This window comes from Bufo bufo, chromosome 3, assembly GCF_905171765.1.
Source record: "Bufo bufo chromosome 3, aBufBuf1.1, whole genome shotgun sequence".
In the NCBI taxonomy this organism is placed as follows: domain Eukaryota; kingdom Metazoa; phylum Chordata; class Amphibia; order Anura; family Bufonidae; genus Bufo; species Bufo bufo.
Window position 1 is genome coordinate 162,236,596 of NC_053391.1, and position 72,089 is coordinate 162,308,684.

The following is a 72,089-nucleotide window of genomic DNA, read 5'->3' on the forward strand; positions in this document are numbered from 1 at the left end:
GCACAGGCCATCACAGGCAACTCCCATATTGTTTTTGGCTACACTGTTTTCTAATTATTTGCATGACACTAAAGCTCTGCTATATCCATATTTAAATATACCTTTCTCTATCACTCAAAAAACATGTTTATAAAGATATGCTTAGAGATGAGCGAATTTTTTAAAAAATTCGATTTGCCATTTCGCCGAATTTTTAGGGAAAATTTTGGTTCGATCCAAATTTATTTGCTGCAAATTACGTTAAAAAACGACTATTTCCTGGCTGCAGAGAGCCTTTATAGTGGTGTAGAACACTGTGCCTTGCAGTAACACGCATAGGGAGTCTGCTTTGGTAGTGAAATAATACTATGAGTCCGTATGACATGCAGATGACAGGCGTCGCTCTTAGAATCACTGCATACTTCACTTACTTGGGCAGTCACGGGGCCAAAATTGACCAAATAACTCAAGCATGAACTCAGCCTTACAGATCAATGTTAGCGCCAAGAAGAAGCGCACTCCTTATACACCGCCATCAGCTGATTCCACATAGATGTCTACAGAACCTGTTCTGTTACACAAGTAGAGCCCCCGACAGAGTGGAGAGGGTGTCAGCAGTAAGTTTGTGTTGATGTCACTGATTATTTTGCTCTTTCTCTGTCTGTGAAGCAAGCAAGGTGCAAAAGGGAAGGACATACAGCGTTTGGCTACCGACCTCCCATCGCTGCTACCCTGCTGAATACCCGGCCATGCTAGCGACTTGCTGGCTCCGCTGCTGCTTCACGGGCAAGCTGTCACCCTCTTCTCCCGATGATGAAACCCCTTCATCAGAGGGGGTGAAGACATGAAGACATAGGTTTTCCCTCCGACCGTTCTATCGCACCGCACTATGCAAGACATAAGCCTCTATCTGAACCACGGGACGCCCCCACATCTGGGCCCTGTGCGTTCTGCTGGACCAGACTCTCGGCGGATCCCCTGCATTTGTTCGCCTTGTCTGGCAGTGTCTGCTTGCAGCCTCACTCACAGACAGGGTGGTCGCCCTCCTTCTGATGTTTCGGTTTCCGCTGCTTCCTACCGCCCCCCTCCTTGGATCTTCGGTGTCGGGTGGGAACTGGTTACATGTTTGAAGTATCGAATATATGTTGCTTCGTGTCCTCCTCTGCCTGCATGTTTGACCCCTCCTTCCCCATGCCCTGTGTAATCGATTTTCTCAATCTCCCCGCTTCGTCTATTCATTTATAGGGAATATGGGACAGAAGGTTAAAATTTCTCAACTTTATAAAGTGTTGCTTAAAACATGATTTAATAATACTCGTTCTCCGGGACAAAAGGCTTGGCAAATTGATTGTCCGGGAATTTCCCTCAAAGATTGGGATAATATATTGACAAATTTAAGTTTAGTTTCTTATAATTTTAATCAAGTTTTGGTTCAATTTAATATTTTTAATTTTATTTAACAGATTGAAGAATAGGGACAATTCAATCTGATAATTGGCGGCAGTCCTTGTAATGGCTTATCTGTAGTTAACCCGCACCGGAAAGGCCTTTATGGAGGCAGTGGACAACAGTTATTTGACTTTCCACGATTACTTGTTCTGGTTATTCGAGAACGTGGTTGCGATGGAGAAAGCATTCCAAAAAACTATTTCTCTCCACCTGGAGACAAACCCTGTCAAGATTGATGCAAGTGTGGTATCGGCTGCTCATCGAGCCAGATACTTCTGGGGGAAACTGCCTGGCATTAACAGGCCTTTAGTAGCTACAGACAATGAGAAGACAAAGCTTCAAGATTGTTTGGAGCCCGGAAGAGTCATGAAGTTCATCAAGATTCATACCATAACTACCAGCCCCTGGTCTCTTCGTCAGGGAAAAAATCACAAGTTCCCAGTCATCATAGATGGAAAGGAGGACATGCTGTGGTGCACGGAGATGGAGAGGATCTTCAGATTCCCCCCGCACTATATGGACGTCTCAGAAATGAACCGCTGCTCCTGACAGAAGCTACTGGGAAGGTCATGGAGCATCCCAGTCATCTGGCATCTATTCGCCCCGCTGAAGGATTATTTTAAAAGTGTGTAGAAGCCACACGGGCCCCCACGCTGCAGATTTATCATGGAGACACCGGATTATATAATATTACATTATTATATAAAGAAAGGAAAAATGAAACCCCTTCGTCACTAGGCTCCCAGGTGCTATCAGCTACATCTCATCATCATCGCGTACTGTCTGCACGTCACTGATGTCCTCCTGACCGCTCGTAACACCAGCTCCCACACCACTCTCCTTATCACTACTTGCCCGCCTAGTGGAGGAAGTGGCGGATGTCTCCTCCACATCTTGGCTGGCCAGTAGCTGCTGACTGTCTTCTAGTAGCTCATGCTCACTGTATAGTGGAGCTGATCCCACAGCATACAATACTTCTCTGGCTCTAGGAACAGAAAAGTACAGAGGCAGGTTGAGGACAGGTGAGGGCACGGGGCCTGCTTTCGGGCCATGCCAACTAAGGGTTGTGTCTGACGAACCCAGTGACTCTTGGCTGAGGGTGTCCGATGTCACTTATGACAAAGTCAAATATCGAGTCAACCACTCAAGAACAGCTGGGTTTCTGGCTACGACACGACTTCTAGCTGATACTGGGAGCTCAGGCCTTTCGAAGTGACCCCTGCTGCCACGGCCCCTTACTCTGCTGCGACCTCTGCCTGCGCCATAAACATTTACGCCTCTGTCACTCCCCTGTGCAGGGCCTGGCACTTCTCTGTCTGATATACTGTTAGATCAAATAAAAAAATAAAAAAGTAAATTAAAACACCCCAAAAAAGTCTGTAATTTTCTCACTTCACCACACAACAGCTAATAAGCCCTTTTTAATCCCGATAATACAAGCCAGATAACTGCACCGCTGAGTGGCAAATATATTTTTTCTTTTTCCACTAATACACGCTACAAAAAGCTTTACAACAGATAACTGTACCGCTGAGCAGCAAATATATATATTTTTCTTCCACTAATGAACGCCACAAAAGGCTTTAGAACAGATAACTGCACCGCTGAGCGGCAAATATATTTTTTCTTTTTCCGCTAATACACGCCACAAAAGGCTTTAGAACAGATACTGTACCGCTGAGCTGCAAATATATTTTTTCTTTTTCCGCTAATAAACGCCACAAAAGGCTTTACAACAGATAACTGCACCGCTGAGTGGCAAATATATATTTTCTTTTTCTGCTAATACAAGCCACAAAAGGCTTTACAACAGATAACTGCCCCGCTGAGCGGCAAATGTATATTTTTTCCTTTTCCACTAATACACGCCACAAAAGGCTATACAACAGATAACTGCACCGCTGAGCGGCAAATATATATATATTTTTTTCTGCTAATACACGCCAAAAAAGGCTTTACAAAAGATAACTGCACTTGTGAGCGACAGATACAACAGATAACTGCACCGCTGAACGGCAGATATATTTGACTTTTGCCACTAAGGCTAGTTTCACACTTGCGGCAGGACGGATCCGACATGCTGTTCACCATGTCGGATCCGTCCTGCGGCTGTTTCGCCGTGCCCCCGGGCCGCCGCTCCGTCTCCATTGACTATAATGGGAACGGGGGCGGAGCTCCGGCGCAGCACGGCGGTGCACGGAGAAAGCCGCCGGACTAAAAAACCTGACATGCAGTAATTTTAGTCCGGCGGCCTTAAGCCGTGCACCGCCGTGCTGCGCCGGAGCTCCGCCCCCGTCCCCATTATAGTCAATGGGGACGGAGCGGCGGTCCGGGGGCACGGCGAAACAGCCGCAGGACGGATCCGCGCATGGTGAACAGCATGTCGGATCCGTCCTGCCGCAAGTGTGAAACTAGCCTAATACACAAAAAGGGCAATAATTTTAGCACTTCACCACACAACTAATAAGCCCTTTTTCCCATAATACAAGCCAAAAAATGCTTTAGAACATATAACAGCACCGCACAAGGACAAATAAGACATAGAAATATTTCCTTGTAATAAACCCTGTTAATGCTTATATCAAACAGCACTTGCACCCTAATAAGAACGGTTTGCTGAAAATACAGAGCTGTTTAATGGCAATTTGGATCCCCAGTAAGTGCTGCAAGGTGTAATAGGAATGTTCCTATTACCCAGGCTGTAATCTCTCCTACTGAACCCCTTTCAACATAAAAGCTGTGGAATTATTTCTCCCTATCCTTTCCTTACACCTTGAATAATCTTTCCCTGCACTTGTAAATCGTTTTTTTAGCACAATGATGTTTTTTCTAACACTGTCCCCAGCGCCTGCAGACATCTCTCCCTGCACTAAGTACACTGGTTAATGGCAGAATCTAAGATGAGTTCATCTGGAGGCATAGGAGGTGACCGGAACACCAGGGAAATCCATTTGGATACAGTAATTGCCCTCATCTAAATGGGCGTCTTACCAATCTGACTGTCCAGGACTCTGAGTGGGATTTATCTAATGGTCCGCTTGGTCCCTTACACACGTCAGCATCTGTGTGTCCGGTTCTATGCCTCTTGTATATATCATGAGTTTATCTTGATTATCTGTACCTAACGGTTTATCCATGACTGCTTCTTGACCCCCTGATGAACCTAGTAATAGGGGAAACGCGTCGGGGTAGTGATGAGAACTAGTCTGGGAACGTAGGAGTATCATGACGTTTCTTTAGACTTCTCATTACGGTGTTGTAGGATTTTTCTCCTCTGCACCTATATTTTTGTTTCAGTCTCTTTATCCTGATGGGCTGTGGTCTTTTCAGTTATCAATTTACTGTGACCCAGTAAATATCCGTTATCTATACGGGGGAGCCGGGTATTGACCATTTGCCTGAGAGGAGGGTATACTTAGGGCAGTCAGTCCAGGTACGAGGATAGGGAGTCTCCACCATCAGGGGACGTCCCTGGGCTGAGGTCTTATTCAGGGTGAGTGTAGGGACAGTTTAGTTATTTCAACACTCCCCTTAGTACTGCCGTATGTACACCGAACCTCCTTAGCCTTATTTTTTGGTCGACTATCCCGTTTAAATAGCTTTTATCATTATATAGTATTAGTTTTCACATTTTTTTCACTGGTGAATCACATAAGTGATATTTTTTTATTAGAAGTAATTAAAAGTTATATTTTAAAGGGTCATTTCTGCTGGAACACTCAGAATCTAAGATGGTTGCAGCTATTTATAGGGCTGTGACATCACAGGGCTGGCTGGCTGCTGATTGGCTGCATGTATGGCATTATGGGTGATCCCGCCTTCCCAGAGTTACTTTCCTCATGTCCTCACACGTGCAGCAGCCATTTTATGAATAAATTGCCATTCATTAACACGAAACGTGAGGAAATTCAGCTTCGGTGCGAATCAAATTTTTTAGGTTTAAAAGAGCCCAAGGGGCTATATTTATCCATTGTGGAGCCGGCCGCTCAACATTTCACGTAAATCTCGCTGGCTCATGCGCAGTTCAGTTCATAAAGATTAGTGATGGAGGAACATCGGCCGGGACGGTTCTCGAATGTGACCGCGCGTTTGCGATCAAATATTCGCGAACCGCGCGTTCACGGCGGGCCCCTTTCACTTTAATGGCAAGCGAACCTGAAAAACCTTCAGGTCATATTTTCAGCCACCAAATACTTACTAGAAGTGCACAAATAGTCCCACAACATGGACAGTGACATACCAGAGGGGGATCATTGGCAAAAATTCCCACAAAAAAATATGTATTTTTATCAGGGGCCATTTTTATGCGTCTTAAAGGGAAACTGTCAAAAATGTGCGCTGCTGGAGCCTAGAAAAATGTAATTTTAGGCCATGGGAGTACATGCCCCAAAAATTTGGAATTCACCGGCAGAAAAAAAAATTGTGATTATGTGGCTGGAGGTACATTAGGCAGTCACTGGATAAAATTTCTACTGTAGGCCAGTACAGGCCCCAAAAATTAGGCATTCACCTGACAGAAAAGAACTTGTGATTATGTGGCTGGAGGTACATTAGGCGGTCAATGGCTTAACATTTCACTGTAGGCCAGTACAGGCCCCAAAAATTAGGCATTCACCTGACAGAAAAGAACTTGTGATTATGTGGCTGGAGGTACATTAGGCGGTCACTGGCTAAAAATTTTACTGTAGGCCAGTACAGGCCCCAAAAATTAGGCATTCACCTGACAGAAAAGAACTTGTGATGATGTGGCTGGAGGTACATTAGGTGCTCACTGGATAAAATTTTTACTGTAGGCCACTGGAGCACAGGCCCCAAAATTTAGGCATTCACCTGACAGAAAGGAACTTGTGATGATGTGACTGGAGGTACATTAGGCGGTCACTGGATAAAATTTTTACTGTAGGCTACTGGAGGAGAGGCCCCAAAAATGAGGCATTCACCTGACAGAAAAAGCCTTTTATGCAGCTGTATATACATAAGACAAGGACCATTCTTTGTTCTGGGTGGTGGCAAATATTTGTGGGCTGGCATGAGGAAATTCTATTACACGTGGTCGTCACAGGTGTTGAATTTCTCCGAGATCCATACCTCATTCATTTTTAGAAATGTGAGGTAGTCCACACTGTTGTGACTTAGGCGAGTGCACTTATCGGTCAAGAATCGATATCCCCTGCTGCGCTGAATGTCCTTTTGGACAGGAAACTTGACGAGGGGCAAGCCAAGAGTTCCATGGCAAATTGTGCCAGCTCCGGCCACAGGTCAAGCCTGCACACCCAGTAGTCCAGGGGTTCCTCGCTTCTCAGAGCGTCCACATCAACCGTTAACCCGATGTAGTCGGACACCTATCGGTCTAGGCATTCCCTGAGGCTGGATCCGGAGGATGGCTGTCGATGGGTTGGCTGCAAGAATGATCTCATATCCAAAGTGACCACCACATCTTCAAACCGCCCTCTTCTTGTAGGCATGGCAGGATTGGTACCCGCATCTGTTTCGCTGTGGGTGGAAATTTCTCTGTCAGCGCCCTCAACACCAGAATTCAGCATCTCTCGCAGCAAGGCCTGGAAATGCTGCATTTTGCCAGTCCTCTATGAAGCTGGTAACATTTCCGCCATTTTGCACTTGTATTGGGAGTCTAAGTACGTTGCCACCCAGTACTGGTCCTTGACCTTTATGCTTTTAATATGAGGGTCCCTCTTCAAACACTGGAGCATGAAGGCCCCCATTTGCACTCAATTGGAAGTGGTGGAGCGCCCTGGTTCATGCTCATCGCCTAGGAAAATGTTGTCTTTGGTCTCCCCCCCAGCCACGGACATGGATCTCTGAAAAGTTTGAAGTCCCCATCTAAGCCTGCTATTCTTGCTCCTCCCCCCAGCCACCATTCTCCTCTGACTCCTCTTCAGACTCCGGCTGACTTGTCTCAGATGGAGTAGCCCCCCTGGGAATTCATTCAGCATTGCAACTTCCTCTTCTTCCAGCTCCTGATCCTCGACGGCTTACTCAATGACACGATGCAATGCACGCTCCAGAAAGAAGGCGTAAGGTACGATGTCACTGATGGTGCCCTGGCTGCGACTGACCAGATTGGTGATCTCATCAAATGGCCGCAGAAGTCTGCCTGCATCGCGCATGAGCAGCCACTGGCGCGGTCAAAAGAAACCAAGATCCCCAGAACCTGTCCTGCTGCAGAGTTCGTACAGGTAGTCGTTAACTGCACGTTGCTGCTGGAGCAGCCTATCAAGCATATATAAGGTGGAGTTCCATCGTGTCGGGCTGTAACAAATCAGACATCTGACGGGCAAGTGGTGTCACCGCTGAACGTCAGCAAGGCGAGCCATGGCCATGTAAGATCTTCTATAATGGCCAGAGATTTTTCTGGCCTGCCGCAAGACGTCCTGGACCCCGGGGTATTTGGCAACGAATCGCTGCACGACTAAGTTCAGGACGTGTGCCATGCAGGGCACGTGTGTCATTTTGCCCTGTTTAAGCACGCTCAGCAGATTGGCATAGTTGTCGCACACCACTTTAGCAACTGTCAAATTGAGCAGGGTTAGCCACTGATCGGCCTGTGACCGCAGAGCTGAAAGCAGTGCAGGACCGGTGTGGCTTTTGGCTTCCAGGCACAACAGCCGCAGCACAGCATGGCAACGTCTCACCTGGGACATTGAATAGGTTCTGGGGAGCTTGGGGGGCGCAGCGGAAGAGGCGGTAGTAGTGGAAAAGGAGGAGTCAGCGAGGAAGAGATGGAGGATGGAGTAAGAGGAGTAGAAGAAGAGGCAGGCCTGCATGCAATCCTTTGCAGTAAAACCAAATCCACATGGAAGCCACGGGTTACATGCTTGACTGCCATACGAAGGTTTAACCAGTGGGCAGTAAAAGTTAGGTACCTTCCCTGCCCATGTTTGCTAGACTTCGTGTCTGCGGTCAGATGTATCTGGGCACCGACATTGTGTGCTGAGATATATTCATTTGCTGCAGAATGTGACCATATAGCTCTGGGATGCCCTTCTGGGAGAAATACAGTTGCACTGCACAAATTGGTCATAAAATGTGATCTGATCTTCATCTAAGTCACAACAATAGACAATCACATTCTGCTTAAACTAATAACACACAAAGAATTAAATGTTACCATGTTTTTATTGAACACACCATGTAAACATTCACAGTGCAGGTGGACAAAAGTACAGAATGCGAACCCTTGGATTTAATAACTGGTTGAACCTCCTTTGGCAGCAATAACTTCAACCAAACGTTTCCTGTAGTTGCAGATCAGATGTGCACAACGGTCAGGAGTAATTCTTGACCATTCCTCTTTACAGAACTGTTTCAGTTCAGCAATATTCTTGGGATGTCTGGTGTGAATCGCTTTCTTGAGGTCATGCCACAGCATCTCAATCGGGTTGAGGTCAGGACTCTGACTGGGCCACTCCAGAAGGCGTATTTTCTTCTGTTTAAGCCATTCTGTTGTTGATTTACTTCTATACTTTGGGTCGTTGTCCTGTTGCAACCCCCATCTTCTCTTGAGCTTCAGCTGGTTGACAGATGGCCTTAAGTTCTCCTGCAAAATGTCTTGATAAACTTGGGAATTCATTTTTCCGTCGATGATAGCAATCCGTCCAGGCCGTGACGCAGCAAAGCAGCCCCAAACCATGATTCCCCCACCACCATACTTCACAGTTGGGATGAGATTTTGATGTTGGTGTGCTGTGCCTCTTTTTCTCCACACATAGTATTGTGTGTTTCTTCCAAACAACTCAACTTTGGTTTCATCTGTCCACAGAATATTTTGCCAGTACTGCTGTGGAGAATCCAGGTGCTCTTGTGCAAACTGTAAACGTGCAGCAATGTTTTTTTTTTTACAGCAGAGGCGTCCTCTGTGGTATCCTCCCATGAAATCCATTCTTGTTTAGTGTTTTACGTATCGTAGATTCGCTAACAGGGATGTTAGCAGATGCCAGAGACTTTTGTAAGTCTTTAGCTGACACTCTAGGATTCTTCTTCACCTCATTGAGCAGTCTGTGCTGTGCTCTTGCAGTCATCTTTACAGGACGGCCACTCCTAGGGAGAGTAGCAACAGTGCTGAACTTTCTCCATTTATAGACCATTTGTCTTACCGTGGACTGATGAACAGCAAGGCTTTTGGAGATACTTTGATAACCCTTTCCAGCTTTATGCAAGTCAACAATTCTTAATGGTAGGTCTTCTGAGAGCTCTTTTGTGCGAGGCATCATTCACATCAGGAAATGCTTCTTGTAAAAATTAAACCCAGAACTGGTGTGTGTTTTTTATAGCGCAGGGCAGCTGTAACCAACACCTCCAATCTCATCTCATTGATTGAACTCCAGTTGGCTGACACCTCACTCCAATTAGCTCTTGGAGATGTCATTAGTCTAGGGTTTCACATACTTTTTTCCACCTGCACTGTGAATGTTTACATGGTGTGTTCAATAAAAACATGGTAACATTTAATTCTTTGTGTGTTATTAGTTTAAGTAGACTGTAATTGTCTATTGTTGTGACTTAGGCTACTTTCACACTTGCGTTCGTGGTTCCGCTTGTGAGCTCCGTTTGAAGGCTCTCACAAGCGGCCCTGAACGGATCTGTACTGCCCCAATGCATTCTTAGTGGATGCGGATCCGCTCAGAATGCATCAGTTTGGCACCGTTTGGCCTCCGTTCCGCTCAGCAGGCGGACACCCGAACGCAGCTTGCAGCGTTTTCGTGTCCGCCTGGCCGTGCGGAGCCAAACGGATCCGTCCAGACTTACAATGCAAGTCAATGGGGACGGATCTGTTTGACGTTGACACAATATGGTGCAATTGCAAACGGATCCGTCCCCCATTGACTTTCAATGTAAAGTCAGGAGTCCCTATTAATATACCATCCCCCCTGTTTTTAACTCATTGGTGGCCAGTGCGGCCGCCCCCCCCCTCCCCCCCTTCCCCCCCGTGTTTTTAACTCATTGGTGGCCAGTGCGGCCGCCCCCCTCCCCCCTTCCCCCCTGTGTTTTTAACTCATTGGTGGCCAGTGCGGCCGCCCCCCTCCCCCCTTCCCCCCTGTGTTTTTAACTCATTGGTGGCCAGTGCGGCTGGCCCCCCCTCCCCCCCCCTGTTTTTAACTCATCGGTGGCCAGTGCGGCCGGCCCCCCCTCCCCCCTCGACCCCCCCCTGTTTTTAACTCATTGGTGGCCAGTGCGGCCGCCCCCCTCCCCCCTTCCCCCTGTGTTTTTAACTCATTGGTGGCCAGTGCGGCCGCCCCCCTCCCCCCTTCCCCCCTGTGTTTTTAACTCATTGGTGGCCAGTGCGGCGCATTGCTTATAGCACAGACTTTCACTTACCAGTAGGAGGAGCGCCCGGCCGGTCACAGACATCGCAGGTAAGTATAATGCTTCTAAAATTGCTAAGTAACCATGGCAAAACAGATCCGTCCCCATTAACTTGCATTGTAAGTCTGGACGGATCTGTTTGACGTTGACACAATATGGTGCAATTGCAAACGGATCCGTCCCCCATTGACTTTCAATGTAAAGTCAGAAGTCCCTATTAATATACCATCCCCCCTGTTTTTAACTCATTGGTGGCCAGTGCGGCCGGCCCCCCCCTCCCCCCTCGACCCCCCCCTGTTTTTAACTCATTGGTGGCCAGTGCGGCCGGCCCCCCCTCCCCCCCTGTTTTTAACTCATTGGTGGCCTGTGCGGCCGGCCCCCCCTCCCTCCCCCCCTGTTTTTAACTCATTGGTGGCCAGTGCGGCGCATTGCTTATAGCACAGACTTTTACTTACCAGTAGGAGGAGCGCCCGGCCGGTCACAGACATCGCAGGTAAGTATAATGCTTCTAAAATTGCTAAGTAACCATGGCAACCAGGACTGCAGTAGCGTCCTGGTTGCCATGGTTACCGATCGGAGTCCCAGCGATTAAACTGGGACTCCAATCGGAACTCTCCGCTGCCACCAATCATGGGCGGGTCGGTCATTTTAATTAGGGGGGGAGGGGGGGCCGGCCGCACTGGCCACCAATGAGTTAAAAACAGGGGGGGAGGGAGGGGGGGCCGGCCGCACTGGCCACCAATGAGTTAAATATAGGGGAGGGAGGGAGGGGGGGCCGGCCGGCCGCACTGGCCACCAATGAGTTAAATACAGGGGAGGGAGGGGGGCCGCACTGGCCACCAATAAGTTAAATACAGGGGAGGGAGGGGGGGGTCTGCCCCCTGCTGCCTGGCAGCACCTGCCAGGCAGCAGGGGGCAGTCATATACGCAGTTCTTTTAGTATATTCTAACTTGAAGCGTCCCCATCACCATGGGAACGCCTCTGTGTTAGAATATACTGTCGGATCTGAGTTTTCACGAAGTGAAAAATCTGATCTGAAAAAAACTGTTATGCAAATGAGTCCATTCTGAACGGATGCAAGCGTTTGCATTATAGGAGCGGATCCGTCTGTACAGACACCAGACGGATCCGCTCTGAACGCAAGTGTGAAAGTAGCCTTAGATGAAGATCAGATCACATTTTATGACCAATTTGTGCAGAAATCCATATCATTCCAAAGGGTTCACATACTTTTTCTTGCAACTGTATTTCCTTCTGAGGTTCTTCCATTGCGATGGCCTCCAAGTCCACCACTTTATATGGCAGTAGTTGGCGGGCTAGCAGTTCCGACAAGCCAGAGGTCAGCCGTTAGGCAAGAGGGTTATCCGGCGTCATCAACTTTTTACGCTCAAACATTTGGGCCACAGAAGCCTGCCTTCTGCCAGATGAACACGATGACTGCATAGTGCAACTTGGAGTGGAGGACAAATGGGAGGAGAGAGGAGAAGGAAGAGGCAGGACGTGGAGCGCCATGAGTGTGGCTTTGTGGGTTCTGATGGCATTGCTCCCACTGGTGATGGGAGGTCAGGTGCCTTATTAAGGCAGTCATCCCTAGGTGAGTGTTGGGCTTACTGCGACTTATGCAGTGACAGCACAGGCTGCAGATGGCAACACTATTGTCAGCAGCTGACACGTTAAATAAAGCCCACACTGCGGAGCCATGTACCAGTGTCCTGGGAGCGCCAGAAGTGACTGTGCATGGTGGATGGCTCGCTCCAGATACATTAGCAGTCTGCTTTTTGCCTCCTGTGCACTGCGAGCATGCCTGCTTCTCCTCCCTCTCTGCTGCTCCGTCTCTCCCTTTGCACTCCCCTCCTCTTCCTCTCTTGTGGGCACCCACGTGACGTCCATTGACACGTCATCAACGTCACATTCACCACCACTGACATTAGAGATCTTGGAGTAGGCAGCAACAGCGGGGACCTCCGTACTTCGGTTGATCTGTGTACTATTGTCAGACCGCTAGGTGGTGGCCATTGCTACCTCCTCTTCCTGATCTGATGCCAAGAATGGCTGCGCATCGGTAAGGTCTAGGAATAGATGGGAAAATAATTCCTCTAACTCGAGTGGATGGGCTATGGTAGTGGTGGTGGTGTCTTTGGGGGTGCATACAGCAGAGAGTGAGGAGGGTGCAGATACAGAGGATGAGGAGGGTGCAGAAGCGGAAGGCTGAGTGAGCCACTCAACCAACTCTGGTGCACCCTTTTAAGTAATCGGACGCACCTTCTGCAACTTCCCACTTAGGCTCCAGCCTGGTGCACCTGCCCGACCCCTACCACCCCTCCGGAATGGCCTGCCTCTTTCTCTGCCTGTCATTTTCAAAATGACCCTGGCCTAAGTCCTTAGAGAAGAGCAGTATTTGTGGAAGCAGGAATCTCACAGGCCTCAATCAATATTTGGTGGAAACAGGTATATCGAACCCCTTAATCAGTATTTTGTGGAAGCAGGTATATCGCAGGCCTCAATTAATATTTGGTGGAAAAAGTTATATCAAACCCCTTAATCAGTATTTTGTTGAAGAAGGTATATCAAACCCCTTAATCAGTATTTTGTGGAAGCAGGTATATCGCAGCCCTCAATCAGCATTTTTTGGAAGCAGGTATATAAAACCCCTTAATCTGTATTTTGCAGAGGCAGGTATATTGCATGCCTTAAAAAATATATGGTGGAAACAGGTATATTGAACCCTTTAATCACTATTTTGTGGAAGCAGGTATATCGCAGCCCTCAATCAATATTTAGTGGAAACAGGTTTATCGAACCCCTTAATTAGTGTTGATCGAGCACTGAAGTGCTCAGGTGCTCTGGCTGAACACATCGGGATGCTCGGGTGCTCTACAGAGCACCCGAGTATAATGGAAGTCAATGGGAGAACCCGAGCATTAAACCAGGCACCTCCTGCTCTGAAGAGGGGAGGGTGCCTGGTCCATAGGAAAAGGTCAGAAAATTATAGAAACATCACATAAATGGTTCGGGAACAGCATGGGGAGGATGTATGGATGCATCTTGGACTCCCAGGTCGTTGCTGGGAACGATGTTGTCCGAGTAGTATGCCACTTTTACAGACTGACAATAATATGCACAAAACCGAAGATAAAATCGATTTTAGAGGAAAAATTGTTAGGAAACATTCTTTCCTGTATAATTACTTGTATATACAGTAAAGTGCAAGTGCTGCTAAAAATTACAAGGAAGAGGCACTCCGATACAACCTGTATATCACATAAAGGAGGGCCTCAGTTACATTGTGGTACAATTGTTCAGGTAGTGGGACTCCTACAATCATAAAACCTATGCACTAAGTGAAAGGGCTACCAAACATTACAAGGAACCGGCACTCCACTACACCCTTTGTTACAAGTAAAGGAGGGCATTATACACAACCTTGAAAAATTATGATTGATGGCCTGCTGGTGACCCTCAAAAATATTTGGAGCAAGGGCCTGCTGATCTGACCATCTAAAACATTATGGGCGAGGGCCTGCTGCCGCTTTGGTGACTCTAGATAACCTGGGGCCGATCGCACGTCCCCGTGACAGCGACGATCCATTCGGATGTCTGCCCTATCAACTTTCAATGTTATTTTCAGCCCAAACCATGTTGTCACTGGGCGCCGACGCCAGGTTCCCTCTATTCACCGCCGTCAGCGCTCTGCGGTTCATACGGAGCAAGAATGTGCGCTACGCCCTCGTCTCCACAGTAACGAGGGACGGGGAGGATCTGGCCGCGCGTATTCCCTTGGCACAGTCAGCGTTCTTCGTGTCCATGGCAACTGCAGTAAGCCTGAGCGCCGAGCTGATCACTCAGTGCTCGGCTGGATTCAGTCACATGACTCCTCTTCTCCACTATTTAACAGGCAGTCTGCTGGCCACAGGTTGCCTATGAATTCAGTCTTTTCCTAAATTTGTTCTGTGTGACATGCGGCTAGATTCCCGGCTCCATTCCCGACTTTGTCCCCGGTTGCTCTCTGCATTTATTGGCTTCTCCTGGTTTGACCTTTGGCGTGGACTTGACTTTTCTTTGATTATCCTTTTGCACTTTAGTGACATCCTGGTTCTGACTCGGCTTGCTGAAAAATCTGTTCTTTGTCTTGTATTTCCCTCTGCACCTTCCCAGGCTAGGGAACGTCCTCCAGTTGTACCTCGTTGCCTAGGATGAGTGGTGCAAGTAGGCAGGGACAGAGGTGTGGTTGGAGCCAGTGGTCACTACCGTCTACCCCTCTTTGTGACAGATTCACAGGCCCATACTACCACTATGGATCCGCTACAACACCTGAAGGATCATGTCCATAACTTGGCCCAGATAGTTTAGGAATTACAGGAAAGGTTACAAGTCCAAGATGCGGGCTGTAACCTCACGGTTCCCCGTCCATCCGTCATGCAGACGGAACCTTTTGTAAAACTTGCCGGTTTTCAGGAGACCGCAAGAGCTTCCAGACCTTTAAAGAAAGCTGCAAATTATATTTCAGGCTATGACCTCTTTCTTCTGGCCTAGGGCCACATCGAGTGGGAATTATAATTTCTCTGTTACAAGGTGACCCCCAAGAGTGGCCGTTTTCATTACCCCCCGACTCGTTGTGTCTTGGGTCAGTTGATGCTTTCTTTCAGGCCCTAGGTGCTCTGTATGATAAACCAGACAGAGCCTCTGTAGCAGAGACGCAGTTAAAGGCTTTGGTACAGGGCGAAAGACAAGAAGAGGAGTACTGTACTCAATTTAGGAAATGGTGTGTTCCCTCCGACTGGAATGAACCTGCCCTCAAGTGTCAGTTCAGGTCAGGCTTCTCCGATAGACTTAAAGATATGCTTATAGGTTACCCCCTTCCCGAGACTTTAGAGCAGACCATGACACTTGCTGTAATACTAGACAGATGCATTAGGGAGAGACAGCAGGAGGTTTTGTTTTCTTCCCAGGTGACGTCTAAATCTAAGGTCAGTCTCGTGGGTATCCAATCTGAATCTGGTGCCGAAGAACCCATGCAGATTGGTATGACCTGAAGGGAACAACGACGCCATCAGGGGACATGTTTCTATTGTGGCGATTCTGACCAACCATTGGATTCGACAATGTCCCAAGAAGCCTCCTCCCAGGAAATCACTCAAACCTGGGACATCTAATGACAAGGTACTCCCGGATATTGTTAAAGGTAAATTCTTGGTGCCTGTTACTGTTTCAGCAGGGCTCAATAAGGGTTCAGGTAAAGCTTTTATTGATTCTGGATCAGCTGCTAGCTTTAGGGAATTCCTATCCTGACACTTCCTGATCCTGTATACATTGTTGCTATTGATTCTACCCCATTATTAGGAGGTACCGTGAGGTTTTCTACTCCCGAGATTACGCTAACGGTGGGGGGGTGTCATACTGAAAGTTGTGCCCTATTCATTTTGGAGAATTTACCTGTTGATGTGGTGCTAGGCATGCCATGGCTCTAATTACACAACCGTGTGATTGATTGGACCAGAGGTGAACTAGTCAAATGGGGCCCTAAATGTGATTCATGTTTGTCTATTGTCCATGCGGGAGTCTCAGCAGAATCCAAAATATTACCTCCATTCATAGAGGATTATGTGGATGTATTCTCCTCATCTGACCCTGAGGGGTTGCCACCCCATAGACCTTATGACTGCGCTATTGAATTGGTGGAAGGTGCCAGGTTTCTCAAGGGGCGTATATATAATCTATCCGGTCCAGAACGTGATTCCATGAGAGAATATGTCAATGAAAGTTTGCTTAAAGGACATATTAGGCCCTTTGTATCTCCTATGGCGGCAGGGTTCTTTTTTGTCAAAAAAAAGGACGGAAGGCTTAGGCCTTGTATTGACTATCAGGAATTGAACAAAATTTATGTTAAAAATCAATAAGCTCTTCCTTTGATTCCTGATCTGTTCAATCAAGTTCTAGGGGCTTCATGGTTCTCCATACTTGACCTGAGGGGAGCTTACAAACGTGTTCGTATTAAAGAAGGGGACGAATGGAAAACTGCTTTTAATACTCCGAAGGGGCATTTCGAATACCTGGTCATGCCTTTTGGGCTTATTAATGCTCCTGCAGTTTTTCAAAATTTCATGAACGACATCTTCAGGGAACTTATTGGCAAATTTATGATTGTATATCTCGATAACATTTAGATTTTTTCTTCATGTTGGGAATCTCATGTTGTGCATACCAGACAAGTTCTGGAGATTCTCAGAAAAAATCAACTGTCTGTTAAATTGGAAAAATGTGTCTTTGGGGTTCAGGAAATCTTGTATCTGGGATATGTTCTCACTCCTCACGCTTTTAAAATGGACCTTGGTAAGGTACAGGCCATTTTAGATTGGGTAAGACCAGGGCTTTTTTTCTGGCGGAACGCACCAGAACGGCGTTCCGCCACCTTTTCACATCGCAGCCTGCCATGCTCCAGCATCGCAGGCTGTGATGTATCAGTGGGGAGGGACTGGGAGGAGGAGCTGGGGGCCGGTGCATTCACTGTGCTCCGGCCCCGCCGCTCCAGTACAGTTATAAAATGTGTAATTCAATTAATAATGATTCATGCTGCCACCTCTGTAGTATAACATTCAATATATCCTACTCACAGGGCTACTGTTATATCGTAATGCAGGCCGGCCGGGCAGATGAGCGGCAGAGTGACTGACTGACGTCACAAGCCTGCGCCGCCTGCTTCATTCATAAAGTAGGCCGGGCAGGCACGTGACGTCAGTCAGTCACTCTGCCGCTCGTCTGCCTGGCCGGCCTGCATTACGATATAACAGTAGCCCTGTGAGTAGGATATATTAAATGTTATATTACAGAGGGGGCAGCATGAATCATTATTAATTGAATTACACATTTTATAACTGTACTGGAGCGGCAATGGGGGGTCTGTGGATGACACTGTTAAGGGGTGGAGGGGGTCTGTGTATGGCACTTTTATGGGGTGGGGTCTGTGGATGGCACTGTTATGTGGTGGGGGGTGTCTGTGGATGGCACTGTTAAGGGGGGGGGTCTGTGGATGGCACTGTTATGGGGTGGGGGGGCCTGTGGATGGCACTGTTATGGGGTGGGGGGAGTCTGTGGATGGCACTGTTATGGGGTGGGGGGGTCTGTGGATGGCACTGTTATGGGGTGGGGGGGGGTCTGTGGATGGCACTGTTATAGGATTGGGGATCTGTGGATGCCATCCACAGATCCCCCATAACAGTGCCAACCACAGATCCTCCACCCCATAACAGTGCCATCCCCAGATCCCCCATTAACAGTGCCATCCCCATCTGGGGGGTTTCTTTGCTGGGCTGGACTTTTATAACCCCCCCAAATTTTACTTGCATCCCTGTTCTCTAAAGGGGTGGTTTTAGGGGGCGGTCCTAGGGGTGGGTAGGGGCGTGGCCAGGGGAGGGGGGGTGAGTTCCACCACCTTTTCTCTGAGAAAAAAAGCCCTGGGTAAGACCATCATCCCTGAAAGCCTTACAACACTTTCTTTGATTTTCCAACTATTACCGTAAATTTATTTTAAAAAAAATAGGTAGTTGCCAAACCTTTGAACGACCTCACTAAGAAGGGGGCGGATCTGGAGAACTGGTCTATAGAGGCTATTGAGTCCTTCTAGACCCTTAAAAGGTATTTTAGGAACGCCCCAGTTTTGGTTCAGCCTGATCAAGAGAGACCTTTCATTACAGCAGATGAGTCTGTGGACACAGAACACTGCCTTAGCTAACGCTTTCCCTATTGAATCAGCAGTAGCAGCACTGTCCCTCCTCTCACTGAGAATGCAGATTCCGAATGAATCTAAAATGGATGCTGTCCAGGAGGTGGGAGGGTCTGGGAGGGAGAGTCTGCTGCTGATTGGCTGGAATGTGTCTGCTGACTGTGAGGTACAAGGTCAAAGTTTACTCAATGATGATGTATAGGGGGCGGACCGAACATCGCATATGTTCGCCCGCCGCGGCGAACGCGAACAAGCTATGTTCGCCGGGAACTATTCGCCGGCGTACTATTCGGGCCTTCACTATTGAGCAGTTTTTAAGATCTTACATCTCTGATAAACAGCAACTATGGGTGAAATATCTCCCTTTGGCGGAGTTTGCCATCAACAACAGGGTGAACACCTCCACAGGGGTTTCTCAGTTTTTCTGCAATTTTGGTTTTCACCCGAGATTTAGTTCTGTTTCATCTGTTCCATCACCTAATCCTGAGGCTGACAGTGTAACTTCTGAACTGTGCACAGTTTGGGCTCGGGATCAGAAGAACATAGAGAAAGCTCAAGAGAGTCAGAATTTCTATGCTAATAGAAAACGTTCCAAAGGAGGGGACTTTAAGGTCGGGGAAAAAGTTTGGCTGTCCACTAAGAATTTGTATCTGAGAGTATACTCCAGGAAGTTTACACCCCGTGTTGGTCCGTATGAAATCCTCAAAATTATTAATCCTGTGTCTTTCAGGTTGAAGTTGCCAGATTCGTTCCGCATTCATAATGTGTTTCATAAATCTTTGCTTAAAAAGTATTTTTCACCCGTGGTTCCGTCGCAAAGTGCTCCTTCCCCAGTGCTGGTGAATGAGCAAGAGGAGTATGTCATTTCCAAGATCATTGACGTTAAGAAGGTTCGAAATTCCTTTCAATACTTAGTTCATTGGAAAGGTTGCGGACCTGAGGAAAGATCATGGGTACCAATGAATAAGATTCACGCTAATAGGCTGATTCAAAGGTTTCATCTTGATCATCCTCACAAGCCTGCTCCATCAGCCTTGGGTCGAGTGGTCCCACGTAGAAGGGGGGGTACTGTCACGGGGTGCCGACGCCAGGTTCCCCCTATTTACCGCCGTCAGCGCTCTGCGGTTCATATGGAGCAAGGACGTGCGCTACACCCTCGTCTCCACAGTAACGAGGGACAAGGAGGATCTGGCCGCGCATATTCCCTTGGCGCAGTCAGCGTCCTTCGCGTCCATGGCAACTGCGGTAAGCATGTGCGCCGAGCTGATCACTCGGTGCTCGGCTGGATTCAGGAGAATGAGTCATGTGATGCTGGCCACACCACATGACTCCTCTTCTCCACTATTTAACAGGCAACCTGCTGGCCACAGGTTGCCTGTGAATTCAGTCTCTTCCTTAACTTGTTCTGTGTGACATGCAGCTAGATTCCCGGCTCCGTTCCCGACTTCGTCCCTGGTTGCTCCCTGCATTTATTGGCTTCTCCTGGTTTGACCTTTGGCGTGGACTTGACTTCTCTTTGATTATCCATTTTGTACTTTAGCGACATTCTGGTTCTGACTTGGCTTGCTGACATATCTGTTGTTTGTCTTGTATGTCCCTTCACACTTACCCAGGCTAGGGAACGTCATCCAGTTGTACCTCGTTGCCTAGGACGAGTGGTGCAAGTAGGCAGGGACAGGGGTGTGGGTGGAGCCAGTGGTCACTACCCTCTACTCCTCTTTGTGACACATGTAGACCATGGGTAACGGGAAAATCACGGTTCGATTCCGGAGAAGGAGCCTGAGAAACAGCTACGGCTACCACATCCAAGCAAGGCAGCATGCGCGCTAATTACCTATTAGGTATAATTAGGTGAGGGCCTGCAGGTGAGCTGACCCTGTAAAATATTGTAGGTGAAGGCCTGCTGGTGACCCTCAAAAACATTTGGAGCAAGGGCCTGCTGATCTGACCATCTAAAACATTATGGGTGAAGGCCTGCTGCCGCTTTGGTGACTCTAGATAACCTGGGGCCGATCGCACGTTCCCGTGACGGCGACGATCCATTCGAATGTCTGCCCTATAAACTTTCAATGTTATTTTCAGAGCAAACCATGGTGACCACGGGTAACGAGGGAATCATGGTTCAATTCCGGAGAGGGAGCCTAATAAACAGCTATGGCTACCACATCCAAGCAAGGCAGCATGCACACAAATTACCTATTAAATATAATTAGGTGAGGGCCTGCAGGTGAGCTTACCCTGAAAAAAGATTTTAGGTGAGGGTCTGCAGGTGAGCTGACCCTGTAAAAGATTGTAGGTGAGGGCCTGCAGGTGAGCTGACCCTGTAAATCATTATATGCGAGGGCCTGCTGGTGAGCAGACCCTGTAAAACATTATATGCAAAGGGCATATATGCGAGGGCATTATATGCGATGAATAAGCATGTGTTGATATGATGTAAGAGGAGAAGGAGGATGAGAAAAGGAATATTCAACCATATACCCCTGTTTGTGGTGGAAGGGGTGCATGGGAATTCAGTGTGTTCAGTACATTATAAACAACACATTTAAAGTGCCTTTATGTTCATCATCTTTCCTCTGGTGGAGTCGAGAAGTCATGGTCAATCCAGGCCCTCTCAGCATTTTCAGTTGACAGGCGTATACGCTTATCTATTATAATGCCACCAGCAGCACTAAATACCCGCTCAGACAAAACGCTGGCGGCAGGGCAGGCCAGCACCTCCAAGGCGTAAAGCGCCAGTTCGTGCCACATGTCCATCTTGGACACCCAGTAGTTGTAAGGCAATGAGGGATCATTGATGACGCTGACACGGTCTTCTATATACTCCTTCACCATCTTCCAAAAATTTTCCCTCCTTGTGACACTAGGCCACGCATCACAGTGAGGGTGCTGGCGGGATGTCATGAAACTGTCCCAGGCTTTGGAGAGTGTTGCCCTGCCTCTTTTGGAACTTCTGTCTGTTCCCCTTGTCTCCACTCCTTGGTTGGCCAACGAAGTACGGACTCTGCCACCAGTGTTGTCAGATGAACATTTTTGGAGCAATTTTTCAACAAGGATCTTCTGGTATTGCACCATTTTGCTCGTCCTCTCTACCAGAGGAATGAGAGATGAGAAGCTATTTGTAGCAGGGGTCGAGAAGGGTGAACAACCAGCAATCCGTGTTGTCTAAAATGCATATAACGCGCGGATCGCTGGAAAGGCAGCCTAACATGAAGTCAGCCATGTGTGCCAGAGTACCAACAGGCAAGACTTCGCTGTCATCATCAGGAGGATCTCAATCTCCTCATCCTCTTCCTCCTCTTCTGCCCACCCACACCTAACAGATGGAATTAAACTTCCATGGGTACTACCCACTGTAGCGGAGGCAACCGTCTCCTGCTCCTGCTCCTCCTCTTCATCGTCCAATTCACACTGAGAAGACGAACTGAGGGTGGTCTAGCTATCACCCTGTGTAATGTCTTCCCCTATTTCCACCTCATCCACATGCAAAGCGTCGTACTTGATTGTGAGCAGAAAGCGTTTGAGTAGACACAGAAGTGGGATGGTTATGCTGATAATAGCGTTATCGCCGCTGACAATCTGTGTTGAAACCTTAAAGTTTCTTAAAACCTCACAGAGGTCAGACATGCATGCACACTCTTCGCTTGTGAATAGAAGAAACTGACTGGAAATGTGACGACCATGTTGCAGCTGGTATTCCATTACTGCCCTCTGCTGCTCACAAAGCCTGGCCAACATGTGGAACGTTGAGTTCCAGCGTGTGCTCACGTCGCATAACAGCCCGTGAGCTAACAATTTCAAGCGCTGCTGCTGCGTTGACAGACTGGCTGAAGCTGTTGATGACTTGCGGAAATGTGCACACACGCGGCACACCTTCACCAGTAGCTCAGGAAAATTGGGGTAGGTTTTGAGAAACCACTGAACCACTAAGTTTAAGATGTGGGCTAGGCATGGTATGTGTCTGACCTTGCCGAGCTCTAAAGCCGCCACCAAGTTACGGCCATTATCAGACACAACCATGCCTGGTTCTAGGTTGAGTGGCAAGAGCCACAGCTCAGTCTGGTCTCTTATCCCCTGCCATAGCTCTGGGGTGGTGTGCTGTTTGTCCCCTAAGCATATCAGCTTCAGCACGGCCTGTTGCCGCTTCCCCACTGCAGTGCTACAGCTAATGACTGATGACTGACTGGGACTGCACGCGGATAATTCGGAGGAGGAAGTGGAGGAGGAGGCGGAGGAGGAGAAGTGGGGGTTGGAGTCACTAACGTAGGTGCTGGCGGAAATCCTGATCGACGTAGGGCACGCAATCCTTGGCGTCGGTAGCACCTGTGCCATCCCAGGTTACGACTCTCTACCGGCCTCCACAACATTCACCCAGTGTGCCATCAGGGAAATGTAGCGTCCCTGGGCGAGTGCACTTGTTTATGTGTCCGTGGTTAAGTGGACCTTCCCAGTAACTGTGTTGGTCAGGGCACGTGTAATGTTACGGGACACATGTTGGTGTAAGGAAGACACGGCACACCTTGAAAAATAGTGGCGGCTGGGGTCTGCGTAACGCGGGACGGCCGCCAACATGAGGCTGCGGAAGGCCTCAGTGTCCACAAGCCTAAATGGCAACATTTCCAGGGCCAGTAATTAAAAAATCTGTGCATTTAGTGCTATGGCCTGTGGGTGGGTGGCTAGCGTTCAAATGCCTGGGGTAAGGAAATTTGTACGCTGCGCTGGGACACGAAAGTGGATCTGGTCGCTGATGGTACTTGCGAAAGTCCAGGTGCAGGGCGGGAGGCATCCGGGCCTGCATCTTGGACAGGGTATTGGCCAGCACATAACACAGGGGAAGAGGAGGCAGTGGTGTGACCCGCAGACACAGATTTCGGACCCAGGCGTTCATCTTACTTATTATGGTGCTTTGATGCCATGTGGTGGATCATGCTGGTGGTGATGAGGTTGCTAGTGTTCACGTCCCTGCTAATTTTTGTATGGCACATGTTGCAAATTACAATTCTTTTGTCCTGTGAACTTTCCTCAAAAAAGCGAGACTGCGGAACACCTACCCCTTGGCAAGGGAGATTTCCGAAAGGGGTGCTCCATGGAACAGTTGCAGGCCTGTTTGTTGTGGCCCTTCTCCCTTTTGCCAAATCACTGCCTCTTTCATCCTGTTGCGGTGCTGCAGATCCCTCCCCCTCTGTACTTCTGTCCTCGCTCAGCTTTCCACCTTCCCAGGTTGGGTCAGTGACTTCATCGTCCACCACCTCCTCTTCCACTTCCTCAGTCTGCTCATCCTCCTGACTTATTTACCTAACCACAACCTCAGTGATTGACAACTGTGTCTCATCCTCTTCCTTAACCTCTTGAGACAGTAATTGCTGTTGAGTTCTCATCATCAACCACCTCATTAAACAGTAATTGTCATTCCCCACCGTCAACTTCTTGTGACTGTGAATGCTCAAGAGTTTGGGAATCAGGGCACAAGATGTGTCCCTCTTCAAGCATGCTTGGCGAGAGGGCCAAATCAAGGAATGGCAATGAAAAGAGGTCCTCGGAATATCCGAGTGTGGGATCACTTGTTTGGCCAGATTCTCCATGGTGGGAGGAAGGAGTATCAAGACTGGACTCGGTGGAAGAAAGGGTGGTGCTTAACCGACTGGAAGCATTATCTGCTGCAATCCAACCGACCACCTGGTCGCACTGGTCTGACTTCAAGAGTGGTGACATGCGCCGCCCTGCAAACTGGTACATGAAGCTAGGTATCGTGGATGACTGTTTTTCTTATGCTCTGGCAGCAGTCACAGTTTCAACGCGCCCAGGGCCACGGCCTCTGCGTGCACCATCAGTATCACAGCCACTTCCCTTACTGCTTGCCTTCTTCATTTTAAATGTGGTATATGCTTGAAAGTATGTCACACGTATAGTAGCGTAGGATTTGGAAGTGTATGCGCAAACAAATTTAAAAAGGTATTTTGGATGTGGAAACGTCACACAGGAGATATCCCGCAGATAATGTCAATGCTGTCACCAGCGGCTAATGAAAAATTACAGGGAATGTCACAGGTATTTGGGATGAGGAAACGTTATACAGGAGAGGTACCATTGGTAATGTCACTGTACAAAGCATCTACGTAAAAATGACACTATGTCACAGATACAAAATTTTGTAGCACACTTTACACTGAGGATGTGGTACTGGTAATGTCCCTGTCTGCAGCAGACACCGTCTACAGAAAAAGTACACTGGATGTCACAGATATTTTAGGGATGCACACACTTTATAAAGGAGATGTGGCACTAATAATTTAACTGTCCGCAGCGGACACCGTCTACAGAAAAAGGACACTGGAGGTCACAGATATTTTTGGGATGTGCACACTTTACACTGGAGATGTGGCGCAGCTAATCTCACTGTCCGCAGCGGTCACCGTTCTATTGAAAAAGTACACTGGATGTCACAGATATTTTTGGGATGCGCACACTTTACACTGGAGATGTACCATAGTAACATAGTACATAAGGCTGAAAAAAGACATTTGTCCATCCAGTTCGGCCTGTCATCCTGCAAGTTGATCCAGAGGAAGGCAAAAAAAAAACCCTGTGAGGTAGAAGCCAATTTTCCCCACTTTAGGGGAATAAAAAAATTCCTTTCCGACTCCAATCAGGCAATCAGAATAACTCCCTGGATCAACGACCCCTCTCTAGTAGCAATAGCCTGTAATATTATTACACTCCAGAAATACATCCAGGTACTCAACATCACCACCTCCTCAGGCAGAGAGTTCCATAGTCTCACTGCTCTTACCGTAAAGAATCCTCTTCTATGTTTGTGTACAAACCTTCTTTCCTCCAGACGCAGAGGATGTCCCCTCATCACAGTTCTGGGGATAAATAGATGATGGGCTAGATCTCTGTACTGACCCTTGATATATTTATACATAGTAATTAGATCTCCCCTCAGTCATTTTTTTTTCTAGAGTGAATAACCCTAATTTTGATAATCTTTCAGGGTACTATAGTTGCCCCATTCCAGTTATTACTTTAGTTGCCCTCCTCTGGACCCTCTCCAGCTCTGCTATGTTTGCCTTTGTTCTGGTTCTGATCAATGGTCAGGTAGGTTGATACACTGCTCCAAATTAGATAGATAGATATGTGCATGCACGGCGAGAGAAATAACACTGACACTCTAGATAAGGTCAAAGCATAACTCTAATTTATTAGGTGGGGGCTTCACATTATATACCCTCCATATAAGTGGGAGGAGTGGGCTCACATGATTGGTCTTTTAGCAAGAAGGAATGTAAACAGGAAATAAGTTTAAGGCATATGTATGATAGACTCAGAGGAATTCCTGACAGTTTCAAGTCTTTGCTGCAAATAGTTTCAATCATAGAATGCATACTGGGGGTTGTCTCTCGGACAGACACCATTTTGTTAGTGACAAGCAAGTGTCCATTATATTCCATAACAGTCCCCCCTTAGATTCTTGATTGTAGAAATTTCCCTGCCTAATGAACCCCTGGGAATACCATTCGCAATCCTCTTCACCCACAGTGACGACAACCTACCCCTTTTGGGTAGACTCCCGGTTAATCAGACTTATGATAGTACCCTGGGATTCATATTTCCCTATCTCGGTACGACATCATAACTGGTGGGGGAACTTGTGTTGAATTCTTTGGTTTCCATTTCTTCTTCACCATATAGCAGCATGATGGGCTGTTCAGTAGTTGAAATCACAATTTTTTCACATATTTTTCGGACACAGGGTACAATGCAACATAACACTACTGATATTAATACTAGCATCAAGACTATCACCATACCTATCTGAGTGAGGAAGGATTTTCAATTTTTGAACCATTGAAAGTACTCATCCCATGGGTCTGTTAACCCTGAGTTGCGTTTTAATTCCTCTGAGAGGTTAGTAAGCTTGTTTATTGCTTCAGTTACCTTCCCTTTGGGGCCAGTGTTATCTGGGATGTAGGTGCAGCAAGTTTCCCCAATCATTTTACAAACTCCCCCAGTCTCAGCTAGGATCATACCTAGGGCCATCCTGTTCTGAAAGGCCACAGCAGAAGTAGCCTCTAACTGTTCTGCAATTCCTTTTAGGGCATCACGGGTATAGCTTACAAATTTTTGCTGATTATAATATATGTACTTTATCCAGTTGACGTTCTTGTTGATTGTCACTATTGGGAGTAGGGATTAAAATCCAGCTGCCACCTGATCTCTGGCCTTAAACTGGTTGGGGACCCAACTTGGGACTCCTATTGCATCTATATACACATGTGGGTCAAAGCTCCCCGGTGGGGAGGCCTCCCTTTTTGACCTCCCTAAATAGTTTTTTTGAGTATACCTCTAACTGTGGGGTCATCTTCTAGTATGTGAAGGGGCATTATGGCTTTCGCTAGGGGGCATTCACCAGACCAATTGCCTTCTAACCTAGTTCTTATTTTTCTGTCTCCACAGATCCAATAGATGTCCCCCAAAGATACCCTCTGATTCTATGTTTCAGTGGACAGGTTGCTATAGAATGAGCAGTACCCCTCTGTGAAGTTGCCCAAGAATCTCTGACTGCCAGGGTTGAAGTAACAGGTGTAGATACCGGGGTATATGGTTATGCCTTCACCTGGTTTGGGGGTTTTTACAACTTGGGGGTATTTTCTCTTCCACTTTTCACAGGCAGAGTCATTCACGCTAGTGTTGGTGTATAGGCTGAGGAAGCAGCTTTCAGTCTCAGGAGGCAGATGCAAGGGCACTGTGCCTAGGTGTGGGCGTGCCCCCCCCCCCCCCCCCCGCATATGTAACTGTTTGTCTTATTGTGTGTGTCAGCATTGTATTTCATCCATTCTAACCACAGGTTGGTGTCAGAGGTTGCCTAAGGGAGGTAGTGTAGGATTTTGATGGACCCTTCTCTATCTGTGTGAGATTATGTAGGTCTTTCAGGTGGAACATTCCCATGTCCACAGCAGTTACCTTATAGGCACCTGGATGGGGGTATGTCCCTGCGTCATTGGGGCTGGGGTTTTCTATTGTGAGGGTAAATGGCATGTTGGAGCCTGTCTGTCCACTTGGGTGGCATCTTCCACTCTTAAACAGTGTCATGCGGGTAAGCAAGGATTTACCCATTTTGTCTCGGGCACTCTGAGGTCTGTATCCCCATGGGTCACCCGTGTTGCACCCAACTGCTCCCCACGAGTTACACTGTTCCCCATACTGGTTATCAGTGACACAGTTGTATGTGGATCTATTGCTGCCCGTTTGGTACATGCTACATTGCCATGCTGGCATTGGGCACAATACTAGACTGCAGTAATCGAATTTGAAGGTAGCCACGTGAGTGCTGGAGGAATTAAACCAGAAAGTGGTCAATATGTAGCCATCCTTCTCTTTTTGTTGGGTGATGGCCACTTGTCCTCCTGTCTTTGGAAGATTCTGTGTATATGTGACCGTGTAGGTGTAGACAAAAAGTAGCAGAGCGATAACTGTTGCAACAGGCATCATGCAGATTCAGCGGTGTTTCCCTCGATATCTGGAGCTGGCACTCGTATTCTTTTGCAATGTGATGCATGGATCCAGTTAGGTCTCCCCTCGAGTTTTACAGAAGTTGGAGTGGTCAGCAGCACCTGGTAAGGTCCCTCGTATCGTGGTTCGAGGGTGCTTCTGATATTCTTGGCCACCACCCACTCTCCAGGTTTCAGAGTGTGGCTTCCTTCTAGGGAGTTAGAATCTGGAATGGAAGAGAAAACTTGTGCATGTATGTTAGACAATTGTTTACTCAGAGCTATCACATATTTGGCAATAGATTCATAATGCATTTGCAACTGTTGCGGGAAATACTTTCCCAATCTTGGCCCTGTCCCAAATAGGATCTCGTATGGTGTCAGTTTGTGTGGAGGCCTTGGTGTGTGCCTAACTGAAAAGAGTGCTATAGGCAAGCACTGAACCCAATTGAGCCCTGTCTCCCTGGTCATCTTCAACATTTTTTACTTCAACACCCCGTTCACTCTTTCAACTTTGCCGCTGCTTTGGGGCCTGTAGGGGGTGTGATACGCCAGGCGCGACCCTACCATTTCCCAGACTTCTTGGGTTAATCTGGCAGTGAATGCTGGGCCCTGATCACTCTCAATGACCTCATGTACTCCGAATCTACAGACAAGCTCCTGCATCAGTTTTTTAGCAGTAGTAGTTGCTGTCTGATTTCGGACGGGGTAGGCTTCTGGCCACCCAGATAACAAGTCTGTCACTACCAGCACATATTGAAACCCTTCGCACATTGGCATCTGTATGTGGTCGATTTGTATCCTCTGAAAGGGATATAAGGCCTTTGGGAGACATTTCCAGGGTGTGGGCTCGGTTCTACCTGGATTACACTCTGCTCAGATGAGGCACACTTGAGTATGTCTCACCAGGACGGGGGTGATCCCTGGGGCCACCCATATTTTATCAATTAGCTCTTTCATGATGGTTTTGGATTGGTGGGTGGGACCATGAGCTATTGCGGCTATTAGGGGATAGAGAGTTCTGGGTAGGCATACTCTCTTTCCCTGTGTCCAGAGTCTGGTTTCTTCTTCGAGGGCTGACTCTTTCAACCAGGTTTCCTTTTCCCTGGGAGAGGCCTATTTTTGCATTTGTTTCAGTAGGTCCCATGTGACTTCCTCTTGCTCCAGATCTTCTTGTACTGTCAGGATCTGTTCTGTCTGGGCTCCTTCCTCTTCCATTGCTGCTCTCTTCGCTGTTTGATCGGCTAGGGCATTTCCTCTGGCCTTAGGAGTGTCAGTTTGTGTATAGGCCTTTACCTTCATCACTGCCACTTGAGTGGGCAGGAGTACTGCTGCCATTAGGGCCGCTACTGGTGAGGCATTTTTGATTTGGGTTGCTGCGGCTGTGATGTAATCCCGTTTCTTCCATATTAGTCCAAAGTCATGAACCACTCCAAAGGCATATCTGGAATCCGTGTAGATATTAGCGGTGGAATCTTTTGCCATAAGGCAGGCTTCAGTGAGGGCAATGAGTTCAGCCTCCTGTGCTGACTGTCTGGGCGCAATTGTCTTGCACACAACACTTCATGCTCACTAGTGACTGCCATGCCTGTATGGAATTTCCCTTTGTCATCGGCATACCTTGAGCCGTCCACAAAGAGAATCCAATGAGGGTTTGTCAGAGGAGTGTCTTGGACCGATGGTGGTGTCCCTACTTCAGCTTCCATTATTGTGATGCAATCAAGATCCTGTTCCTGGTAAAGGGAGTCAGTTGAGGTCCATAGTTCTTCTTCCTGAAGATCTTCTTCAGCATGCAGATCAATAAAATCTTCAGAAGGAAGCATCTCCTGAATCTCTAGTATACTCCCCCCTTGGAAAAGAAAGGAGTGCAGCAGGGTTAAGAATGTGACATTTCTAAATGGTGACATTATCTGGCAGGAGCAGACTACACTGCAGCCGGAGGTGGCGTTGTGCAGTGAGGTGTTAGGGTTGTGTCTGCTGGAGGATGGCAGAGATGTCATGCGGAGCCAAAAAAGTGAGGGGGTGCCCAAGCACAACGACAGATGTGATGTCCAGAAGAGAGCTGGCAGCATGGACAGCTCTGACACAGGAAGGGGCAGCTCTGGCTACAGGGTCAAGGCGCTTAGAGTAGTAGCCCAGCGGTCTGTTGCGTCCACCATGAGTTTGGGTAAGAATTCCAGTAGGGTGATCTTAACGTTCCATGAGATACAGCCTGAAGGGAAGGCTGTAGTTAGCAATCCCAAGGGCCGGAGCCGTTGCAATTGCTGTCTTCAACTTGTCAAAGGACTTATTAGCTTCCCATGTTAACTGGAACGGAGAGGTTGCATTCCGGGGAATACAGTCATATAGGGGCTGCATCAGTACTGAGGCATCGGGGATCCAGGGTCGGCAGTAGAAAATGAGGCTTAAGAAAGTCTGCAATTGGTGTGGAGTGTCTGGTATCCGTATGTTTGAAACCGCCTTTTTCCTGGAATCCGTCAAGTGTTTACTACCTTGGGGAATACAGTGTCCAAGAAGGACTACCTTGGGTAAACACAATTGGAGTTTGGTTTAAGTTACTTTGCAGCCCGATTCGGCCAGGAACTGTAGGAGATAGATTGAGCAGGACAGACATTCCTGAAAGCTTGAAGCACAAAGAAGGATGTCATCCACGTATTGTAGGAGTTCAACCTCCGGGTTATCTGCCTGTCATAGTTGGCGCACGGAGGACATGGCTTTGCTAAAGCATGAGGGGCTATTCTGTGCTCCCTGAGGCATCACAGTCCAAGTATATTGCTTGTCTGCATGTGTGAATGCGACAATCTACTTTTAATTTTCTCTTTGGCCTTGCAGACAGTGTTCTCACTTATCACACATGCCAATGTCATGACGTCACTCCCCTCTTCCAGCTATGGCCCCCTGTCTCTCACTCTATATTCACTGATCAACAGAGATACGCAATGTGCGGGGCACACAGGCACACAATGCTTTAGTTTCTCCAGAATGAGAGCTGAGTATTCTCCAGTTTTGTTCTTTACTATACTTTGTAGATCTGACCATGTACACCCATATGTCTTGTATATTTGATCTAATTTACGGTAAAACGGCACGGGGTGGGTCTCGGGGTCCGGCAACTGACTGACAATTGAATACAGCTGATTTGGTGTGAATGACACATATCTAGCTGGCCCCCTGGATATTGCTTTAGATAAAATGGTCTCATTTGCATATCTCAAAAATTCTGACTGTTCTCCTGCCACATTCTTCAGCTGTTCTTTTATCTCATGTAACTCATACTGTATCCGCCGCTCCTCCTCGGTCAAGTCTGACCACCGTTTTGGAGTGCTAATATCTGTAGGAGAGGGGAAAATTGTATGCACGGGGGTGGTTCTGCTGGGTTCTCATCCCCACCATCCTCCTCCTCCTTTTTCCCAACCATCATTTGAACAACCTGCTATGGCAGACTGAATGTGCCATCAGGATTTATTATGGGATAGAGTGCTTGAACTTGTGGGCTTACAGGCAGAATGGAGGGATCTGGGTTACTGGGGGTTACCAGCCCAGACGTGGGCGTCGGCTGGGAATATGACGGTGTCTCATGAAGTGCTGTGGGGAGGAGGTGCCAGGGAGCTACAGGAATGTGGCTATGTGGGCGTGAAGAACCACATACGAGGCACGTAACACTGGAGGGAGGATTCTGTTGCCCATATACGGCACAGGTCCCCTTCTTCTTGATGACACCATAATTATAAGGTGGCTGCTGCCTGGGCATACAGTAATATCTTCCTGTCTTTTCATTATATTTCTGTTTCCCCCCCGCGTCCGTTCAAATTCTTTGCTGCAGTCAAGCCACACCTCCACTGCATTTACTATCTTTTCATCAGCAAGCTTGCCTTTTTTTTTCATTTAACAGTGCTCTCCATGTATCAACACAAAGAGGTCCACCTTTACACATCTCATAATGTTTCTCCAATCTGGGTAAACACTTTATGAAGCATTTCCCTCTCTTGTCCGCCATGTACTGCTCCGGTGAGTATCATCCCTTCGGGACACTTTCAACATTTCCCATAATGTAATATCTCCTGGAGCCATCTAGTCCGTAACCTGTGCTTGCACCCTGTGTTCCTGAACTACCTGAGTTCTTCTTTGAGTAAGACACGTAGTACACCTTTGGACCAGTTCTACTATCTGGACAGACGCCTCTGGCTGTACCGCAATGTAGGCTAATGAGGTAGGCTTCCTTGTAACTCGGTAGTTTATACATAGGTGCTCACGGTCATAACGACGTCAGAACAACACAACAAATAAAACACAGTGTATCAAAATCTCATCAATTACTGTGGGGTTCTTACTTGCGTGCCCTCAAAGGCGCCCCAACTGCTTCCGCACTCCTTCCTCAGACAGGTGACAAAAGGCTGCACCAGGGGACACAGTATAGGCAAGATTACTCTGTTTTCTTACCTCATATCACTGGTAGCGATCCCGGTGTCCGTTGGTGCGCCCCTCCTATGTCTGATCTCTGGGGGTATGGGAGCAGGGGGGTCCAACCTTCGAGCCCCACGTTGGGTGCCAAAATGTTCTGGTTCTGATCAGTGGTCAGGTAGGTTGATACACTGCTCCAAATTAGATAGATAGATACGTGCATGCACGGCGAGAGAAATAACACTGACACTCTAGATAAGGTCAAAGCATAACTCTAATTTATTAGGTGGGGGCTTTATATTATATACCCTCCATATAACTTCATATTATATACACTCCATTCTCATCTTATCTTATATACTAACCTTTTATGTGGCACAGTGTCAAATGCTTTGGAGAAGTCCAGATATACGATATTGATTGATTTGCCGCTGTCAAGTCTAGAACTTTCCTCCTCATAGAAAATTATTAAATTAGTTTGGCATGACCGATCCCTCATGAAGCTATGCTGATATGGCGTTGTTTGCTTATTTCCGTTGAGAAGCTCTAAGCTTGCATCTCTTAGAAAACCTTCAAACAGTTTACCCACAACAGATGTTAAACTTACCGGCCTATAGTTTCCAGGCTCTGTTTTTTAGACACTTTTTGAATATTGGCGCAGCTAATCTCACTGTCCGCAGCGCACACTGTCTATGGAAAAAGTACACTGGATGTCACAGATATTATTTGGATGCACATACTTTACACTGGAGGGAGATGTGGCACGGATAATGTCACTGTCCGCAGCGGCCTATTAGATGCGGTTTAGCACAGGATGCGCTAAAAATATATATTGCTGCTGTCACACACAATAATTCTTTTGAGTCTCTGAAAAGTTTTTCTAATAAATATCTTCCAATAACACTCCCTACACTCTGTCCCTTCCTATGCACAGCTCTCCCTAAGACTGAGCAATTTAGCACAGGTTGCGCTAAAAACATATATTGTTGCTGTCACATACAATAGTCCTTAAAAGGACTTTTGGGTGTCTGAAAAGTTTTTGTAATAATAATCTTCCAATAACACTCCCTACACTGTCTTTTCCTTCCTATGCTCAGCTCTCCCTGACTAACACTGAGCCGAACACGTGTCATCGGGTGCTTTATAGCACCCGATGACGCATTCCGGCCAGCCAATCACTGTAGTGCCAGTAGCCAACATGGCTACGGCATTACAGTGAAGGGCAGTACTTACCTGCACGTTTATTGGTTGTGTAGCAGCCAAGAAACGTGCGGGGAGGAGACGTGAACATTGCGCTAGAGCACATGCGGTACTCGGCCTAGTACCGTTATGTGCCGAGCATCGAGATGCTCGAGCCAAACAGGTGTTTGGCCGAACATGCTCTATCATCACTACCCTTAATCAGTATTTTGTGGAAGCAGGTATATCGCAGACCTCAATCAATATTTGGTGAAAACAGGTATATCGAACCCCTTGATCAGTATATTGTGGAAGCAGGTATATCGCAGCCCTCAATCAATATTTTGTGGAAGTAGGTATATCAAACCCCTTAATCAGTATTTTGTGGAAGCAGGTATATCACAGGCCTCATTCAATATTTTGTGGAAGTTGGTATATCAAACCCCTTAATCAGTATTTTGTGGAAACAGGTATATCGCAGCCCTCAATCAGTATTTTGTGGAAGCAGGTATATCAAACCCCTTAATCAGTATTTTGTGGAAGCAGGTATATCGAACCCCTTAATAAGTATTTTGTGGAAGCAGGCATATCACACCCTTCAATCAGTTTTTTTGGGGGGCAACAGGTATATCACACCAGTTGCAAATAGTTGTTCCAATAGCGCTTGTCCCTCTATATTGCTGCGGTATCGCAGCAGAACCGCACACAACTGCTGCACAATACAAATCCACTATAATGTACTTTCTACGTTAGAAAGTATATTATAAGTTTGTGGTCGAGGCTATATGTGGAAAGAACCTATCCCTCTAAAGTACGTCCCAACAGAAACAGCGGCTTGAGTTGTGCCATAACCGCTTCCGTCGAGAGTACACCTGAAAGAGGGCATACCCTATGGGAGAGTAAAAGGAAAAGGGCGGGCTGGGAGGGGAACACTGCTGCCATCCGTCCCCTGGAGAGAGGTGAGTGCAAGATATAGGGCAGGGCGCCCCTCCCACAAATGCAGGCCAATGAATCGGCCTTAATACTTGTGGTCGAGGCTATATGTGGAAAGAACCTATCCCTCTAAAGTACGTCCCAACAGAAACAGCGGCTTGAGTTGTGCCATAACCGCTTCCGTCGAGAGTACACCTGAAAGAGGCCAAAAACCCAGCATGAGAATACAAAGCGTGTTTATTGACAAATCACAACACCAAATTCTGAAAGGCACAATACATCTCGCTAATGGGGTTTGGAACATATCGGCTGTAACAAGAGGAGCGCCATCGACCCAACTTACGTATGATGTGCGTAGGCACCTGATTCCTGGAAGCGGCCGAGGCTGCCCCTATCCTGAACGAATGTCCTGACACCGTGAGGGGGTCCAGCCCTAGGTTGGCCGCGAGCATACGCGTGTGTGCTATGAATTGGGAGGTGGACAAAGCTGCTGACCCGAAGGGTAACAAGGGGGTATCAGCGCCGCGATCGGCCAGTGCCCCTGATAATTCCTGCAGGACGTGGACCGGACACCATTTGTGAGAAGTGGGGAAGAATTTGATTTGGATGGGGGAACCTGACTGGGAGGTCTTGGTCACAGGCAGGGACAAGATGAAGCCCTCCGGGCTAGGGGCCAGCTGACGGCGGGCTAGGAAGGGGCCACTAAGTGACAGTGACGTGAATTCCCCCGGCCTCATGAATCCGTAAAAGGCAAGGTAGATGGCAGTTTTGAGCACTAGGCTTTGTAGAACTCCGAAGGGGCTTAGATCTAACAGATCGGACATGCCTCGGAACACTGGGCCGGAAATGGGCTGTCTACGGGGGCTGGCCCCTGGGGTACATTTCTGTAGACCCTTCAGCGTGGCCTTGACCATGTGACTGGAAAACAACGATGTTCTTCCTGGATGGGAGAGGGACAAATGGTGTTGGACCCCCGACAGGTAGGTTTTGACTGTGCTGTGCGACAGGTGCATGTGCACATGACAGTACCCGATAAATGATAATATGAAATCAACATGGTCAAGGCCACCTTGAGGGTGTTCCTGCTGGAATTTGCAGTACAACCGCCAGCCAGTGTTATACGCCCTGGCGGTATTAGCCGAGAGTGACTTGGCAAACAGCCCATGTGCCGCAGCCAAGAATTTGTTCAGCTGAGGATGAGCGCGGACGGATGAGGAGACGGGGTCCTCGACGTGTCGGCTTCGGGGCAAACCTGAGAAAACAAAGAGTAATTCTGCTTAGCTAGCGCGTCGACTGCTACTACCTGCGCATCATGTACGAGGGAGCCACAGAACAAGAAATTGTGTAGGAGTGACAACTGTACCAGACGTCTCATCAAGGACATGGTCAGTTGAGACCTGGATTTGCCACTGTCAAGGGTAGCCACGGTGGAGGGGCTACCCGAGACAAAGACCACGGTACGGCCTGACCAAAGGTTACCCCAAACCTGCGCCGCTGCTACCACGGGATACAAGTCCCTAGCCTCCGTCGCCTGGGAAGCTCCAGCGGCCTCGCACAACTCCTCCGGCCACGCCCCATTCAGCCAATGAGAGCCAAAAATAGCAGCGAAACCAGCGCTGACCCCGCTGCTGGAGAATATGACGGGGGAGCTGTGCGAGACCGCCGGGACAAACATGGACACGCCGTTCCAATGGCTCAAGAAATGGTCCCACATGCTCAAATCTGCTTGCGCTTGACTGTCCAGGAATACTGGACTATCCTGACAGGGGGCTGCTGAGAGAAGTGGTAACAATCTGGCTACAAAAGACCTACCCTGAGGGATGACGCGCATGGCAAAATTCAACATGCCTAACAAAGACTGCAGTTCTACCTTGGTGGTGACCCTACCAGTGACGAAACTGTGAATGACTGTGCGGACCCTAACCAACTTATCTTCCGGCAACCTAGCTGACATGCTCTCTGTGTCTAAAACGATGCCCAGGAAGGTGATGGTGGTCGCAGGACCATCCACTTTTTTGGGGGAAACGAGGATCCCCAATTGAGCGAAGCATGCTAACAGGCTCTGGAGATCGCCGCGAGCCCTGTGGAGATTCGATCAGCAAAAAATCATCTAAGTAATGTATGACATGTTCACAACCAAACCTGTTCTCAAGGATCCAATGCAAAGCTTTCGCCAGCTGATCGAAAATCCAAGGGCTGCTACGGGACCCGAAAGTCAACTTAGTTGCGAAATAATAAAGGGAATTCCACTTGATCCCGTGCCACCGCCATAGCTCTGGCCTGATCGGCATCAGCTTGAAAGCGTCGGAAATGTCCGCTTTAGACAGGATCGCCCCAGGGCCTGTGGCAAGGATGAGTGCAATAGCCTGATCGATGGAGGCGTACACCATGCTGACCTCCTCAGCTGGAATGAGCGAATTCAGACTGGGTGTAGTTAACCCATGGGGAGCTGACAGATCGAAAATCAACCTTTCTTTGTGGCTGAACTTTCCCGTGACTACCCCTATGGGGCTGACCCTCCAGCGTTCGAACGGGGAAGACGAAAAGGGGCCGATGATGTACCCTTTGTCTAACTCCAACTGGAGGAGCCTATCTATGGACCCTGGGTTGTGTGACGCAGATTGCAAGTTTCTACACTCATAGGTGTCGTCCGGTAACGCTACAAGACCTGTATGAAAACCATTACTGAAGCCTGACACAAGAAAGTCGCGAAAGGAAGCATCCTCATGCTCCTGCAAGTAAAGTTCAAGGAGGTCTACATTTACCACACTCATGTAATGTTTATCGGTTTTTAATGAGCACGCAACCTTCGGGTGGGCTCGGAAGCAGTTAACGCAAATGTGTAACAGACGGCACTGACTATAATTGCAAGTAGCGAAATTAAAGTTATTACAAATTTGTGACCTGCCCAGGTACTTGATAGGGCGGCCGAGTTTGTCTACCGTGGGATTCTGCTGGACGCCAGTCGACGGACCAGGGATAGGGGGAGAAGAATTGGACCTCGGGGCACTCGCGGCATTATGACACCATTCTCCTGTGTGATAGATAGATTGGCACGAAGAACACGCTGGGGCTTTAAGGCCAGCGAAGTGCCTGCAGAAAATTTCTGTGTCAATGTTAGCCCAGTTGGTGGTAAACTGGAACTGACAGAGCGCAGCTGCCGCCTTTGCAGAGAACGAGCAATGGTAGTCATAAAACCCGAAGCCTGCGTACTTATATCCCAATTCAGTGACCCTGAACAGATAGAGGTCCAATTCCTCTCTCCTGTCTGGCCGTACTGAACAGACGATATCTCGGTAGAGACTAAAGGCGAGTACAAACTCCGGAATTGTTAATTTCCTGCTAAGCCTGAGATCGCGCCCCTTCAGGACAACAGAGACATCGCCGCATGCAATGACCCTGTTGTCTGATAGGTCACGAGTGGCAATTAGGACGGAGGCTAGGTTCACGTCTCTGCCATCGAGGATGTCCTTCTTGATATTAGCAGGAATGAAATGGGCTGGAGTGACGTTGGGCACTGTAACAAAGTTACCTGAGGTACTGGCAACAGGTGCCGTTGCTACTGGCAACAGAGTGGCGGGTGCAGATAAGCCAGTGACCCTAGTCTCAACTGACTCCAACCTGGATTGCACCCCAGACATAGAGGAGGTGAGGCTGTTCAGCATGATATGGAGCTGTGTCAAGGAGGTCTGAACCGTGGCCATAGAGACCTCTCGATGACTAGGTCCTGCAGGGGTGGACCCCAGCAGCCTGTACAACTCCGCCTTCCGGGCAGTGGCCGGAAAAGGAATGCCTCTCTTGCTTAGTTCAGACATGAGTTTGGGCACAGTCCAATTACGCAGAGATGGAATGCTGCCGGATTCCGATTCCCTGGAACCCAAGTCTTCACCCGAAGCATCCACGATATCTGACACGTGAGACATGAGCAGACGAACACGATGCTGATGTGAGAAGAACAGAAGGAATCAACCGTGGAAATAGACCTGTTCGCACAAATTAAGCAGAATAAGTATATATATCTAAATGTATTATCAGAATTTTTTATTTTTTTGTAAAGGTGCTTGCGCCTGCGTTTAGGCGGCCCGAAGCTGGGCGACGAGACACGAAAGTCGGATTGCCGTGGTGCCGTGTAGTTGGCTGAATGGCTGACGGGCCGACGCCCAAAATAAAACACACAGCTACCTATGCAGCAATCAAAACGGCAGGTGTATAGGCAAATGAGAAAATCTGCACACCATCAGACAGAGGCAATGGGAGAAGCATGCCATGCAATGTGAAGGGTCTGGAGCGCCCCTGCTAGCCAGGCCTAGGGGCGCCTGTTACTGTGGGGCTACCCCCACCAACTCCTTACCATCACATTGCACGGCATTACCCCCCTACCTAACTGATAGCACGGCGGCCCGTGCCAGACTTTGACCCCCAACAAGAAACTAACTGCGTGTAGCTCCTAGGTGCCAGTTTTCCAGCCACCATTAGCTCAAACGAAGTACAATTGAGGCTGAAAAAGTAACCACTGTGCACCCGAGGACATGCCTCCGGCAGCCACACGTGGCCTGCCGCCAAAGTACTATTAAGAGGCCCACTACTCAGCTGTATAAAACCGCCCCTCCCCCCCCTTTCTTTCCTGCTCACAACCTCTTGTTTCTACTCCCTCCTTCCACCAAAACTCCCCAAGACTCCACTATGTAGCTAAACGCTGTAAATGCATGAAACGAGGACGGAGCGCCGCTGTCTCCTGCTACCTACGAGCCAGTCACGTGGGAGCAGGACGTGCTGCCAGACGGCCGTTCCGGTGTGGGGATGTCTCTCTCCTACCTTAGAGAGACCGACCCCACCGACCGGACTTAATCGAGGCGACGTACGATAAGGCAGCAGTTAACTTACCCGCCGCACGAGGAGGACCGGGACGCCGGAGTGCGGGAGGATGCGGTGGCCGGAAGTGAGTGCAAGATATAGGGCAGGGCGCCCCTCCCACAAATGAATCGGCCTTAATACATATCACACCCGTCAGTATATCACACCTATCGATAGCACACATATACTAATCCTTAAAAGGACTTTTGTGGCCCTATTAGCTAGCATTTGGTGTCCCTAACAGCCTGTCCCTGCTCCACAAAGCAACCTCTCCATACACTGTCAAAACACAGAAAGTAAAATAGCTGCCAGATCGGGTTCTGTTATAGGGTGGGGGGGGGGGTGTCCATGCGCTAAAACATTTCAATTGGCTGTCACTGCCACTGGGGGGTGGCGCCCCCAGTTGGTGAGTTTGAACCGTGCACCACCGCCCATTTACCATGTGCTTTTAATTAGAAAGATTGTATAGCTGTATTCTACTTTGCCCATATTACAGGCTGACAGCCTGGGAGAGGCATGGGTAGGATATAGCTGGGTGCTACTTTGCCCAGATTGTAGGCTGTAAGCCCAGGAGAGGCATGTTAGAGTAGGCCCTATCTGATGAGAAGCCCCCTTGTCGTTCGGTAGATGGGCCCGACATATTTATGATCAATTATATGTGCAAAGAGCTTCTAACTGCCCTTGCAGTAACTATGGCCACCAAGCAGCTTATTTTTCATTTAGTATTTGCTTATATCTTTGTGCAATTGACTAGCAGTGTGCTGTTACTTGTAGTTCTACTAACCAGCTGATGGATGTGTCGTGGGTCAAAGTTAGGCACAATACAAAAGACTATGGCGCCGGCGGACATCGCCATATGTTCACATGTTCGGCGAATTTCGAATGTGCAAAGTTCGCCGCGAAACGACCTCCGGGCGATCCGCAATGCCATTTCTAATGAAGATGCTTCCAGAAGATTAGAGACTGTGCAGCCAGACAGTGGGGGGTATGACTCCTGGCACCCTTGCCAATCAGCTATTTGAAGTGCCAACAGTGCTTTCTTCCTAGGCCTATGATGTCATGTTGATCAGTTACATGGCTCATGTGCAGCTCACTCCCATTAAAGTAAGTGGGCCTGGGCTGCACTATCAAGCGTAGCTGCTAAACAATGTACCTCACTGTGCTTGGTATGCTGCACTACCCAGAGCGCCTGGCCTCTTCAAACAGCTGACTTGTGGAGCTGCTGTGAGTCGGACCCCCACAGATCATCAATAGTCTACTCCTGGAAAACACATATAGAGACTAATGCATACAGCGGTATTATAAATCCATATTTTATTCCTGTAGAAATATGATGCCTAAAGAAATCTTTGAGCCCACACTGTACTTTCATTGGGTTCTAAGCTGCAAAAATGTATGGGAGCAACCCTCTCCCCGTGTCAGTGACGTGTTTGAAAAGGTTGGCTGTTTGGCCCATGATCATATGTAAGCTTGCCCATGCCTCTGTATTTGTATCAACTGAGAAGGGTTCTGGCTGAGCTAATGAACTGAGCCACACAACAAGCCCCCTTAAAGCATGTGCCTGACACAGAGAGGATGGAACCCTTATGCTTCTGTTAGAATGAATTCAAAAGTGGAGGTTCTGGAACCAGAAGAAGAGGGTCACAAATTAGGTCAACATGGCAGTATTCAGAATTAAAGTACGTTAAGGCCCCTATTCACCTATTGATAGGCATTGATTGAGAGATGTTTTCCGATCTTTGCCTGATTGTTGAGTGGACATAGCTACATAATTGCCACACTTATAAGGGGGCGGTTATCAAGAAAGAATGTTTGTATGAATGCTCATCCCAGATAATGACCTTGATCTAGAAATTAGCAAATTTCTTAAAATTCCTTTTGTGTTCAATTTGTTGAAACTTCAAAAAATTCTATTTTGCGGCTAAATGGATTCTACATGAATCTAATGCCCTGAAGATTGGTATATGACACTCTGAGGTCTCCTATGACTCCGATTTTTTTTATATCTCGTTCTTTCTTTTTTTTATTTTCTTACAAGTTTGTGCTGTTACTCTCCACCGACCCCCACACGCTTTAAAGGGACACTGACAGGCCCAAAAAGCATATTTAGGTATATATATGACATTAGATATAAAGTTTGGATAGGGGGTCACTCAATATTAGGCAAACACACAGTAAATAGGTATCCACATAAATTTTATAGGCTTAAAAAATAAACACACTACAATATTACATATAAAACATCTCATAAAAACAATTAAAAATATACCGCAAATAGTCAAATGTACTGAAAATCTGAGATTGATTAGTGCTAATACGTCCCTGGGAGGGGCTATTTTTCAATAGCACTAGCACCCTTGGAATGGCTGTATGGCCGTAGCTGTTAAATGCTAACTCCAACGCGTTTCGGGGTGAAGAGACCCCTTCCTCAACCACTGAGGAAGGGGTCTCTTCACCCCGAAACGCGTTTGGTATGACAGTGAGGGACTGCTAAGAAGAATTATCTACAATCGTGTATCTACACTTTGAAAGCTTTAAACTATCTGCACCAAAGAGATTTGAAAACCCCGCCTGGAATTACAGCTCACCTGACCTGTCCAGCAAACCACATGGGACACCACACAGGTCTTGGAAGATCAGAGCGGTGATATCAAGCAGCACCGCTACTACATATCCAGGAGCGTGGGGAACTTCATATATAGACTTTGCCTAAAGGTCCTTGCAGCTCACAACAGAGCATTACACTTGAAAACCTTGGTGTACAAGCGGACCGATCATAGGAGCGGTAAAGTACCCTGCATAATTACAAATCTAAGTAGTGCTGCAATGTGGATATACTAACAACTCCTCAATTAATGTGGAACTTACAACCATAACAGTCTCAGGACTATGATGCTTGGAGTTAGCATTTAACAGCTACGGCCATACAGCCATTCCAAGGGTGCTAGTGCTATTGAAAAATAGCCCCTCCCAGGGACGTATTAGCACTAATCAATCTCAGATTTTCAGTGCATTTGACTATTTGCGGTATATTTTTAATTGTTTTTATGAGATGTTTTATATGTAATATTGTAGTGTGGTTTTTTTATAAGCCTATAAAATTTTGTGGATACCTATTTACTGTGTGTTTGCCTAATATTGAGTGACCCCCTATCCAAACTTTATATCTATCTCCATTTACCAGCATTTGGGAGTGCTGAGGGGTAGTGCACCTTTCCAGAAGTAGAAAAGTGAGAGAGCCACCATTTTCTTTTCCATATATATGACAGTACAGGTCTTATAAAGTGTATTAGAATCATCTAAGTATCCCCCCTGTCCATCTTATAACTACAGTAAAATGACGTTTTATAACTTGCTTGAATCGTGTTCAATCTGCCCAAGGGGCGGTGTTTCATCTCAACTTGCGCCCAGCCAGCCTCGCCCCAACTGCCGTTTGAAGCGCCGCTCAGCTCATCAATATTCACTTCGCTGGGCGGCTACTAGTGACCCCGACGAAGATCCGGCGCATGCCCAATACAATCCTATGGGCATCGGCCTCTGGCTCATCTTCAGCGCATGCGCCCGGCACCCTCACTGGCTGGGATCGCATCGCGCCTGCGCACAGTCTGATTCTCAGAGGCCGATGCAGCTTCTGCTTTATGCGCATAAATTTAAAAATTGCTAATAAAATTGTTTTTATTATATTTTACGATAAGTAACTTTCCAGCAGTGATAATTCCAAGAGCATTATTGAGACTGTAACGGTCACGTCCACACACACACAGGGGGAGGGATAGTAACCACTGTGCTCCACCCTCACCCCTGGCCCTGCCTACTTGCCTCACGAATCCTGATGACAGGGGACAACTGGACAACAGTCCCTAACTTAGGATACGTGCAGGGAAGACAGACAAGACAAAATACGGAACATGAACGGCCCGGGTCAGAACTAGTGTTGAGCGAACAGTTCGAGCATAGTTCGGGTCCGTACCGAATTTTGGGGTGTTCGTGACACGGACCCGAACCCGAACTTTTTCGTAAAAGTTCGGGTTCGGGTTCGTCGTTCGGCATGTATTTTGGCGCATTTTGAAAGGCTGCAAAGCAGCCAATCAACATGCATCATACTACTTGCCCTAAGATGCCATCGCAGCCATGCCTACTATTGGCAAGGCTGTGCTTGGCCAAGTGCAGCATGTGACTCAGCCTCTTATAAGCTTGTGCGCACGTCGGGACGTGCTCACTCCCGATGTGAATAGAACAGGGTTAGACGCAGCTGATGCTAGGGCGAGAATAGGCAGGGATAATTGAATAACTGGAAGCAAATTTCTCTCCTCCACCTGTGATTCATCTGAACAACTGCAGCTGAGCTGCTTTTTTGATAGGGATTGGCTATTTTTAGAGTGGCCAGAGTGATTTTTCCATCCACATGTACCCGGGCTGACCGCCGGCCGCCATTTTGCGACTTGTAGTGCTGCAGCAGAAGCTGCCACAGTGTGCATTCCAAAGCTCCAAACAAGTCAGACATCTACACCTGGGATTCAGACCAATAGCGATTTAGCAGCACAGTCCAAGGCTATTTTTTTTAAAGGTTGTGCAGACCATTTTGTGGCACATGTTACTGGGCTGATAGGCGGCGGCTATCTTGGGACTAGTGCTGCAGCACAATCTCTCCCAACGTCCATTAATCACTTGTAATAGTGGTCTGTGCCATAGAAATCCTACATCAGGGACTTGGGTGTGCTTGTGTCACCCCTACTAATACCAGTCCACCTGTAATCCATACAGTGAAAAGCCATAAAGTATTCCAGTGAGGGAATTTTTTTTTTATTTAAAAAAGGCCAAGTTAGTTTATCTGGCGTTCAATATACTAGATACAGTTAGGCCTGCGTTTCATACATCTGGAATTAGCAAACTAATGTTCTGGGGTTGGGAAAACATATATGTACCAATACTAGAATCTGTCAAAGAAAGCGGTACTCACATATAACAGTCATTCCATCTGTAATCCATACAGTCAAAAGACTGAAAGTATTCCAGTGAGGGGATTTTTTTTTATTTAAAAAAGGCCAAGTTAGTTTATCTGGCGTTCAATATACTAGATACAGTTAGGCCTGCGTTTCATACATCTGGAATTAGCAAACTAATGTGCTGGGGTTGGGAAAACATATATGTACCCATACTAGAATCTGTCAAAGAAAGCGGTACTCACATATAACAGTCATTCCATCTGTAATCCATACAGTCAAAAGACTGAAAGTATTCCAGTGAGGGGATTTTTTTTATTTAAAAAAGGCCAAGTTAGTTTATCTGGCGTTCAATATACTAGATACAGTTAGGCCTGCGTTTCATACATCTGGAATTAGCAAACTAATGTGCTGGGGTTGGGAAAACATATATGTACCCATACTAGAATCTGTCAAAGAAAGCGGTACTCACATATAACAGTCATTCCATCTGTAATCCATACAGTCAAAAGACTGAAAGTATTCCAGTGAGGGAATTTTTTTTATTTAAAAAAGGCCAAGTTAGTTTATCTGGCGTTCAATATACTAGATACAGTTAGGCCTGCGTTTCATACATCTGGAATTAGCAAACTAATGTGCTGGGGTTGGGAAAACATATATGTACCCATACTAGAATCTGTCAAAGAAAGCGGTACTCACATATAACAGTCATTCCATCTGTAATCCATACAGTCAAAAGACTGAAAGTATTCCAGTGAGGGAATTTTTTTTATTTAAAAAAGGCCAAGTTAGTTTATCTGGCGTTCAATATACTAGATACAGTTAGGCCTGCGTTTCATACATCTGGAATTAGCAAACTAATTTGCTGGGGTTGGGAAAACATATATGTACCCATACTAGAATCTGTCAAAGAAAGCGGTACTCACATATAACAGTCATTCCATCTGTAATCCATACAGTCAAAAGACTGAAAGTATTCCAGTGAGGGAATTTTTTATTTATTTAAAAAAGGCCAAGTTAGTTTATCTGGCGTTCAATATACTAGATACAGTTAGGCCTGCGTTTCATACATCTGGAATTAGCAAACTAATGTGCTGGGGTTGGGAAAACATATATGTACCAATACTAGAATCTGTCAAAGAAAGCGGTACTCACATATAACAGTCATTCCATCTGTAATCCATACAGTCAAAAGACTGAAAGTATTCCAGTGAGGGAATTTTTTTTATTTAAAAAAGGCCAAGTTAGTTTATCTGGCGTTCAATATACTAGATACAGTTAGGCCTGCGTTTCATACATCTGGAATTAGCAAACTAATTTGCTGGGGTTGGGAAAACATACATGTACCCATACTAGAATCTGTCAAAGAAAGCGGTACTCACATATAACAGTCATTCCATCTGTAATCCATACAGTCAAAAGACTGAAAGTATTCCAGTGAGGGAATTTTTTTTATTTAAAAAAGGCCAAGTTAGTTTATCTGGCGTTCAATATACTAGATACAGTTAGGCCTGCGTTTCATACATCTGGAATTAGCAAACTAATGTGCTGGGGTTGGGAAAACATATATGTACCCATACTAGAATCTGTCAAAGAAAGCGGTACTCACATATAACAGTCATTCCATCTGTAATCCATACAGTCAAAAGACTGAAAGTATTCCAGTGAGGGAATTTTTTTTTTAGTTAAAAAAGGCCAAGTTAGTTTATCTGGCGTTCAATATACTAGATACAGTTAGGCCTGCGTTTCATACATCTGGAATTAGCAAACTAATGTGCTGGGGTTGGGAAAACATATATGTACCCATACTAGAATCTGTCAAAGAAAGCGGTACTCACATATAACAGTCATTCCATCTGTAATCCATACAGTCAAAAGACTGAAAGTATTCCAGTGAGGGAATTTTTTTTATTTAAAAAAGGCCAAGTTAGTTTATCTGGCGTTCAATATACTAGATACAGTTAGGCCTGCGTTTCATACATCTGGAATTAGCAAACTAATTTGCTGGGGTTGGGAAAACATATATGTACCCATACTAGAATCTGTCAAAGAAAGCGGTACTCACATATAACAGTCATTCCATCTGTAATCCATACAGTCAAAAGACTGAAAGTATTCCAGTGAGGGAATTTTTTTTATTTAAAAAAGGCCAAGTTAGTTTATCTGGCGTTCAATATACTAGATACAGTTAGGCCTGCGTTTCATACATCTGGAATTAGCAAACTAATGTGCTGGGGTTGGGAAAACATATATGTACCCATACTAGAATCTGTCAAAGAAAGCGGTACTCACATATAACAGTCATTCCATCTGTAATCCATACAGTCAAAAGACTGAAAGTATTCCAGTGAGGGAATTTTTTTTATTTAAAAAAGGCCAAGTTAGTTTATCTGGCGTTCAATATACTAGATACAGTTAGGCCTGCGTTTCATACATCTGGAATTAGCAAACTAATGTGCTGGGGTTGGGAAAACATATATGTACCCATACTAGAATCTGTCAAAGAAAGCGGTACTCACATATAACAGTCATTCCATCTGTAATCCATACAGTCAAAAGACTGAAAGTATTCCAGTGAGGGGATTTTGCTTATAAAAAATAATATATTTCATTGTGGTGCGAGTTGAATCGCAACAATGAAGAAAAATACTATTAAGGGACGAGGACGCGGTCGTGGTGGTGTCCGTGGAGCCTCTGTTGCTGGTAGAGGACGTGGCCGTTCGGCCCCAGGCGCACACAGTAGGGAACAAACTCCCTCAACTAGCCGGCAGAATGTACCGCAATATCTCGTGGGGCACAATGCCGCTCTTAGGATGGTAAGGCCTGAGCAGGTACAGGCATTAATCGATTGGGTGGCCGACAGTGCTTCCAGCACGTTCACCACATGGTCTTCCACCCAGTCTTCTGCGGAAAGCGCACAGGTGGCACCTGAAAACCAAGCCCATCAGTCTGTCACATCACCCCCAAGCATATCAGGGAAACGGTCTGAGCCACAAGTTATGCAGCAGTCTCTTCTTCTGTTTGAAGACTCTGCTTCCAGGGTTTCCCAGGGGCGTCCACCTAGCCCTTCCCCAGTGGAGGAAGACATACCATGCACTGACGCACAACCACTTATGTCTCCAGATGAAGAGGACATGGGAATACCACCACAGCAGAGTCACCGACTCTCTGATGATGACGAAACACAGGTGCCCACTGCCGCGTCTTTTTGCAGTGTGCAGACTGAACAGGAGAAGGTCAGGGAGGGAGACTGGGTGGAAGACGATGCAGAGGACGATGAGGTCTTAGACCCCACATGGACTGAAGGTCGTGGCGATGACTTTCACAGTTCAGAGGAAGAGGTAGTGGTGAGACCGAGACAACAGCGAAGCCAAAGAGGGAGCAGGGGGCCAAAGCAGACGAGCCGCCGCCCCCAGAGTTCGCCTGCTACTGGACATCGCCAACAGGGACCCAGCCCCACAAAGGCAGCTTCAAAGAGTTCCCTGGCATGGCACTTCTTTAAACAATGTCCTACCGACAAGACCCGAGTGACTTGCACGCTCTGCCATCAGAGCCTGAGGCGAGGCATTAACGTTCTGAACCTCAGCACAACCTGCATGACCAGGCATCTACATGCAAAGCATGAACTGCAGTGGGGTACACACCTTAAAAACCAGGCACTCGCTGAGGCTCCCCCTGCTCCCTCTACCGCTGCTGCCTCGGCTTCCGCCTCGAGAGGAATGTTGCCACCTGCCGAGCAGCAAACAGAGGATGTGCCACCGACACCACCACCACCGCCACCGTCAACTAGCGTCTCCACTATATCACACAGCAGCGTTCAGCTCTCAATATCTCAAACCTTAGAGAGGAAGCGCAAATTCCCCCCGAGTCACCCTCGAGCCCTTGGCCTGAACGCCAGCATTTCTAAACTGCTGGCCTTTGAAATGCTGTCATTCCGGCTGGTGGACACAGACAGCTTCAAAAAGCTGATGGCCATGGCTGTCCCGCAGTATGTGGTTCCCAGCCGCCACTACTTCTCCAAGACAGCCGTGCCTTCCCTGCACATGCAAGTGTCCGATAAAATCAAGTGTGCACTGCGCAACGCCATTTGTGGCAAGGTCCACCTAACCACAGATACGTGGACCAGTAAGCACGGCCAGGGACGCTATATCTCACTAACTGCACACTGGATGAATGTAGTGGCGGCTGGGCCCCCGGCGGACAGTTCCTTGGCGCACGTCCTTCCGCCCCCTAGGATCGCAGGGCATCATTCTCTGCCTCCTGTAGCCTCCTCCTCCTACTCGGCTTCCTCCTCCACTGCTTCCACCAGCTCATCCGGTCAGCCACACACCTTCACCACCAACTTCAGCACAGCCCGGGGTAAACGTCAGCAGGCCATTCTGAAACTCATATGTTTGGGGGACAGGCCCCACACCGCACAGGAGTTGTGGCGGGGTATTGAACAACAGACCGACGAGTGGTTTCTGCCGGTGGGCCTCAAGCCAGGCCTGGTGGTATGCGATAATGGGCGAAATCTCGTGGCAGCTCTGGGACTAGCCGGTTTGACGCACATCCCTTGCCTGGCGCATGTGCTGAACTTGGTGGTGCAGAGGTTCATTCACCACTACCCCAACATGTCAGAGCTGCTGCATAAAGTGCGGGCCGTCTGTGCGCGCTTCCGCCGTTCACATCCTGCCGCTGCTCGCCTGTCTGCGCTACAGCGGAACTTCGGCCTTCCCGCTCACCGCCTCATATGCGACGTGCCCACCCGGTGGAACTCCACCTTGCACATGCTGGAGAGACTGTGCGAGCAGCAGCAGGCCATAGTGGAGTTTCAGCTGCAGCACGCTCGCGTCAGTCGTACTGCCGAACAGCACCACTTCACCACCAATGATTGGGCCTCCATGCGAGACCTGTGTGCCCTGCTGCGCTGTTTCGAGTACTCCACCAACATGGCCAGTGGCGATGACACTGTTATCAGCGTTACAATACCACTTCTATGTCTCCTTGAGAAAACACTTAGGGCAATGATGTTAGAGGAGGTGGCCCAGGTGGAGGAGGAGGAGGAGGATGAGGGCTCGTTTCTAACACTTTCGGGCCAGTCTGTTCGAAGTGGCTCAGAGGGAGGTTTGTTTAAGCAGCAGAGGACAGGTTCACAAGTCGCCAGCCAAGGCACTGTACTGGAGGACGAGGAGGATGAGGAGGAGGAGGTGGAGGGGGACGAGGATGACGCAAGTTCACAGCGGGGTGGCAGCCCAGGCCCATCACTGGTGCGTGGCTGGGGGGATACGGTGGACGATGACGATACGCCTCCCACAGAGGACAGCTTGTCCTTACCCATGGGTAGCCTGGCCCACATGAGCGAATATATGCTCCAATGCCTGCGCAACGACAGCAGAGTTGCCCACGTTTTAACGTGTGCAGACTACTGGGTGGCCACCCTGCTGGATCCCCGGTATAAAGACAATGTGCCCACTTTAATTCCTGAACTGGAAGATGCGCGAGTACAAGCGCACGCTGATAGAGGCGCTCTTGAGAGCATTCCCACATGTCACAGGGGAACAGGTGGAAGGTGAAGGCAGAGGAGTGGCAAGAGGTCGCCAACGCAGCTGTGTCACGGCCAGCTCATCTGAGGGCAGGGTTAGCATGGCAGAAATGTGGAAATGTTTTGTCTCCACGCCACAGCTATCTGCACCGACACCTGATACGGAACGTGTTAGCAGGAGGCAGCATTTCACTAACATGGTTGAACAGTATGTCTGCACACCCCTCCACATCCTGACGGATGGTTCGGCCCCATTCAACTACTGGGTTTCGAAATTGTCCACGTGGCCAGAGTTAGCATGTTATGCCTTGGAGGTGCTTTCCTGCCCGGCGGCCAGCGTTTTATCTGAACGCGTATTCAGCACGGCAGGGGGCGTCATTACTGACAAGCGCAGCCGCCTGTCCACAGCCAACGTGGACAAGCTGACCTTCATAAAGATGAACCAGGCATGGATCCCACAGGACCTGTCCCTCCCTTGTGCAGAGTAGTCCTTATTAACTGCCTAAAACATGTCTTGTTGTGCTACGGGCCACTTCTTTATTTCATACAAATTTTATGAAACCCACAGTTGAATGAAACTCTTCTCTGTCTGGGCGCCGGGGCCTGACCAGATGAAAGTGGCCGGTTAAACTAACGGGTGACATGAAGCCATAACCTCTGCCATGCTACCTCTGTCTTCTGTCTGGGTGCTGAGGCCTAAGTCAAATAAAGCGGTCTTCTGCTGTGCTGGGGGATATGAAGCTAATCTCTGACCTCTCTCCTCTGTCTGGGTCCAAAGGCCTAAATCACTGAAAGAGGCCTTCTCCTGTGGTGTGTGATATGATGCCAGAATATGTGCTGTGGGGCCTCTCTCCTCTTCCTGGGTGCAGGGGTCAAATAAACTAAATTGTGGCCTACTCCTGTGGTGGTTGATATGATGCCTGATTCTCTGATGTGGAACCTCTCTCCTCTGTTTGGGTGAAGGGGTCAAAGTAACTAAATGGTGGCTTCTCCTGTGGTGGCTGATATGATGCCAGAATATGTGCTGTGGTGCCTCTCTCCTCTTCCTGGGTGCGGGGGTCAAAGTAACTCAATGGTGGCTTCTCCTGTGGTGGCTGATATGATGCCAGAATATGTGCTGTGGTGCCTCTCTCCTCTTCCTGGGTGCGGGGGTCAAAGTAACTCAATGGTGGCTTCTCCTGTGGTGGCTGATATGATGCCAGAATATGTGCTGTGGTGCCTCTCTCCTCTTCCTGGGTGCAGGGGTCAAAGTAACTAAATGGTGGCTTCTCCTGTGGTGGTTGATATGATGCCTGATTCTCTGCTGTGAAACCTCTCTCCTCCATCTGGGTGTAGGGGTCAAAGTCTTTCAAAGTCGCCTTCTCCTGTGCTGATTGATATAAAGCTGATGGTTGTGCCATCTGACATGGTTGCCAGGGTCTGATTCAATGGGGGCCTACTCCTGTGGTGGGTGATCTAAATGCCTGATTCTCTGCTGTGAAACCTCTCTCCTCCGTCTGGGTGTAGGGGTCAAAGTCTTTCAAAGTCGCCTTCTCCTGTGCTGATTGATATGAAGCTGATGGTTGTGCCATCTGACATGGTTGCCGGGGTCCCATTAAATTGTGGCCTACTCCTGTGGTGGTTGATATGATGCCTGATTCTCTGATGTGGAACCTCTCTCCTCTGTTTGGGTGAAGGGGTCAAAGTAACTAAATGGTGGCTTCTCCTGTGGTGGCTGATATGATGCCAGAATATGTGCTGTGGGGCCTCTCTCCTCTTCCTGTGTGCAGGGGTCAAAGTAACTCAATGGTGGCTTCTCCTGTGGTGGCTGATATGATGCCAGAATATGTGCTGTGGTGCCTCTCTCCTCTTCCTGGGTGCAGGGGTCAAAGTAACTAAATGGTGGCTTCTCCTGTGGTGGCTGATATGATGCCAGAATATGTGCTGTGGTGCCTCTCTCCTCTTCCTGGGTGCAGGGGTCAAAGTAACTAAATGGTGGCTTCTCCTGTGGTGGCTGATATGATGCCAGAATATGTGCTGTGGTGCCTCTCTCCTCTTCCTGGGTGCAGGGGTCAAAGTAACTCAATGGTGGCTTCTCCTGTGGTGGTTAGTATGATGCCAGAATATGTGCTGTGGGGCCTCTCTCCTCTTCCTGGGTGCAGGGGTCAAAGTAACTCAATGGTGGCTTCTCCTGTGGTGGTTAGTATGATGCCAGAATATGTGCTGTGGGGCCTCTCTCCTCTTCCTGGGTGCAGGGGTCAAAGTAACTCAATGGTGGCTTCTCCTGTGGTGGCTGATATGATGCCAGAATATGTGCTGTGGTGCCTCTCTCCTCTTCCTGGGTGCGGGGGTCAAAGTAACTCAATGGTGGCTTCTCCTGTGGTGGCTGATATGATGCCAGAATATGTGCTGTGGTGCCTCTCTCCTCTTCCTGGGTGCAGGGGTCAAAGTAACTAAATGGTGGCTTCTCCTGTGGTGGTTGATATGATGCCTGATTCTCTGCTGTGAAACCTCTCTCCTCCATCTGGGTGTAGGGGTCAAAGTCTTTCAAAGTCGCCTTCTCCTGTGCTGATTGATATAAAGCTGATGGTTGTGCCATCTGACATGGTTGCCAGGGTCTGATTCAATGGGGGCCTACTCCTGTGGTGGGTGATCTAAATGCCTGATTCTCTGCTGTGAAACCTCTCTCCTCCGTCTGGGTGTAGGGGTCAAAGTCTTTCAAAGTCGCCTTCTCCTGTGCTGATTGATATGAAGCTGATGGTTGTGCCATCTGACATGGTTGCCGGGGTCCCATTAAATTGTGGCCTACTCCTGTGGTGGTTGATATGATGCCTGATTCTCTGATGTGGAACCTCTCTCCTCTGTTTGGGTGAAGGGGTCAAAGTAACTAAATGGTGGCTTCTCCTGTGGTGGCTGATATGATGCCAGAATATGTGCTGTGGGGCCTCTCTCCTCTTCCTGTGTGCAGGGGTCAAAGTAACTCAATGGTGGCTTCTCCTGTGGTGGCTGATATGATGCCAGAATATGTGCTGTGGTGCCTCTCTCCTCTTCCTGGGTGCAGGGGTCAAAGTAACTAAATGGTGGCTTCTCCTGTGGTGGCTGATATGATGCCAGAATATGTGCTGTGGTGCCTCTCTCCTCTTCCTGGGTGCAGGGGTCAAAGTAACTAAATGGTGGCTTCTCCTGTGGTGGCTGATATGATGCCAGAATATGTGCTGTGGTGCCTCTCTCCTCTTCCTGGGTGCAGGGGTCAAAGTAACTCAATGGTGGCTTCTCCTGTGGTGGTTAGTATGATGCCAGAATATGTGCTGTGGGGCCTCTCTCCTCTTCCTGGGTGCAGGGGTCAAAGTAACTCAATGGTGGCTTCTCCTGTGGTGGTTAGTATGATGCCAGAATATGTGCTGTGGGGCCTCTCTCCTCTTCCTGGGTGCAGGGGTCAAAGTAACTCAATGGTGGCTTCTCCTGTGGTGGCTGATATGATGCCAGAATATGTGCTGTGGTGCCTCTCTCCTCTTCCTGGGTGCGGGGGTCAAAGTAACTCAATGGTGGCTTCTCCTGTGGTGGCTGATATGATGCCAGAATATGTGCTGTGGTGCCTCTCTCCTCTTCCTGGGTGCAGGGGTCAAAGTAACTAAATGGTGGCTTCTCCTGTGGTGGTTGATATGATGCCTGATTCTCTGCTGTGAAACCTCTCTCCTCCATCTGGGTGTAGGGGTCAAAGTCTTTCAAAGTCGCCTTCTCCTGTGCTGATTGATATGAAGCTGATGGTTGTGCCATCTGACATGGTTGCCGGGGTCCCATTAAATTGTGGCCTACTCCTGTGGTGGTTGATATGATGCCTGATTCTCTGATGTGGAACCTCTCTCCTCTGTTTGGGTGAAGGGGTCAAAGTAACTAAATGGTGGCTTCTCCTGTGGTGGCTGATATGATGCCAGAATATGTGCTGTGGGGCCTCTCTCCTCTTCCTGTGTGCAGGGGTCAAAGTAACTCAATGGTGGCTTCTCCTGTGGTGGCTGATATGATGCCAGAATATGTGCTGTGGTGCCTCTCTCCTCTTCCTGGGTGCAGGGGTCAAAGTAACTAAATGGTGGCTTCTCCTGTGGTGGCTGATATGATGCCAGAATATGTGCTGTGGTGCCTCTCTCCTCTTCCTGGGTGCAGGGGTCAAAGTAACTAAATGGTGGCTTCTCCTGTGGTGGCTGATATGATGCCAGAATATGTGCTGTGGTGCCTCTCTCCTCTTCCTGGGTGCAGGGGTCAAAGTAACTCAATGGTGGCTTCTCCTGTGGTGGTTAGTATGATGCCAGAATATGTGCTGTGGGGCCTCTCTCCTCTTCCTGGGTGCAGGGGTCAAAGTAACTCAATGGTGGCTTCTCCTGTGGTGGTTAGTATGATGCCAGAATATGTGCTGTGGGGCCTCTCTCCTCTTCCTGGGTGCAGGGGTCAAAGTAACTCAATGGTGGCTTCTCCTGTGGTGGCTGATATGATGCCAGAATATGTGCTGTGGTGCCTCTCTCCTCTTCCTGGGTGCGGGGGTCAAAGTAACTCAATGATGGCTTCTCCTGTGGTGGCTGATATGATGCCAGAATATGTGCTGTGGTGCCTCTCTCCTCTTCCTGGGTGCAGGGGTCAAAGTAACTAAATGGTGGCTTCTCCTGTGGTGGTTGATATGATGCCTGATTCTCTGCTGTGAAACCTCTCTCCTCCATCTGGGTGTAGGGGTCAAAGTCTTTCAAAGTCGCCTTCTCCTGTGCTGATTGATATAAAGCTGATGGTTGTGCCATCTGACATGGTTGCCAGGGTCTGATTCAATGGGGGCCTACTCCTGTGGTGGGTGATCTAAATGCCTGATTCTCTGCTGTGAAACCTCTCTCCTCCGTCTGGGTGTAGGGGTCAAAGTCTTTCAAAGTCGCCTTCTCCTGTGCTGATTGATATGAAGCTGATGGTTGTGCCATCTGACATGGTTGCCGGGGTCCCATTAAATTGGGGCCTACTCCTGTGGTGGGTGATCTAAATGCCTGATTCTCTGCTTTGAAACCTCTCTCCTCCGTCCGGGTGTAGGGGTCAAAGTCTGTCAAAGTCGCCTTCTCCTGTGCTGATTGATATAAAGCTTATGCTTGTGCCATCTGACATGGTTGCCGGGGTCTGATTCAATGGTGGCCTACTCCTGTGGTGGGTGATCTAAATGCCTGATTCTCTGCTGTGTAACCTCTCTCCTCCGTCTGGGTGTAGGGGTCAAAGTAACTAAATGGTGGCCTACTCCTGTGGTGGGTGATATGATGCCTGGTTCTCTGCTGTGGGACCTCTCTCCTTTGTCTGGGTGCTGTGGTCAAAATAATAGTAAGTGACCTTCTCCATTGGTGGGTGACTTGAAGCCTGATTCTGTGCTATGGGACCTCACTCCAATTAATATTGTTTAATTTTTATTTATTTTATGTTAACTCATCATTTCCCTATCTACATTTGTTTGCAGGGGATTTAACTACATTTTGCTGCCTTTTGCAGCCCTCTAGCCCTTTCCGGGTGTGTTTTACAGCCTTTTTAGTGCCCAAAAGTTCGGGTCCCCATTGACTTCTATGGGGTTCGGGTTCGGGATGAAGTTCGGGTCGAGTTCGGATCCCGAACCCGAACATTTTTCGAAAGTTCGGCCGAACTCGTCGAACCCGAACATCCAGGTGTTCGCTCAACTCTAGTCAGAACCAAGAGAGCTACGCAGTACAAAGGGTTAAGCAAAGAATGGTCAGGAGAAGCCGGGGTCAAATACCAGGAGAGCAGAGAAGAACCAGAGGAGTCCTAAGAGAGTAGTCAGGTGGGAGCCGAGGTCACAATACCAGGACGGATGCGCAGTACAGGAGGAGCAGGCAAAGGATCGTCAGGGAACGGAATCAGGTGAGTAATCAGTAGTCCAACCTGTGGCTAGCAGGCTGCCTGTATTTATAGTGGGGAGTGAAGGTCATGTGATGTGGCCAGCGTCACATGACCGACAGACCAAGCAGTTGAGCACCGAGTGTAAATGGCTGATGCCGTCCCATTGACATTGGCAGGTGAAGAACACAGACCCAACAATTTACTTGTATCCAGTGCCAAAACTAATAGCTATGGTTGGGGTGAGATAGAAGAAAAACATGTGCCAGAATCAGTGAAGAGATGGCTATTATGGTATGTGACAGGTCTTTAAATTCAAACATATTATGTAATGGTAATTAGCAGTACACATTTTGTAAGCAATACTGCAGGGAAAAAAGTACTGTATATGACCACCCTCAGTCAGGCTACCTTAAAAACAAGTAACCCATCAAAGTTATATGATGTTTCTGTGGACAACCAATGATGTTTGTTGTCACTAATACTCATGAATAGTCATAGATAGCGTTGAGTGAAACAAAGCATTTGAAGCGGAATTTGGTCCGAAATTTAGGAAAACCTCAATTCTAAATTAATCCGAATTTCCTCACGCTTTGTGGTAATTAGAGTTGAGCGAACACCTGGATGTTCGGGTTCGAGAAGTTCGGCCGAACTTCCCGGAAATGTTCGGGTTCGGGATCCGAACCCGACCCGAACTTCGTCCCGAACCCGAACCCCATTGAAGTCAATGGGGACCCGAACTTTTGGGCACTAAAAAGGCTGTAAAACAGCCCAGGAAAGAGCTAGAGGGCTGCAAAAGGCAGCAACATGTAGGTAAATCCCCTGCAAACAAATGTGGATAGGGAAATGAATTAAAATAAAAATAAAAAAAATAAAAATTAACCAATATCAATTGGACAGAGGTCCCATAGCAGAGAATCTGGCTTCATGTCAGCACAGAATCAGTCTCTTCATGCCATAGCAGAGAATCTGGCTTCATGTCAGCACAGAATCAGTCTTCATGTCATAGCAGAGAATCAGGCTTCACGTCACCCACCACTGGAACAGGCCACAGTCACAAATTTAGGCCCCGGCACCCAGACAGAGGAGAGAGGTCCCATAACAGAGAATCTGGCCTTATGTCAGCACAGAATCAGTCTTCATGTCATAGCAGAGAATCAGGCTTCACGTCACCCACCACTGGAACAGGCCACTGTCACACATTTAGGCCACGGCACCCAGACAGAGGAGAGGTTCATTCAACTTTGGGTTGCCCCGCAATATAATGGTAAAATGAAAATAAAAATAGGATTGAATGAGGAAGTGCCCTGGAGTAGAATAATATATTGTTAAGGGGAGGTAGTTAATATCTAATCTGCACAAGGGATGGACAGGTCCTGTGGGATCCATGCCTGGTTCATTTTTATGAACGTCAGCTTGTCCACATTGGCTGTAGACAGGCGGCTGCGTTTGTCTGTAATGACGCCCCCTGCCGTTCAGACAAAACGCTGGCCACCGGGCAGGCCAGCACCTCCAAGGCATAAAAGGCTAGCTCTGGCCACGTGGACAATTTGGAGACCCAGAAGTTGAATGGGGCCGAACCATCAGTCAGTACGTGGAGGGGTGTGCACAGGTACTGTTCCACCATGTTAGTAAAATGTTGCCTCCTGCTAACACGTTCCGTATCAGGTGGTGGTGCAGTTAGCTGTGGCGTGGTGACAAAACTTTTCCACATCTATGCCATGCTAACCCTGCCCTCAGAGGAGCTGGCCGTGACACAGCTGCGTTGGCGACCTCTTGCTCCTCCTCTGCCTTCACCTTGGGCTTCCACTTGTTCCCCTGTGACATTTGGGAATGCTCTCAGTGGCGCGTCTACCAACGTGCGCTTGTACTCGCGCATCTTCCTATCACGCTCCAGTGTAGGAAGTAAGGTGGGCACATTGTCTTTGTACCGGGGATCCAGCAGGGTGGCAACCCAGTAGTCCGCACACGTTAAAATGTGGGCAACTCTGCTGTCGTTGCGCAGGCACTGCAGCATGTAGTCGCTCATGTGTGCCAGGCTGCCCAGAGGTAAGGACAAGCTGTCCTCTGTGGGAGGCGTATCGTCATCGTCCTGTGTTTCCCCCCAGCCACGCACCAGTGATGGGCCCGAGCTGCTTTGGGTGCCACCCCGTTGTGAACATGCTTCATCCTCATCCTCCTCCACCTCCTCCTCATCCTCGTCCTCCTCGTCCTCCAGTAGTGGGCCCTGTCTGGCCACATTTGTACCTGGCCTCTGCTGTTGCAAAAAACCTCCCTCTGAGTCACTTCGAAGAGACTGGCCTGAAAGTGCTAAAAATGACCCCTCTTCCTCCTCTTCCTCCTGGGCCACCTCCTCTTCCATCATCGCCCTAAGTGTTTTCTCAAGGAGACATAGAAGTGGTATTGTAACGCTGATAACGGCGTCATCGCCACTGGCCATGTTGGTGGAGTACTCGAAACAGCGCAACAGGGCACACAGGTCTCGCATGGAGGCCCAGTCATTGGTGGTGAAGTGGGGCTGATCCGCAGTGCGACTGACCCGTGCGTGCTGCAGCTGAAACTCCACTATGGCCTGCTGCTGCTCGCACAGTCTGTCCAGCATATGCAAGGTGGAGTTCCACCTGGTGGGCACGTCGCATATGAGGCGGTGAGCGGGAAGTCCGAAGTTACGCTGTAGCGCAGACAGGCGAGCAGCGGCAGGGTGTGAACGGCGGAAGCGCGAACAGACGGCCCGCACTTTATGCAGCAGCTCTGACATGTCGGGGTAGTTGCGAATGAACTTCTGCACCACCAAATTCAGCACATGCGCCAGGCAAGGGATGTGCGTCAAACCGGCTAGTCCCAGAGCTGCAACGAGATTTTGCCCATTATCGCACACCACCAGGCCGGGCTTGAGGCTCACCGGCAGCAACCACTCGTCGGTCTGTTGTTCTATACCCCGCCACAACTCCTGTGCGGTGTGGGGCCTGTCCCCCAAACATATGAGTTTCAGAACGACCTGCTGACGTTTACCCCGGGCTGTGCTGAAGTTGGTGGTGAAGGTGTGTGGCTGACTGGATGAGCAGGTGGAAGAAGAGGAGGAGGAAGCTGAGTAGGAGGAGGAGACAGGAGGCAAAGAATGTTGCCCTGCGATCCTTGGCGGCGGAAGGACGTGCGCCAAACAGCTCTCCGCCTGGGGCCCAGCCGCCACTACATTTACCCAGTGTGCAGTTAGGGAGATATAGCGTCCCTGGCCGTGCTTACTGGTCCACGTATCTGTGGTTAGGTGGACCTTGCCACAGATGGCGTTGCGCAGTGCACACTTGATTTTATCGGACACTTGGTTGTGCAAGGAAGGCATGGCTCTCTTGGAGAAGTAGTGACGGCTGGGAACAACATACTGTGGGACAGCAAGCGACATGAGCTGTTTGAAGCTGTGTGTGTCCACCAGCCTAAATGACAGCATTTCATAGGCCAGTAGTTTAGAAATGCTGGCATTCAGGGCCAGGGATCGAGGGTGGCTAGGTGGGAATTTACGCTTTCTCTCAAATGTTTGTGAGATGGAGAGCTGAACGCTGCCGTGTGACATGGTTGAGATGCTTGGTGACGCAGGTGGTGGTGTTGGTGGTACATCCCATGTTTGCTGGGCGGCAGGTGCCAATGTTCCTCCAGAGGCGGAGGAAGAGGCCAAGGCGGCGGCAGCAGCAGAAGAGGCCGAGGCGGCGGCAGCAGCAGAAGAGGTAGCAGGGGGAGCCTGAGTGACTTCCTTGTTTTTAAGGTGTTTACTCCACTGCAGTTCATGCTTTGCATGCAGGTGCCTGGTCATGCAGGTTGTGCTAAGGTTCAGAACGTTAATGCCTCGCTTCAGGCTCTGATGGCACAGCGTGCAAACCACTCGGGTCTTGTCGTCAGCACATTGAAGAAGTGCCATGCCAGGGAACTCCTTGAAGCTGCCTTTGGGGTGCTCGGTCCCAGATGGCGGCGGTCAGTAGCAGGCGGAGTCTCTTGGCGGCGGGTGTTCTGATTTTGCCCACTGCTCCATCTTTTGCTACGATGTTGGCTCGGTCTCACCACTGCCTCTTCCTCCGAACTGTGAAAGTCAGTGGCACGACCTTCATTCCATGTGGGGTCTAGGACCTCATCGTCCCCTGCATCGTCTTCCACCCAGTCTTGATCCCTGACCTCCTGTTCAGTCTGCACACTGCAGAAAGACGCAGCAGTTGGCACCTGTGTTTCGTCATCATCAGAGACGTGCTGAGGTGGTATTCCCATGTCCTCATCATCAGGAAAAATAAGTGGTTGTGCGTTAGTGCATTCTATCTCTTCCACCCCTGGGGAAGGGCTAGGTGGATGCCCTTGGGAAACCCTGGCAGCAGAGTCTTCAAACAGCATAAGAGACTGCTGCATAACTTGAGGCTCAGACAGTTTCCCTGATATGCATGGGGGTGATGTGACAGACTGATGGGCTTGGTTTTCATGCGCCATCTGTGCGCTTTCTGCAGAAGACTGGGTGGGAGATAATGTGAACGTGCTGGATCCACTGTCGGCCACCCAATTGACTAATGCCTGTACCTGCTCAGGCCTTACCATCCTTAGAACGGCATTGGGCCCCACCAAATATCGCTGTAAATTCTGCTGGCTACTGAGACCTGAGGTAGTTGGTTCACTAGGACGTGTGGCTGTGGCAGAACGGCCACGTCCTCTCTCAGCACCAGAGGGTCAACTAACACCACCACGACCATGTCCACGTCCCTTATTAGATGTTTTCCTCATTGTTCCCGTTCACCACAATTTTGAAAATGGCAAATTTGGGAATAGTTTTTCAACCCAGAACGAAAACTGTGCTTTTACGGTCACTACAAATAATTTTACCAGCTAAAACAGTACAGATTTGGTTGAATAGAAATGTGAGGCCTATTTTTTTTGCGCTGTGTGACAGGTATACGTTTAATCACAGAATTAGACTTTTATCTGCACGGTAGAGTGTGTGTTAAGTTTTTCTGAATGACACTATCAGCACCTTGAATCTAAGATATCCTTTTTGGGATAGATTTAAAGTAGTCCTGATATAGCATAAACTACTTATTTTGAGAATGGCAAATTTGGGAATAGTTTTTCAACCCAGAATAAAAACTGTGCTTTTACGGTCACTACAAATAACTTGACCAGCTAAAACAGTACTGATTTGGAGGAATATAAATGTCAGGTCTATTTTTTAGGCGCTGGGTGACAGGCTCAACTTGCCCCTGATGTAGTATATGGCCAAAAAATAACCACACTGTTGATGGTTAAATGCACTTGGGTGACACAGGCTCAGCCTGCACCTGATGTAGTATATGGCCAAAAAATAACCACACTGTTGATGGTTAAATAAATGCACTTCGGTGACACAGGCTCAGCCTGCAGCTGATGTAGGATATAGCAAAAAAATAACCACACTATTGATAGTTAAAAGCACTTGGTGGTAGCTTGTGCTGACGCACCACAAGCCACAAAATGGCCACCCATCACCCCAGAAAAAAGTGATATAAAAACGCTCTGGGCAGCCTAAAAAAAGTGAGCAATTCGATATTAGCACTTCAATGATCCACAGCTGGAGATCGATCACAGAATGAAGTCTTTTGGAGGAGTTAATCTGCCTAATCTCGCCCTAACGTCGCAGCAGCAACCTCTCCCTATGCTTGAATCAGCAGAGTGACGTGCAGCGCTACGTGACCCAAGCTTATATAGAGGCTGGGTCACATGCTGCACTGGCCAATCACAGCCATGCCAATAGTAGGCAAGGCTGTGATGGCCTCTTGGGGCAAGTAGTATGACGCTTGTTGATTGGCTGCTTTGCAGCCTTTCAAAAAGTGCCAAGAAAGCGCCGAACACCGAACCCGAACCCGGACTTTTACGAAAATGTTCGGATCCGTGTCACGGACACCCCAAAATTCGGTACGAACCCGAACTATACAGTTCGGGTTCGCTCATCCCTAGTGGTAATAAATCAGGTTTTCCTAAAGTGGCAACTGCACGTGTTACAAAGCAAAACTAAGTGTAGAGGAGACACGCCCGAGAACGTAAGATCACCCATAATGCTATGCAGCCAGCCATCCCCTGTGATGTCACAGCCCTATAAAACCTCCATCCCACACAGTCTCCACCATTGTCCTGTGAGCGGAGAATTGAGAGAGACGTGGCAAGCGCTCATGAGCTAGGGACAGTGTTGCTGAAAACAATTAATAGAAGAGTATTGGAGAGGGAGAGTGCAGGGAGGGCACAGGGAGACTGCAGGAAGACTTATTCTGCGTCAGTTTTATTAATTTATTCCTAGGTTTACTCATTCCTACATCAACTGTAAACGAAGATATGTAATTTAATACCAATAAGATTGAAGCCTCTTTTATTACACTTCTAGCGTGCAAACCAATACCATCTAGTCTAGACTTATCACCCTTAGTGGGGCCAGGTCTTAATGATGACGATCCTCATCTTTTGTTGGCTTTACTTCTTCCAAATCATCCTTAAAATTTTTCATGTCCTAGAAAAGTCAGCAAGATGCAGAGAGAGGAGGAGCTGGATGTTCCTGAAAAGAAGGGCTCCCACCTGTAGGGCAGAAGAGAGCTGGGGTTGGAGAAGTGGGTATGCCAGAGCTATTTAATTTTCAGTGTTTACTGTCAAATAATCTGCAGGAGATTGCAGGCCAGAATAATTTACATATATTGCCCCCAACTACGTAACTAGCCAAACTCCATACCTGCAACAGCCCCTGTTTAAAGGTGCTTAAAAGGTACCACGCGTCCATTAACAATATAGAAGGACTATACAGGGGGGTCCTCATTATTAAATGAAAGGCAGCTGAGGGCTAATTGGCCACACTGTTCTTCTCCGCAGCACAGCTGCTCTGTGTGGCCATATGCTAAGGCAGAGTGGCCTGGGTATACCTGATATAGCGATCATGAAGAATTAATTCGGAACGAATCAAATTTCTTGGTGAACCTTGGTAAGATTGCCAAACCGAAGTATTGTAAACTTCCCTCATCTCTAGTCATAAATATGCGGTTCTGTTATTGCTGTCCTGCAAATGGAAGAAGATACACTAAACATTAAAATTAAATAAGCTCATTCTTTAAAATCATGTATACATGTATATTTATAGATTAAAAACCATATTGTGAAAATTGCTTGTATATATTATGAATTGGATCCTGCTGCTCATTATTATAATGAGTTTTGTCTTTGTTTTCTGCAACCAAGCCATGAAATTCTTAACATGTGTATAAGTAAGATGTGGTTATAGCAGACACGGACATGCTTAATTCTCCATTAACGCTCATTATGGATGGCTCATGGTATATATTGTGTATATTGCTCTAGTAGCTGTATTCATTAGCTGTTAGACATTGCCTCAGGACAGAAAGAGGCACATATTTTTCCATTCACTTTCAAAGAATTTGAACTAACCTATTGAGTCAGCTTCCAGTGCAACTTGATAGGTCACAGTGGGCTACTGCACACAATTCATGTCTTCATCCTGTGCAGACAGTCTTAGATATAATGAGTAGAGCAGCTTCAAACATTTGGAATAGCCGGTGAAATCACAGCTTATCTGGAATAGATACAGAATGTTGGCTGTGTAGACCAGAGGTTTCCATGTTTACTGCTCAGAAGTTGTGACAACAGCCTTTAAAAAAAAGTTGACATTAGCTAAAGGATTAAGGAAAATCTACTTGTAATGTTTTCTATTAACTTAGGTCTTAAAATAAACTATTAAGATTGGGGACTGCAGAAATTGGGGTATTTTAATTATATTGACAAATAAGTAATTTTAATAATTCTTCTAACTACCCTAACCTTGACAAAGGAATGCTACTATCTCCAGCACAGCAAGTGCGGGCCATTTTGTCTCAACCGATTGTACATTGCAATTTCTCCACTGCACTGTGCGTCATAACTCAAGGTGATTGACCCAATGCTATAAGTGCTAAAAGGCAACTGCTGTTATGGCCATTTTGCCAGCTATGGGGGCCTGCCACTTCTACTAAACCTATTAAGCATGTCTTCCACTACAGCACTGGAAGTCTAATATAATAGATGTAAAAAAGACAAAATTTTTGCAATGCAGGGCCCATTTGAAGCCCAAGTCAACATATTAAAAACTGTTGTTTAAATCAAGTATTTATGTTAAGACTTTTTAATAATGATTGAACCGTAAATAAAGTATTTATTTTAAGACTTTTTAGAATATTTGATGATTTTTTTATTTACTTTTTTTCGCTCCGTACAGTATTCAAACTAATTATTATGTGGATCGACTTTGGATGTTTCATTCAAATTCTATTCGCTCATCCCTATTAAAAACTTTTAAAATTAGGAATTCAAGGTACCAAACCCCACTTTGGATTTCAAATTTTAAAGGTTTTTAACCCCTTAAGGACTGGGCCATTTTTCACCTTAAGGACCAGACTGATTTTTGCAAATCTGACATATGTCACTTTATGTGGTGATTCTAAAAAAGAAAATTGCTGCACACCATTATACATACAAACAATAGAGCTAAGAAATGGGGATCATTCTAAATAAAAGTGGTACAATACCTACTATAAATGAGTCAATGGAAGCTATTAGCGCACATATTTCACGTTTGATCAAATATGTCCGCTAAGAGCTTCCATTGACTCATTTATATTAGGTATTGTACCACTTTTATTTAGAATGACCCCCATTTCTTAGCTCTATTGTTTTTATGTATAATGTTGTGCAGCCATTTTCTTTTTTATAATCATGTTTGCTTCATGGATATGCACCTGTGATTCTGAAGGTTCTAGTCGAAATTTTCTTGTAACTTTATGTGGTGATAACTTTAAAACGCTTTTACTTATCCAAGCCATTCTGAGACTGTTTTCTCCTCACATAATGTTCTTCATGACAGTGGCAAATTTGAATCAAAAAATTTCATTTTTATTTATAAAAAAAATACCAAAATATGAAATTTCAGAATTTCACTTTTTTTGGCAGAATTTTCATTTTAGGGTACTTTCACACTTGCGACAGAGAGATCCGGCAAGCAGTTCCGTCGCCGGAACTGCCTGCCGCATCAGGCAAAGCGTATGCCAACTGATGGCATTAGTAAGACTGATCAAGATCCTTATCGGTCTTAAAAATGCCTGATCAGTCGAAAAAATGCATTGAAATGCCGGATCAGTCTTTCCGGTGTCATCCGGCAAAACGGATCCGACATTTATTCTTTTCACCTTTTTTTTGAGTCTGCGCATGCGCAGACCGGAAGGACGGATCCGGAATTCCGGTATTCTGAATACATTCCTATGGGAAAAAATGCCGGATCCGGCATTCAGGCAAGTCTTCAGTTTTTTTCGCCGGAGATAAAACCGTAGCATGTTACGGTTTTCTCTTTTGCCTGATCAGTCAAAATGACTGAACTGAAGACATCCTGATGCATCCTGAACGGATTACTCTCCATTCAGAATGCATGGGGATAAAACTGACCCCTGTGACGGAACTCTATGCCGGAAAAGAAAAACGCTAGTGTGAAAGTACCCTTAAACATTTTTTTCTGCTAACAAAGCAAAGATTAACAGCCAAACAAAACTCAATATTTATTGCCCTGATTCTGTTGTTTACAGAAACACCCCATACGTGGTCGTAAACTGCTGTACGGCCACATGGCAGGGCGCGAAAGGAACGACATATGGTTTTTGGAGGGCAGATTTCACTGGGATAATTTTAACTTGCCATGTCACATTTGAAGACCCCCTGATGCACCCCTAGAGTAGAAACTCCAAAAAAGTGACCCCATTTTGGAAACTATGGGATAAGGTGGCAGTTTTGTTGGTACCTTTTAGGGTACAGATGATTTTTGGTTGCTCTATATTACACTTTTTGTGAGGCAAGGTAACAAAAAAATAGCTGTTTTGGCACGGTTTTTATTTTTTGTTATTTACAACATTCATCTGACAGGTTAGATCATGAGCTATTTTTATAGAGCAGGTTGCTGGATGTGACAATACCAAATATGACTACTTTTTTTAGTTGTTTGTTTAATTTTTACATAATAAAGCATTACAAAAAAAAGATTTTTAGTGTCTCCATATTCTGAAAGTCATAGTTTATTTTAATTTTTTGGGCAACTGTCTTATGTAGGGGCAAATTTTTTTCAGTATGAGATGACGGTTTGATTGGTACTATTTTAGGGTGCATATGACTTTTTGATCGCTTGGTATTACACTTTTTGTGTATTACACCCCTCTGTACTGCACACCTATCAATAGTACACCTATACCAGTCCTTAAAAAGACTTTTGTGGACCTATTAGCTAGTGATTTGTGTCCCTAACAGTCTGTCCCTGCTCCACACAGCAACCTCTCCCTACACTGACAAAAGACTGAATGTAAAATGGCGGACAGATCGGGTCTATTTATAAGGTAGGGGGTATGTCCATGGGCTGAAACGTCTCAATTGGCTGTCCTGTACCACCTGATGGATGTGTCATGGATCAAAGTTTGCATGTTCGTCGAATCGCGAATGCGCAAAGTTCGCCGCGAACCGACCGCCGGGCAAACCGCAAGGCCATCTCTACTCTTAGGTAGGGGCAAATTTTTTCCGGGGTGAGGTAACGGTTAGATTGGTATTATCTTTGTGGGCATGAGCCTTTTTGATCGGCTGGTGTCGCCCTTTTAGTGATGTAAGGTGACAAAAGTGTTTTTTTTTGTTTTTTTTACTGTTTTTTTTTTTTTTTTTACAGTGTCTATCGGACGGGGTGGATCATGTGATATATTTATAGAGCCGGTCGTTACGGATGCGGCAGTACCTAATATGTGTTTTTTCTTCTTTTTTTCCAATTTTTTATTATAAAATCAAGGGAAGGGGCGTTTTTTTCTTTTTGTAACTTGAAACTTTTTTTTTTTTTTTTAAACACTTTTTTTTAGCTTTTTTTTTAAACTTTATTTCTGTCCTACTCTGGGACTTCAACTTTTGGGTGTCTGATCCCCTCTGCAATGCATTACAATACATCTGTATTGTAATGCATTGTCTGTTAGTGGATTACACAGAGTAATACACTAACAGGTTGCCTAGGAGACCCAGCCTGATGCTGGATCTCCTGGGCACCCGTAGAAGGCAAGTCCCCATGCCGTGCAAGGCATTTGGCAGCCTCTGCACGGCATCAGGATGCCTTGTCACACATCGGGTCCCCGCCACAGCAGCGCAGGGACCCGATGCACTCCTTCACCCGCCGCAAACCACTTCTATGTCGCGGTCAGTGCTGACCGCAGCATAGAAGGGGTTAATCCGGCGGCATTGTTGTAAACAGCGATGTCGGCAGATACAGCAGGGGCCCGGCTACCAGGGACTGCCAGACCCCTGCAGTGATCGGGTGGACGCAGCTCCTACACCCGCCCGATCAGCCCTCCATGCATGTACGACGGAATGCATTCTGGCACAGCATCTCCCCCGCGTACATGCACGGCATTTTGCGTTAAGGGGTTATTGATGCAGAAATGATTACCAAATGAATTCACCGAAGTCTCAAGTGACATTGGCTTTACGGAGCCAATACATTTAATGCTTTACGGAGACAGCATTAAAATCAAACTGTTTGACCGAATCGACTTCTGATTTATGACCCCAAGCTCGATTCGATCAACACTACCTACTGTATTTTCAACATTGATTCTGTGGTGGCTTAAAAATGAAGAACAGAACTATGGCTGTGAGGGGAAATTCACCAGTACTTACCATCCATTGCACACAAGTAGAGAAGAGAACATTCCTAAGGGCTCGTTCACACGACCGTTGATGTCCCGTGAATCGAAAATTGCGGTCCGCAATGCACGGGCACCTTCCGTGGGGCAGGCACATGGGGATTGCAGACCCATTCACTTGAATGGGTCCGTGATCCCTCCGTTCTGCAAAAATATAGAGCATGTTCTATCTTTTTGCAGTGCGGAGGCACGGAACGGAACCCAAGAAAGCACTCCGTAGTGCTTTCGTAGTGTTCCGTTCCGCATCTCCAGATTTGCAGACCCATTGAAATGAATGGGTTCGCATCTGTAATGCAGAATGACAACGGAACGGCTCCCGTGTATTGCGGATCTGCAAATGCGGTCCGCAATACGGGAATGGGACACCAGCGGTCGTTTGAACGAGCCCTAATGCTGTATAATATAAACCACGAGAAGGAGTCGTAGATCACACTTCCACAAATCACCTATTGTAAATAGGTAAATGGAGGAGGAGAGGATATTTCATATATACAACACAAATACTTCTTAAAGGGGTTCTACAGTTTGTTTTAACTGATGATCTATCCTCTGGATAGATCATCAGCATCTGATCGGCGTGATCCAATACCCGGGACCCCCGCCGATCAGCTGTTTGAGAAGGCAGCGGCGCTCCAGTGACGTCACGACTAGTATCAACTAGCCTAGGTGGGGCTAAGCTCCACTTAAGGGGGAAAAAATTCCTTCCCGACTCCAATCAGGCAATCAGAATAACTCCCTGGATTAACGACCCCTCTCTATTATTACACTCCAGAAATTCATCCAAGCCCCTCTTGAATTATTTTATTGTACTAACCATCACCCCCTCCTTAGGCAGAGTTCCATAGTCTCACTGCTCTTACCGTAAAGAATCCTTTTCTATGTTTGTGTACAAACCTTCTTTCCTCCAGACCAGAGGGTGACCCCTTGTCAGTCCTGGGGATACATAGATGATGGGAGAGATCTCTGTACTGTCCCCTGATATATTTATACATAGTAATTAGATCCCTCCTCAGTCGTCTTTTTTCTAAAGTGAATAACCCTAATGTTGATAATCTTTCAGGGTGCTGTAGTTGCCCCATTCCAGTTAGTTTAGTTGCCCTCCTCTGAACCCTCTCCAGCACTGCTATGTCTGCCTTGTTCACAGGAGCCCAGAACTGTACACAGTACTCTATGTGTGGTCTGACTAGTGATTTGTAAAGTGGTAGGTCTATGTTATCATCACGGGCATCTATGCCCCTTTTAGTTTCAATAGATTTTTATTGTCAGAGTAAATGCTCATGCCATAAAAGTAAATTTTACAGACAGCAAGGTGTATTATTGAGCATGAGACTCCAATTTCTTTCTTTAAAGTGCATAGACAAAGTATACTTTGCGTACAGATTATCGTATCTATGCCCCTTCTGATGCAACCCATTATCTTGTTGGCCTTGGCAGCAGCTGCCTGACACTGGTTTTTACTGCTTAGTTTGCTGTTTATTAAAATTCCTAGGTCCTTTTCCATGTCAGTGTTACCGAGTGTTTTACCATTTAGTATGTACGGGTGATTTGCATTATTCCTTCCCATGTGCATAACCTTACATTTGTCAGTGTTAAACCTCATCTGCCACTTCTCTGCCCAAGCCTCTAATCTATCCAGATCCATCTGTAGCAGTATATTGTCCTTTTCAGTGTTAATAACTTTACACAGTTTAGTGTCATCTGCGAAAATTTATATTTTACTATGCAAGCCTTCTACAAGATCATTAATATATTGACGTTAATGGGGCCCAATACTGACCCCTGAGGTACTCCACTAGTGACAGTGCCCCAATCTGAGTGTGTACCATTAATAACCACCCTCTGTTTTCTATCATTGAGCCAGTTACTTCTCCACATACAGACATTTTCTCCCAGTCCGAGCATTCTCATTTTATATACTAACCTTTTATGTGGTACAGTGTTAAATGCTTTGGAGAAGTCCAGGTATACGACATCCATTGATTCGCCGCTGTGAAGTCTAGAACTTACCTCCTCATAGAAACTGATTAGTTGGACATGACCGATCCTTATATGGTGTTATTTCTTTATTTTCATTGAGATCCTCTAAGATAGCATCTCTTAGAAAACCTTCAAACAGTTTACACACAACAGATGTTAAACTTACCGGCCTATAGGGCTCTGTTTTTGCACCCTTTTTGAATATTGGCACCACATTTGCTATGCGCCAATCCTGTGGAACACTCCCCGTCAGTATAGAGTCTGTAAATATTAGAAATAAGGATCTGGCTATGACATTACTTAATTCTCTTAGGATACGGGGGTGTATGCCATCTGGTCCTGGCGATTTGTCTATTTTAATCTTTTTAAGTCGCTGTTGTACTTCTTCCTAGTTCAGACAGGGCACTTTTAATGGAGAATTTAATTTTACATTTTATCTGACAGTTTATTTTCCTCAGTGAATACAGTGGAGAAAAAAATATTCTATAGCTTTGCTTTCTCCTCGTCACTCTCTGCAACTCCCCCCTCATTTCTCTGTAGAGGGCCGACACCTTCAGATTTATATTTTTTTACCATTTATATAATTGAAGAACATTTTAAGGTTAGTTTTTCTCTCTTTGGCAATTAATCTCTCGGTCTCTAGTTTTTTACATATTCAATTTTTTTTCCTTGTAGTAGTTTTTCATTGCTTCCTGGGCCCCTCCTGTTTTAGTGATTTAAATGCTTTCTTTTTGTCATTTATTGCTTTCTTTACAGTTCTATTTATCCACATTGGTTTCTTCTTGTTCCTTACCCCTTTATTCCTATAAGGTATGTACATCTCACAATTAGATTTTAGGATGCTTTTAAAAATATCCTATTATGTGGCGGTATTTTTATTTTTGAGGACTTTGTCCCAGTTAGTTACGCCTATGGCCTCTCTTAGTTCTCTAAATTTAGCTTTTTTGAAGTTTGTTATTTTTGTTCCTCCCTGTAGAAACGTTTGTTTGAAGAATAATTGGAAGGATATTACTTTGTCACCATTTCCCAGGTGTCCGCCAACCTGCACATCTGTTGTTCTGTCAGGTCTATTGGTTAATACTAAGTCCAGTATGGCCTTCCTTCTAGTCGAGTCCTGAACCAGTTGGGAAAGGTAATTGTCAAGAACCTGTTTCTTTTATGAGATGTACAGCTTTCAGTTTCCCAGTCTATATCTGGGTAGTTTAAGTCCCCCATAATAACCACCTCATTATGATTTGCCACCTTGTCTATCTCGTTTAGTAGTAGATTTTCTGTGGACTCTGGTATATTAGGTGGCTTATAATAAACTCCTATTAGTAATTTATTATTATTTTTGCTTCCATGTATTTCTACCTACAGTGACTCCACATGGTCATGTCCCTCACTTATATCTTCTCGGACTGTGGGCTTTAGACAAGACTTTACATAAAGCAGACCTCTCCCCCTCTCCGGTTTTGACGATCCTTTCTAAACAGACTGTTAGTTTGTACATTAACTGCCCAGTCATAGTTATCATCCAGCCATGTCTCAGTTATTCCCACTATGTCATAATCCTCCTCACACATCACTAATTCCAGTTCCCCTGTTTTATTAGTCAGGCTTCTGGCATTAGTATACATACAATTTAGAGGTTCATGTATATTTTTTACCCTACGCCTTTCCTTCTGAACTGTTCTAGTCTCTCCTTCCATTCCTCCCCCAGTCCCACTACCTTGCTCCTGTTCTCTATCTGCACTATCTTCCCATCCTATAACGTAATTACCCTCTCCCCCAAGTCCCTAGTTTAAACACTCCTCCAAACTTCTAGTCATCTTTCCCCGAAACACAGCTGCCCCTTCCCCATTGAGGTGCAGCCCATCAGTTGTCTCCATCAGTGGATGGAGGTGGTAACTTAAGCGCTGCTCTCATTGAAGTGAATGGAAGCAACGCAGCAGTTACCAGTTCCGTCCACTACACAGTGGACAGAGCTGTGTGGTTCCTGTGCCGGAGTGGAGGTATGAGGTGCTGGACCCCTGCCAATGACATTTTGATATCCTGGGGATAGGATATTAATAGTAACATTTTAGACAATCCCTTTAAATGTCTTTATTCACTGCCAATGAAACAAACCCAATTACAGCAAAACAATTATCTAGTCTAATTTTAACTGTTCCCTATTGTTTTTTTTAATTAAGGTACATATAAAAAATGTAAATAGACAATTATTCTCTATTATAAAATATTTCCATGTTAGTAAAATTTAGATACTATAAATGTTAAAGTTCAATATAGGTATTAAAAGTTTAGTGAAGTCAGTTCCTCCATTTGAGGTCATTATGAGCAATAATTCTTCCATGACCACAGTGTCAAGGTCATTCTTACTCATAGCCTAAAGAGCTCATTGAATTGTCCATGACCTTTACCAGTTTCTTGGAAATGACTTCATCATGCTCCTTCTAAAATGTCGGTGTGAATTCCTGCATGAATGATCCATTGTAAAACATCTGCATAAAAGGTAAAGAAAATTCTATTTCTAGTATTCGTATAGCTCATCACAAGTTATTACCTATCCTCAGGATTAGTGACAAGAGTTAATTTGCTAGTGGTCTGATGGAGTTAGCTGAGAACAGCGCTTGGCCATCTTCATTAGTCACATAGACTTTGAATGAAGCAGCAGGCCCTCTTTCTCATGATTGTGACATCTTAAATGAAATTCAAGATATATTTTTGAAAATTGAATATAAACTTAC